This window comes from Arachis stenosperma, chromosome 1 (genome assembly GCF_014773155.1).
Source record: "Arachis stenosperma cultivar V10309 chromosome 1, arast.V10309.gnm1.PFL2, whole genome shotgun sequence".
In the NCBI taxonomy this organism is placed as follows: Eukaryota; Viridiplantae; Streptophyta; class Magnoliopsida; order Fabales; family Fabaceae; genus Arachis; species Arachis stenosperma.
In genome coordinates this window covers 122,813,005-122,880,402 of record NC_080377.1, presented here as the reverse complement: position 1 = coordinate 122,880,402, position 67,398 = coordinate 122,813,005, and the positions used below count along the sequence as shown (strand labels likewise).

Here is a 67,398-nt window from a genome sequence, read left to right as displayed (position 1 = left end):
AATCCATATAACTTTTGATCCGGATCTCCGATCGTCACACCGTTTGCAGCCACGCGTCCGCAGTGACGAGCTCTACAAAGCCCGATACCTTTCAAGGTGAGGGAATCATAATCTCAGCTTCTATTCTCTCTTCTTCAAATCTGAATGTTAGGGTTTTGGTGTGGTAAGATTTTGGTTAAATTGATGTTATAGGATCAAATTGCTTTGAGGAATTGGTGGGCTTTGGTTTGATTGAGGCATATACAAGGTAAGGTTCATCAGCCCTAGCCAATTTCGATTCTAGTATGTTAGATTGTGAATTTTGAGTATGTATGGTGATATATGTGAAATTAGGTGTATAAGTGTATATGTTGGAGCTTGAATTGTGAGCATTGGGACTTTGTGGAGGTTGGGTACTTACGCTTTGATGATTTTGGAAGCTTGAAGGGATGTGTTGGTTAGTGTTTTGGCCTTGGACAACACGCGCAAATCGGCCAAGGTATGGTTTAGGTTTCGCACGTTTAATATGTAAGGTTGTGTGAAAACTTAGGCTAGAGAACTATAAGATAAGTTGAAATGGTCTTGTGCATTAAATAATTAGTTTTGTGATGTTGATGATAAATTGATGATTGGGCTTGTGTTGGAATTAATGAGTATGAATTATTGGTGTTAATGACTATGTGTTATTGGAATTAATAATGGTGAGTTGGTGATGTTGTTGGCGTATGTTAATGAGATTTTTTGGTTATGGCTTGCTGATTGGTTAATGATTATCTATGGGTTGTTATTAATAAATTGAAGAAGTAAGTTAACAAATTTTTTAAAGTTGTAGCTTGTAGGTTGGAATGGTGAATATTGGAATTAATGTATGGATTTTATGGAATGGTGAGTATTAATGTGCTAGTGGTTGGTGTTCATAAAAAGGGACTTGATATGTTATAAATGAGCAGGTTTTGTGGATGTTGATGTTTGAACTTGGTAAAAATGGGGTTTGGCATGTTTTGGTAAACTTTGAATTTTGATGAACTTTGAAAGTCCATAACTTGCTCCTCAAATTTTGGATGCAAATGAGGTTTGTTTTAAATTAAAGAATGTTTGATAAGCTTGAGATTGATATAAAGTTTGTGGAAAATCGAATTTTGTAGAGGAAGTTATGGATGTCGAAAATTCGGTGCTAAAAACTGAAATTTTAAATGTTGCAGCAGAACCAGGTTTTCTGGTGTGTGCCCACGCACACTGTTGTGCGCACGCATCCAACAGAAGCAAAAATTTTACCTGTGCGTACGCACGCCTTTGTGCACACGCACACCTGGTGTTTTTCGTAAAGTGTGCGTACGCACGCCCTTGTGCGTACGCACGCACTAGGATAGGCTTTCTGTTGGTGGCGCTCGCAGGGAGTGATGCGCACGCACACCAAGTAATTTCCTGGCTGGTGTGTGCACGCACATGTTCTGCTTTCTTTCTGAGTTGTGCGCATGCACACATGTGTGCGTACGCACAAACCCTGTTTTTCAACACCTGTGTTTTTCTGTTTTAAACATGATTTTGAATCCCTAAACTCCGATTTTTGCCCTGTTAACCCTAGATTCTACTAGTAAGTCTAGTAAATAGCAGAAGTTAGAAAACTGAGGTAACTTGGGGATGAAGAAAAGAGCAAATGAGATGAATTATAATAGAATGATGTGAGAGCTAAATGAAAACATGTTGCTATGGCTATAAAGAATGAATGTATGGAGATGATGATGATAAATGATGAGATTTGGGATGACTATGTGTGGCCGGAATGGTCGAGGCGTGTATGTGGCCGAAATGGTCGAAATGGCAAGGTCTGGGTGTAATCCCGCTTGCGTATTAATTTGAAAATGTGTTCGGATGGCAAGTTGAGGGTGGAAGTTCCCTGTCTTGTCGTAATGTAGATGTGGGGAAGGTGGAAAGGCACTCTCCTTCGTATTGTATCCCCCATGTTCTTCTCTGGTTACAAGGTGAAAAGGCACACTCCTTCGATGTGGAAAGGCACTCTCCTTCATGAAACCTCCAGGAGAAGGTGGAAAAGCACTCTCCTTCGTTTATGATCCTCCTGGAGATGCGCAACCTAGAGACCAATATCTGGGTTAGCTACCAGATGTGTCGGGTTCTGGCAAAGTAACTGACACGTGATCTCACGGCCAGTAGGATAGACATTCATCATATGCATATGTGTGCTTTGTTTGCTATGCCTTAATTGGGAATGCCTAATTGATTATACTCTACTAATTGTTGTAAATGTTACTTGAACTAATTGTTTTCTACCTGTGCTTGCCTTGTCTGTTTGTTTTGTCTATGCGAATCATTGGAGATAGAGGTATGGAGGAAAGGTGGACAGGTTTAGAGTTAAGGTTAAATTTTTAAGCTAGGTTTAAAATTCCCTAGAAGACCACCCTTTTTATGATTTCTGTTTAATAATTTTAAGCTTTATAATTTGAGAGTCGGCGTTCTAGGATTGCCTCTGGCATTCCCAGGACCTTATATATTATATGCGTGGCACCTTTACCATGCTGAGAACCTCCGGTTTGCATCCTATACTGTGTTGTTATTTTCAGATGCAGGTCGAGTGGCACCTCGGTAGGCGTCTGAAGTTTTTGCGGCGAAGTGGTTTACTTTGGGATCTCCTTTTGCTACTTTGATATATATATATATATAGCTTCTCCACTTGTATGTAAGAACACTTTGTTTATGTACCTCTTAGAGGTTTTATGGAAAACTAGGGTTTTGAACACGTTCTTTTGGGTTATTATTATGTATATATATGTACACGTGTGTTCTCTGGCCAGCCTTGGCTTCGCAGGCTGAGTTAGGAGCTTGTTATTTTGTATTATTGACCTTCTACTCGTGTCATCTATATATATTTGTTATTGAGCTTTAGTTTTCTTCTCACGCAAGTAACCACATTTTCTGAGAGTTACGCTTTTTGATTTTGCGATTTTGTTTTACCTATTTTTCAAGGCTCCTAGCATACTATCTCTTTTTCATTATTATTATTATTATATATTTTACTTTTAGAGGTCGTAATACCTTGCCACCTCAACTTTATGACTTAAGCATAAGACTCTGTGTGGTAGGGTGTTACAAGCACAATCAAACAATTAACCAAATAAACCAGCAACAATTTCTCCATTAGTTCAATCAGCAAATTCAAAATAGTTCCAGACACTTTTAGCAACAATTTAGAACCTATAAATCTAAAATAAACTATCCTAACCACCTAAATGTACTAAAATAGAAAATTAAACTAACTAAACTAATTAAACCAATCTAATAAACTGAAACTAACTAACAGGATTTGAAAAAAATAGAGTTCAAACAAAGAACCTTGAATACAGGGTGTAGAAGCAACAAAGAATGAAGGATGAAAGCGACGATACCGGGTTGTTGCCAGCACTAGAGGTGGAGTTGTGAACTGCCGCAGCAGGGAGATAAAGGCTATGGGCTGAGAAGGGCGAAAGGAGAAGGAGGAAAGGACTGCAGCAGTGCTGAGAGGGAGGGGAAGAAGGAGAAGAAAGAGGCGTCAGCGGTGGGGGTTGACGGCGACGGCGGTGGTCTCGGCGGTGGAGGCTAGAACGCGAGAGATAGATAGGGATGGTGGTGATGATGGTGAGGGTTCGAATGAGGGGGAATGGGTTCGTGATTTGAATTTCCACACCGAAAAGAATTTACCATTGGAAAATTCTGACGACAAACCATTGCAGGTCACTAAACACATCGTTTCACTAAATTGAGTTACCATCAGATTGAACCCGATAGTAAATAATGCGCCAATTTAATTTAGTTTTCCTCCAAAAATTACCGCCAGATTATTTATCATCGAAAAACAGAATCCGTCAATAGTTAAAAAATCTTACGAATTCGACGTAGTTACCGCCGATAAATCTGACGTTACTCAACGTTTTTCTTGTAGTATATTTTCCGCCTTTCGCGCTTGTTGTTTCACAAATCTATATTATTTTTCGTTTTCTTAATCAATGCACAAAGGAACGTATATGTGATTGGGTTATATAATTAAGTTCAATTAATCATATAAATAAATTCTAATATATTTTTTATTAATTATTTTAATGATTCTAAAATTCTAAAAACTTATTTAGACGTAAATATTTTTTCAAACAGTCAAAATGTCAAAATTTATAATTACTATAGTTGAAAAAAAATCTGTATTTTAAAATATTATTAATATAAATATACAAATTTACTTTTAAATATGAAAAAAATATCCAGTTAATTTTTTTCATCTTTGCCATATTTGAGTCAATGCAAAATTCAGTAGATTTATTTATTGCTAAATACTCGTTTATCATTACTGCAATTAGAATAATAAAATATAATTAATTAAAATTGTTTTCCCTCAGACGACCCTCACTTCCTTTATTAATAGTTAAGAATAGTAGATAGAAAAAAATTTTCTGGTTAGACGCATCTTGATCACTTCAATTTTTTTTAGTGTATTAAATTACTAATTATTAATTATTTATATCTATGCATTATCTTTGTTGAAGCATGCACATATTTTGTATTTTAATTAAATTAAGCACAAATAATTCAACCATAATGGTCCATTATTTGAATTAATCATCCAATAACTCAAATCTTTTTACTAAATTATTGACCATATTATTATATCAATCCAAATTTTTAAGTACAAGAACAAATATAAAAATATATTATATTGCAAGGATAGGTATGATCCATCATTTACGCTATTGTTTGAAAAATTTGACAGAATTTTTTTTAGCATAAGAATTTCAAAGAGCCTTCTCTCCTTTGAGAGGTTTTTTAGTGAAAAATAAAATTAGGTGAACCAAAATTTTTTTTATTAAATTTAGACTAAATATGCATTGCATATGATATTTTTTGTGAATTTTTTCAGTCAAATAATAAATTTCATTTTCCACCAAAATTTTTTTCTTTATCATAGTATTATTTTCTGTTCAAATTGTTTAAGAAAGATTTTTTTGCCTCCCATTTATTTACAAAGGAAGAAAGAAAAGAATACTAATCCCTTACCAAAATCTTTGGCTAGTGTTGGTTTAAATTGGAAAGATTTGCTATTGACTACTAGCTATTATTAAATTATTATAAGAAAAAAAGTCTGTCGTTTTACTTTTTTTGCTACGCTTCAAAAGTGTTGTTATATGTCTATTTTTTGGCACACTTTAAAAACATGGAAATAGATAAAAATTGACAAAAAAGCGTGCCAATAGATCGAGAAAAATATGGCGATAGAATAATTGATACACTTGCAGATATGACACTTTCAAAAGCGTGCTAGTAGCTCAAAAAATGTGGCAAAAAGCTATCATTACGCTTTTTTCAACTTTTTGTCACACTTTAAAAGTGTAGCAAAATCATAGTTTTATTGTAGTGAATTCAGGAGATGCTTTGAACTTTTTAATTTGTAGCTCAGTGTATTCTTGAGTGAGCCTATACCATTCATTCTTTTGAACATTTTTTCAAGTCTGAACTTAAACTCTCTTATTATGATTCCCAAAATAAGCCTAACCCACTCATGCTTATATATCTCTCTTGTAATCAACTCCTAAAGTCAAGGTGCTCTTATCACTCCTAAAGTAGAAAAAGGTGTTTTACTTTTTCATTAAGCACCAAATCAGAAGAAAGAGAAGCAAATCAAGCAAGCTATGTCAAATCAAAATTAACATGCACAAATTAAATATAATCATAAGAGAAAACATAAATTGTTTCTATTAACATGCAATTCAATTACTTGCTGATTTCTCCTTCACTCTGCACAACTATTTCGAGTAATATAAAGAAAGTGGTGGCTACTTTACTCTACTGGAATTAATGACTAATATTGAAACTTGGGGTCAAAGCACAAGGTTAATGGTTTTGATTTATCAAACTCAGTGAGGAATTGTTACCAATGAAGCTGCTTTGCCTAACTCTAATTCTAAATTCCTGATTTTTTGGTCTAATGGAAGAAAAAGAAAGGAATCTTAGCAAGCTCAAGATTTAAGAAGCTGACTTTGTAAAGAAGGCCTAAGTGGGAAACAGAATTCAATGCAAAAAGAAAAATCATCTTCAATTTTGCTCAAGGAGAGAGAACCCAAAATCAGAGAAGAGAGAAACCTCACAAATCAAAGTTTGAAGTCTTGGAAGCATTGCACTTACATAAAAGGGATCATTCTCTCAAGATGAATAGCTAGGTTTGAGAGTTGAAAATCTGGGTTAAGCTTATAGGGTTTGAGTTGTTCAATATCATCTCCTTCATGGTTTATTATTGAAAATTCTGGATGTTTATTGTATCTTTCCTTGTTTGTATTCAGTGGTAAAAGGCATAAAAGTGAGACATTAAGAAAAAACTATTTAGAGAAAAGGCAAAGAGAGATATTTGGAGAGAAAAACCAAGATTTATGTCATGTCTCTTTTGATTATATTTTTATTTTGTATCATGTACCTGAGAGGTATCCCTTGCTAAGTTGAGTGAGCACTTAGTGGTTGAAAATCTAGGGAGTAAACCTAGTCAAATCTAGCTTGGGTAAAAACTGGGTTTGTCCCAGATAGGATTGGGTTGAATCCTAGGAAAATTTTTGTATGTAATACTTGAAAAGATAGTGAAAATTCTACCATTATTGTAGTGGAGACTGGATGTAGGTTGTATTGCACAAGGCAGCTGAACTAGGATACATAAATGTGTCATCTTCTTCTTCCTTGTTCTAATTCTGTGTTTCAAGAGTTATGAGACAAAGTAAAATTGTCTCCTGCATAATTAATCTCGTAGTCTAAACAGAAGCAAAGTTTCATTTTCTGGTTTGCATATTTATTAATCAAGATTAAAAGAAGGCCATAGATTCAACCCGCCTTCTCTAGGCCATCAAGAGCCTTCAATTGGTATCAAAGCTTGGTACTCAAGGATTAAGCTTCACAGCTTGGAGGAAAGGTCCAATGGCTAATAACTTGGGTGCAAACTCTGTGGCCTACACTATTACTGAGGATCAATCAAACAACAGGCTTCCTTTCTTCAATGGGAAGAACTATACCTACTAGAAGGAAAAAATACAGATCTTTGTTCAATCCACTGACTACAGTATATGGAAAATTATTGTGAATGATCCTCAAGTACCTACCATGACAAGTGTTGAAGGACTGATGATTCCTAAAGAAGAAGCTGAATAGAATGATGAAGACAAGAAGAATATGGAGTTAAATGCCAAGCCATCAACAAGATGCACTGTGCTATCAGTTTCAAGGAATATTGATTTAGCGACTAACAAAAATATAAGGTTATAAAGCAATTAGTCGCTAAAATCGGTCGCTAATTTTAACATTAGCAACCAATTTTCGCAAACATAAAAAATAAACTGAAAAATTGTTAATCTCTAAATTAGTGGCTAATGATAAAATTAGTGACCGATTCAATGACTAACAAAAATATAAGGTCATAAAGTAGTTAGTCGTTAAAATCAGTCACTAAATTTATCATTAGTGACTAATTTAGCGACCAACATAAAAATTAAACTCAATGATATAAATACTCTCACTTCCAAAATTAGGGTTTTAGTTTCAGAAAAAACACAAGACACACACTCTCTCTCTCCCTCTCTCGTTCAACCACTCTCACTCTCTTTCTCGCCGCTCTTTGTAAAATTCGGTCAAATCGTAATTAATTAAAAATGGGTGAAAATGGTTAAAAAAATAGCAATCAGAATTTGACAATTTAAATATGGTATTTAGACTCAGTAGATTTTTCTGAGTTAAAAAACATAATTTTCTACGTGAAAACGCACACTGGAAATTTAACTGGCAGTACCGGCTGAGATCTGTCCGATATTGCACCTGAGAAAATAATTTATGAGGAAGATTAAAAAGTTAGAATTTATGATTTAGAAAATAAAAAAAAATCTAAAACGCAGTTTAAAACGCTAATCTTAAATGTTTTGGCCAAAAATTGGGTCAACGAGTCATATACATGAACCGGGCCCAAGTGGGACCTAAGCCCAAGGTATATAAGCATCATTTATGAGCATTGAAGCTCATTTAATGTAACACCCTAACTACCAAAGCTCACGCTTCCGGCTGCGCAACTCTGATAGCTCGGACATTACGACGACACTTATACTATTTAATACTAAAATATGAGCCTGTTTAAAAACTTTAAACCGCAATACCATTCCCAAAAACACTTTCGCCATACAACGTACATCCACACATACCATACAACTTACAGAAACTCATAAAGAGTACATCCATATATATATACATACATATATATAAATAATATTACAAACATTATCCAGTACAATTCCTATCCCTCTCACAGAATATATCAAGATAAAGGCGAGGGTACAAAAATATATATAATCTAAAGCAATACAGAGCATCTCAATAACAAATAATTAAACTCTTCATAACTTCTGCGCCCAAATCCTGAAAGGGGAAAAATGTAGGGGGTGAGAACATCATCCTCGAAAGGGTTCTCAGTAAGGGGTTTTTTGGAAATTACTGTAATAGGATACATGAAGATAAACCGTACCAGTGATTAATAACCATCTTATGCCTCTTTTCAAAAACAACAGTTTACAAATAAAGTAAAGTCAGAAATCTTTTCTGAAAGAGGAACTGTTCAATTCTCAAAACATCAAAGCATTTCAAAAAGGTTTATCTATACTGAACCAAAATAACCTTTCATATCTTATTCCAAACCAGAACCACAAAACCGAAATCAACCATCGGTCCATCTCATTCAACCACGGCCCTAGGCCCAAACAATCCAACCACAACCAATCCACCACAATCCAACAGAGTTCCAGATGCAAACACAAGTAGGAAGATGCAAACACAAACAAACAGTTATTGCAAGTAGAACAATTAGCAGTTAATCACATAGGCAAACCAAGTACGATATGCATACCCAAACAATGTCACATAGATGCATATGATGCATGCCTGTCCCTAGTGGCTGATGATATCATCTGTCGGTTATATAGCCAACCCGACACGTCCTGGTAGCTAACCATGGACAGAAACACCCATCGCGGAGCAAGTAAGTTTGAGCTACAACCCCCTTGCTACTACCCGCTCAACCCAGAGCCAGTGGAATAACCACTACTGCGGCTACTACCCAGGCGGGTGTTTAACAGCTCAACCTGGAGCGAGTGGAATCACCACTACTACCGCTACTACCCAGGCGTCACAGTCTCTAACCTGGAGCAAGTGGGGCGAACCACAACCCTTGCTACTACCCAGGTATCACAGTCTCTGACCCGGAGCAAGTGGGACAAACCACAACCCTTGCTACTACCCAGGTATCTCAAGCATATATTCATTCAGTTCTAACCATGGATCAACATCCATCTCAGCCATCCGGCTTAAATTCATAATTCATAGTCAGCCATACGGCCCACAACTCATTCGGCAATCAGCCATAAAACAATACCATACATAACTATTCCGGCTCACGGTTCAATCCAGAACCAGCCAATATTCATAATCATACACAGCCTTTCCAGCCCATAACAAAACAGCACTTCCATATCAACATCATCAAATTCATAAAACCGGCATTTAAGCCATAAATCACTTTTCTCAAGCCATTTCACTTTGAAATCAAATTTCAACTCTTTTCAGCCTTGGCTTTAAAGGATCTCATTTCTCAAATCATCTCGGGCTCATAAACCAAATTTACTCAAAGTGAGTTCCCTTTTTAAAACAAAGCCACTATCGGCATTCTCTTTCCAAAACTTCCAAAACCATGGCAAGTTAAGGATTTATTTCAAAGCATTCGAAATCACCCATCCAACAATGGGATTTTATAACAAAAGTTTCTTGGCAGAGTCCCAAGTCTTTAGGGGAGAATAACATAACTCATTTCGCCAAGTTCATTTAAATTCATTAAAAACCTTGGCTTCCTGATTTGAGTAATAAAATAGAATCTAAGCCAAACCGAGTCACGTGATCATTCACTTCTTTCAAAGGCTTTTCCCTTTACTTAAACAGAAACCAGCTTCAACCCCATGAGGGATTCTAAAGCGTTTCAACTGCTCAGAAACTGTTTTAGTCTTGCAAAAATTCAAAACTCGAGGAGTACTTAAAACCTTTCCGAAAACACTTTAAAATGAGACTTGTCAATAGACACTCGGGTCTTTTCAAAACCATTGAAAACTTCTTTAATTGAAAACCCCCAAGTCAAATTCGAAGGCATAAACCTTTTTCACATTCCAACAGCCTTAAAGCATAAGTTTCATTTAAATAACTTGTTCACAAAGGAAATGTAATACCTTTCTTGAGAAACAAGACTAAATCATAGTTTCCTTTTTAATAACTCATTTCAAAGGCATAAATCGTCATTTTCTTGATAATTCAAATAGAATAGTAGAAGTCTTTAACTCATCATTATTTCAGACAATATATCAATAAAGACTCGGATTTTATAAAAATTTTGGCAGCATCTCCCCTAAAACTTGGACTTTTGCCACCCGGTTCGGGTCCCAACTAAACCATTTCTCATTCCTTTTCAACAGCTCAAAACCAGAAATCAATTTAAAGCAAGCTAAATCCAACAATCGCCTCAGTGGCGTGTCTCAAGGATACCATTTCAAAATCAACTCAATATCAATTGATTTAACTCATTTCCAAAGCTTTACAGAATCGGTTTAGCAATAAATCATTTATCAAAACCAAATCAATTAAAGAAAACCCGGCTGAATTCAAAAGTGCATTCAACTTTTCATATCATCAAAACAATTAACTCAAATCAAATCAATCCTCAGCGGATTAAACTCAGATTTCAAATCTTTAAAGAATCAACTTCAAAACATTACATTTCACAAATCCGCACAACAATTCAGCCAAACCAACATCCATAATCATTCGAGTCAATCAAATAATACATAAGGCAGATACAATCACCAAATACATAATATCTCACATCAGTATCCATATGTAATAATTCCAATACATAAAACATAGTTTTTGGAAAGCGCCCCTACCTCAAAACGCAAATCCATAACCCAAACGTCTCACAGAGTCCTTTCCGTCTCAACTCGAAATCACCGGCAACCAAAGCCTCAGCTCCCAGCCACTTTTGCAATGACCATAGCAACACTAATCGCAACATATAACAATCAGGACTCGACCCCACATTACCAAAACTCGTTTATTAACCAAACACAACCGAAAACTAACGTGAGGCTTTCCGAAACATACTTACCGAAGAAGAAACGGCTGAACCAAACAGCGGCGGTCTCTTGAACCGGTTCGGCAGCAGCACGTCAGCCACCTCAAGTGACAGCGGCGACCGGACTCCGGCGTTGGTAACTGAAACCCACATACAGAGGCGATAAAGCTGTCGGAATCTTAAACGAATAAACCAAATTCAAAGCCCTTACCGGTAGAGTTTTTCCAGCGATGGAAGAAGTAGCCAGAGGCTCCGGCGGTGGTCCCGGGAGTCGCAGAACCACCCCTGGCGGCCAGAACCCTTTTCTGATGGCGGCAGCTCCGACCGAGGCGGCGCCGGCGATGCAAACAGCGGCTGGGCGCGGTGGCTGGACTCCCAGCACACCTTCAGATCTCTCTCGTCTGCTCTGCTCCGGCGATGGCTGAACGACGATGACACGGGCTCCATGGCGAGGAGCGGCCGCGGCCACCCAAGTTCCTGCGAAGACGGCGGCGGATGCAAGGCTACTCTGCGGCGGCGGCTGCACGAGGGTGACGGCAAACCAGAGCCTGAACAACGGTGAGTTGAGCGCGGTTCTGGGCAGCGCAGCAACTTCTTCTCCGGCGTTTCCCCTGGACAACCGTGGCGGCGCGACCCTCTCCCTCTCGTGTCTGATTCCTGCTCGCTCATCCTCCCTGATGCAACACGGCGGCGCGGCGACAGTGGCGTTCACCGGCGCCGTGCTTCCTCATCTCCCCTTCTTCTCCGTTCGGCGATCAGTGCTTCATGGGTGTGTATTGCGTCTCCGATTTCCCCCTTCCCTGCCTCTTCTCTCTCAAATTTCTGTTTCCTTCCTCCAGGGAACAAGATAAGGAACCGTGGGTATTGCTATGGGTTTCAAGTTCAGTGAACTTGTTGAAGGTGAAAGGGAGAACAGGGTAGGGTTTTCGGCTGCTGGGATGAAGGCTGTAGGGTTTCATTTTTGAAAAAAATTAGGGTTAAGGGCATTATGGTAATTTCACATAAAATTTGAAATAATATAATAATTGAAACCCAATGTAAATCCAACACTAATAGTATATGGAAAAATACTATTTGCTCATCAATTTTTTACAAATTATTTTTAATAAAGTGTCCCAACCAAATAATTAGAAATAATATACTTAATTTCTTCATTTTCCAAAATAGCAGTATTAATACCTAAAAATATAAATTGTTCAGTCCAAATCATATAAAATCTCTATTATTTCATAACTGCCAACTTTATAATTTGAATATAGAAAATAATCCAATAATTATAAAATTGGGTAATAATCATAACTCGTCTCAAATTCAATAAATCAAAACTTGCCTTAATTATCTTTAATAAAATGACTTCTGAAATTAGGGCTATAAATAACTATATGATTTGAGACTTGATCATAATAAGACATTTCAAAGGTTTTGGGTTTTACATTCTACCCACCTTATAAAAATTTTCGCCCTCGAAAATTGATACAAATTGAAAGAAATTTCATAACAGTTCACCCTTGAACCCATTCACGGAAGAAGCAAAATTATCTCAAAATATAATCATATATACGATTTTCAAATACTTTGATTGTCATAAGCATAGGGATGTAAATGTAGGAGTGTGGTTGCAAAGCAAACGTTTCAAGGTAGGCTCAATGCAAAAGATAACATGGGTCAATCATGTGATAGAAGGGCAAGGCATCAAAGGCTATCAAACAGGATGGAGTTAAAACGACGTGTTTAACCTCCGCACACTAATCTCATATCAACCTCAAAGTTTCAACTTTCCAACTCCATCAAGCACTTTACAATCCCATATTCGATCAAAGCCTTACAACCGCAAACCTGTCCGCAAGGAACAAAATACCCACAACTCATGACGTTGCACACCTACCGGTCCAGTTTCTGTATACACATATCACGTCTCAAAGAACTAACGCATCGCGTTACTACGTCTACAAGTCGCACGTGACATCAAAACAATTCTCGAGTCTACTCAGAAGGATACCAGATTCAGAAAGGAAAGACACATGTCAAGAATAATACTCATAGGTTTGGGAAAATGTATCCAATCTGGGTAAACAAGGACACTCAACCAATGAAGTTTGCTAGAAATAAATCGATTGACAACTTCAAGGATAACCTTTGTATCAAAGAAATCCAACAGGATCAATAAGAATTAAATTCAGCGCATTATTTTGAAACAAATTCAAGCTGAGTCGAAGAAGCAAGAGGCTTGCAGTAGAGAAGATTTCAAACCCAAGACAAAGCTCATCGAGCTCAAGAGCATGATTAAAAATATTTATGAATGCATTGTTCACAATAGAATTGAAAACATGCGAAAAAATCACTTCGCAATTTAAAAGAAAGGTTAAGCAACAACATCCTCCAAGAGAGTAACAAAGGCAACGTGGCTTTGCTTTGATACAATTTCATGTTTGAAGTAGATCATGTAGAATTTTAAAAACAAAGTGCACACAAGTTTGGCTAAGAGCTCAAACATTTCCTCAAATATTTTAGAAAGATAATTAGATGCACAACTTAACCAAAAGCAATTCATAAAAACCCAGAAGTAATCAAATGCTGGTTCAAAAATTCTCAAAATCCATATTCAAACAAGCGTGTAACATTTATAGCGAGGACAAAAGAGGAAGTTAAACTCTTTTTAGAAAAGAAATCCCGAGGTAAAAATTTTGCTTACAATCTGGTAAGGAAACAAGCGGTGTGTTACAAACAAACAGGTTTCCATTAAACAAGGAAACTTTTCAGAACCTCATTTAAAATAGCGCATGTCAATTTTTAAAACAATTTTGTCAAAAATCGAACAATGGTTTCAATCTCAATCAAGCAATAGAAATTAAATTCCATTTAGAACTTCTTCAAAGAGAATTCAAAACTTCTTTAAAAGGTTCAAAACAAGACTCCAAAAGTATACTTGAAATCACCATCTCAGAAGGATATTCAAGAAAATTAGGATGTACTTAAAAAGAGTCAGGCCATGCAAGAGAGGGTTTTAAATCAAGGTAGTTCAAACAAGATTCACTAGTCGTGAAACATCCAACAAGCTTCCAATTGTCCCAAAAGAAAAGTCGTAGGAAAAGACAACTCAATCATTAGTAATTTCTCAAGAATAAATCTTTAACTAAAAACTCTTGTAGAGAAAATGAGAGAATAAACAATGCACTAATTTGAAACAAATCAAACTGACTCACATACGGATGAGATTCACAAGAAAGGACAAACCAAGATTAATGATAATTTCACAAGATGTAAAAGATTAGTTAAAAACAGAATCACGTATGACATTCATAGAGGTGAAAAGCTTAAGAAGAAACGAGTCCGTTCATAAGAAGAAAGCTATGAGTCCAACACTCTCAAAAGAACAACAATGGCATAAATAATATAGCATGCTAAATCAAACTCAATTTAAAATAAGTTAAGTAAAGCTTATCAGATGAGGCTCAACTGGGATAAAAGTGAAAAAGCTTTCCTTTCCAAAATTTTGAAAAATATCCAAATACCTAATCAAATGAAGATGTGCGTTGGAACCGTAGTAAAATTACTAGAAAGTCAAATTGTATTTTAAAGTAAATGTAGTTTCGTAAACCAGTAAAAGTACAGGCAAGATATTAGAGATAAATAGTTATTAAACTGTATAAGAAATCTTCAAAGTTCATATATAGTATATATCTATTCAACAGAAATTTTCATAAAAATCTCAAAAATTGGCTGTAATCACTGTTAAATAAGAGAAAAAATTGAATCAACAATCTCTCTAATAATGAACTCAAAATCCGGAGTAAAAAGGCACATCGCATCAAGACAAGTTCAAAGCTATATCAAAGGATACGTGAATAAAAAAGAACTCAAACAGGGAAAGATAGATACAACAAGGATCTCAAACAAGCATATGCACTTAGGATCAAACAAGAATGCATATGAATAAAGGAATAGAGTAGGAACATCAAACTACTTTTCAAGAGGAGTAGCAAACAAGAATTTCAAGTTGGGACATGAAAGAACAGGTCAACTCGAACAAAATTCAAAACACACAACTGAATAGCCTCGAGAAATAGTTTCCAACGTTCCCAAAACCCGTGATTCGCTTTGCTCAAAACTCGCATATTATCTATGATAACCCATTAGTGCTTTCATGTACATAACTCACTAGTATTAAGCCGGCCAAACTTAATACCAAGAATTATGCAATGCAAGACTAACAGCGTTAAATCAATAGATCGTCATGTGCATAAAGCTCAAATTCTCGTCATTCGACAAGACCTAATACATGACAAATCTCAGAGTATGCAATTGAAGCATAGTCGGTCCATTCCTCAGGCTCTACAGGAAGGACTGCTCTGATACCATAATGTAACACCCTAACTACCAAAGCTCACGCTTCCGGCTGCGCAACTCTGATAGCTCGGACATTACGACGACACTTATACTATTTAATACTAAAATATGAGCCTGTTTAAAAACTTTAAACCGCAATACCATTCCCAAAAACACTTTCGCCATACAACGTACATCCACACATACCATACAACTTACATAAACTCATAAAGAGTACATCCATATATATATACATACATATATATAAATAATATTACAAACATTATCCAGTACAATTCCTATCCCTCTCACAGAATATATCAAGATAAAGGCGAGGGTACAAAAATATATATAATCTAAAGCAATACAGAGCATCTCAATAACAAATAATTAAACTCTTCATAACTTCTGCGCCCAAATCCTGAAAGGGGAAAAATGTAGGGGGTGAGAACATCATCCTCGAAAGGGTTCTCAGTAGGGGGTTTTTTGGAAATTACTGTAATAGGATACATGAAGATAAACCGTACCAGTGATTAATAACCATCTTATGCCTCTTTTCAAAAACAACAGTTTACAAATAAAGTAAAGTCAGAAATCTTTTCTGAAAGAGGAACTGTTCAATTCTCAAAACATCAAAGCATTTCAAAAAGGTTTATCTATACTGAACCAAAATAACCTTTCATATCTTATTCCAAACCAGAACCACAAAACCGAAATCAACCATCGGTCCATCTCATTCAACCACGGCCCTAGGCCCAAACAATCCAACCACAACAAATCCACCACAATCGAACAGAGTTCCAGATGCAAACACAAGTAGGAAGATGCAAACACAAACAAACAGTTATTGCAAGTAGAACAATTAGCAGTTAATCACATAGGCAAACCAAGTACGATATGCATACCCAAACAATGTCACATAGATGCATATGATGCATGCCTGTCCCTAGTGGCTGATGATATCATCTGTCGGTTATATAGCCAACCCGACACGTCCTGGTAGCTAACCATGGACAGAAACACCCATCGCGGAGCAAGTAAGTTTGAGCTACAACCCCCTTGCTACTACCCGCTCAACCCAGAGCCAGTGGAATAACCACTACTGCGGCTACTACCCAGGCGGGTGTTTAACAGTTCAACCTGGAGCGAGTGGAATCACCACTACTACCGCTACTACCCAGGCGTCACAGTCTCTAACCTGGAGCAAGTGGGGCGAACCACAACCCTTGCTACTACCCAGGTATCACAGTCTCTGACCCGGAGCAAGTGGGACAAACCACAACCCTTGCTACTACCCAGGTATCTCAAGCATATATTCATTCAGTTCTAACCATGGATCAACATCCATCTCAGCCATCCGACTTAAATTCATAATTCATAGTCAGCCATACGGCCCACAACTCATTCGGCAATCAGCCATAAAACAATACCATACATAACTATTCCGGCTCACGGTTCAATCCAGAACCAGCCAATATTCATAATCATACACAGCCTTTCCGGCCCATAACAAAACAGCACTTCCATATCAACATCATCAAATTCATAAAACCGGCATTTAAGCCATAAATCACTTTTCTCAAGCCATTTCCACTACAAGAAAAAAGCGTATTTGTAACAAAAAATATTGTTACAAAACGTCGAAATTTTGAAACAAAAGTTTTTTGTAACAAAAAAAGGGTCCATTGCAGTAAGTCCCGTTACAAAAAATTTTTGTAACAAAAAATGAAACTGTTACAATTCAAAGTAATGTTTTGTAACAAATTTTTTTGATACAAAAAAACAAAATTTGTTACAAAAATAGTAACACTTTTTTACTTTTAAAATACTTTTCGTAACAATTTAGATTTTTGTGTCATAATATTTTGTTACAAAATACTATTTGCTTTTGTAACATTTTTTATTCTTTTAGTTAAAAAATAGAAAATTCATATTAAAATATTTAATTAAATAATTGATATATCAATTAATTTGCTAATTTCACTAACTCAACATTTATATAATATATAATCATATAGATATTAAGACATCTTACATGTCATTAAGATTCTTTTACAATAAAATAAGTTCTACAAATTTAACTAAACACAATTTTTTCCTAACATAAAATTGTATCATATCGAATTTATAATTATTGACTCTTCTAACATATTTCAGTCAATATAAAGTCTAGCATGTTGGCATCAATTTTGTGCACCTGCAAATATAAACAATGAAAACCAAAATTAAAAAATAACACATAATACTATCTTCATCCGTGTAAAAATTAAGTTATATGAGGATAAAAGCATTGTGATTTGGAGTTCTGCAACTTATTATTGATTGCTTGGAGTGCAACTACTTACAAGCATCTTTTCTAACACATTACTGCAGAGCAAGCTAGTAATCCAACATGTGAGATCTGTTTCTTGAGAAAAAATAAGTTACTGATGAGAATAAACCTGAAATAAGATTGATTACCAAACAAAAGAAAAACAAAAAACAAAACAAAAGGTTATTAACAATATCAAATATTCTTTGATCATTAACTGAATATGTTACCAGAAATTACAAGTGTCACAACAGAATACTAATACACATACATTGGAGAACTTATAAACAGGTCTTCTTTAAGCATAAGTTGCTTTGCAGTTTCTATAGCTTCTTCACTTAATATCTACGAATTTAAACATATCTCAAGAGTTAACAAAACATAAAATTAGTTTGACTTCATGAATCACAACATTTTATCAACTCTTGAATAAAGCTTACTTGAATGATTTCATCGAGAAGATTGACTTCTAATACACTGGGGACAAAGCCTGCACCAATCCCCTGAATCTTGTATGGACCTACACATTAATAATGACAAATTGCAAATCACTGGGTACTACAAATGAAGTTGTGGGCCTTAACCCTGAGGACTTCTAATAAATAAATAACCTTCTTTTAAAAAAAATACAAGAAAGTCATTGTCACAAAGAAGAGGTTGTAATTCACCAGGTTTTCCTCCTAAGAGCACTGAACTTTTAGCTGGTTCCACACTAATCAATTACCAAAAGTCAAAAGAAAAATGATAACATAAGAAAATAACACTATGATTATAGCAGAAATTATCTTCTGCAAATGTATCTAAAGAACAGCTAACTTTTAAGTTAGAATTATGCTCTTTCAGATATTTCCCTGCACCAGTGATGGTACCACCACTACCTATCCCGCATACAAGCATGTCGACTTTTTCTTCCGAACCTTTTCATATCTCTGGGCCAGTGGTTTGATAATGTATCTGCCACAACAACAAAATTGATCACCCAAAGTTGGCAAGAATCAGTTGTACTAAAATGTACTAAAAATAAAACATTGATGAATTCATATATCGACTCTAGTAAAGAATCTCATCTATCTATCGTAACCGAATCAACAAATTTTCTAAAATAAAAGCTTTCTCCAGCAATTGCAATAAATTTTTAAAAATTAGAATTCTAAAACATTTAAGAAAAAACTAGTATATCAATCAATCACCTGTATAGCTTTCTCCAGCAATGTAGAACTCTCTATGCTTATTGATGAGCGGATAATTTGTACGCTTTTTGGCATTGTTTTTAGTATGTTTTTAGTATGATCTAGTTAGTTTTTAGTATATTTTTATTAGTTTTTAATTAAAATTCACTTTTCTGGACTTTACTATGAGTTTGTATGTTTTTCTGTGATTTCAGGTATTTTCTGGCTGAAATTGAAGGTTCTGAGCAAAAATCTGATCCAGAGACTGAAAAGGACTGCAGATGCTGTTGGATTCTGACCTCCCTGCACTCGAAGTAGATTTTCTGGAGCTACAGAAGCCCAATTGGCGCGCTCTCAACGGCGTTGGAAAGTAGACATCCTGGGCTTTTCAGCAATATATGATAGTCCATACTTTGCCCAAGATTTGATGGCCCAAACCGGCGTTCAAAGTCACCTCAAGAAATTCCAGCGTTAAACGCCGGAACTGGCACCTAAATGGGAGTTAAACGCCCAAACTGGCATAAAAGCTGGCGTTTAACTCCAAGACAAGTCTCTACTCGAAAATGCTTCATTGCTCAGCCCAAGCACACACCAAGTGGGCCCGGAAGTGGATTTTTATGTCATTTACTCATCTTTGTACACCTTAGGCTACTAGTTTTCTATAAGTAGGACCTTTACTATTGTATTTGACATCTTGGTAGCTATCTTCTAATTTTATGCTATCTTAGATCATTTGGGAGGCTGGCCATTCGGCCATGCCTAGACCTTGTTCTTATGTATTTCAACGGTGGAGTTTCTACACACCATAGATTAAGGTGTGGAGCTCTGCTGTACCTCGAGTATTAATGCAATTACTATTGTTCTTCTATTCAATTCCGCTTGTTCTTTGTCCAAGATATCACTTGTTCTTCAACTTGATGAATGTGATGATCCGTGACACTCATCATCATTCTCACCTATGAACAAGGTGACTGACAACCATTCTTGTTCTACAAGCATTCGAGGCTTAGTGAATATCTCTTGGATTTCTGATTGCATGATGCATGGTTGATCGCCTGATAACCGAGTGCTCGCCTGACAAACGAGCCAGCCATTCCGTGAGATCAGAGTCTTCGTGGTATAGGCAAGAACTGATGGCGGCATTCAAGAGAATCCGGAAGGTCTAACCTTGTCTGTGGTATTCTGAGTAGGATTCAATGATTGAATAACTGTGACGTGCTTCAAACTCCGAAAGGCGGGGCGTTAGTGACAGACGCAAAAGAATTACTGGATTCTATTCCGGCCGGACCGAGAACCGACAGATGATTAGCCTATGCTGTGACAGAGCATCAGGGACGTATTTTCACTGAGAGGATGGGAGGTAGCCACTGACAACGGTGAAACCCTACACAAGCTTGCCATGGAAAGGAGTAAGAAGGATTGGATGAAGACAGTAGGAAAGCAGAGAGACGGAAGGGAAGGCATCTTCATACGCTTATCTGAAGCTCTCACCAATGATATACATAAGTATCTCTATCTTTATCTTTATGCTTTATTCATCATCTATACCCAATTGAGTCTGCCTGACTGAGATTTACAAGGTGACCATAGCTTGCTTCATACCACCAATCTCCGTGGGATCGACCCTTACTCGCGTAAGGTTTATTACTTGGACGACCCAGTGCACTTGCTGGTTAGTTGTGCGAAGTTGTGTTTATGCCATGGTATTGAGCACCAAGTCTTTGGAGCCATTACTAGGGATTGTTTATGTTTTGAAAAGTATTGATCACAATTTCGTGCACCAAGTTTTTGGCGCTGTTGCCGGGGATTGTTCTTGTGTATGGACAACTGACGGTTCATCTTGTTGCTTAGATTAGGCATTTATTTTTTTTTCGAAATTCTTGAAGATGAATTCTAGAGTTTCATGATGATTTGCTGAAATCTGGCTGGCTGTAAAGCCATGTCTAATTTCATTGGACCGAGGTTTCAACTTATCATCACAAGAGCTTGTTGATCTTACTTTTGGAGCAGTGATCTGCTAAGGCTTGGCTGGCCTTTGGCCATGTCTAGTGTTTTGGACCGAAGCTTTCTTTGAAAGCTTGGCTGGCTGTGAAGCCATGTCTAATTCCTGGACCGGAGTCTTAGACTAGCATTGCACTGATTCCTGGAATTCTCATTAAGAATTTTGATATCTTTTTCCACTTAATTTTCAAAAATCACAAAAAAATTCACAAAAACCATAAAAAACCAAAAATATTGATGTTTCTTGCTTGAGTCTAGTGTCTCATCTTAAGTTTGGTGTCAATTGCATGCATTCATTCATGTGTCTTAAGGATCTTCAAGTAATTCTTGATGATTTCTTACTCTGATCTTTGAATTCTTTTGACTTGAGTGTTTGTGTCTCATATAGTGTCAATAGTATACAAACTGCTAAGTTTGGTGTCTTGCATGCATTGTTATTTGATTCTTGTTGCATTTTGATTATTAAAAATCCAAAAATATTTTTTATTTGTGTCTTTTCAAGTCAATAATACAGAGAATTGAAGACTCAGAACATACTGCAGAGGAATTATACAGAAAAAGCTGGGCATTCAAAAATGCCCAGTGAAGAAGGCAGACTGGCGTTTAAACGCCAGCCAGGGTACCTGGTTGGGCGTTTAACGCCCAAAAAGGGTGCATTTTGGGCGTTAAACGCCAGAATGGATACCATTCTGGGCGTTTAACGCCAGGATGGTGCTAGGGGGAGGATTTTGTTTTTCAAATCAATTTTTTTTTTCAAGTTTTCAAAGTTTTTCAAAATCAAATCTTTTTCAAATCAAATCTTTTCAATCAAATGTTTTCAAAATTAATTTCTTTCCTTTTTCAAAGATACTTACTAACAATTAATGATTTGATTGAACATTTTTTGCCTTTTCTGTTGAGGAAGGTTTTATGTTTGAATCATATCTTTTCTTGTTAGGCAAGTCATTTATTTTCAAATCAAATCTTTTTAAAATTGTTTTCAAATCATATCTTCTCAATCACATCTTTTTAAAAGCATAACTTTTCAATCATATCTTCTCAATCACATCTTTTTCAGAATAAGTTCTCAATCAAATCTTTTTAACTTCTAATTTCAAATCCTTTTTCAAAAATCACTTGATTTCTTTTCCACTCTTATTTTCGAAAATCAATTAGTGTTTTTAAAAAAATGTTTTCAAAATATTCTAATTAATTTTCGAAAAATTACTTCCCTCCTTCTCACATCCTTCTATTTATGGAGTACCACTCCTTCTCAATGCACAATTCGAACCTTATCTAATTAAAATTCGAATTCTTCTTCTCCTTCTTCTTTCTATTTCTCTTTTCCTCTGACACCTCAAGGAATCTCTATACTGTGACATAGAGGATTCCACATTTTCTTGTTCTCTTCTCTTTCATATGAGCAGGAGCAGAGACAAAAGCATTCTTGTTGAAGCTGACCCTGAACCCGAAAGGACCTTGAAGAGAAAGCTCAGAGAAGCCAAAGCACAACTCTCTTTAGAGGACCTGACCGAATTCTTCAAAGAAGAAGAAGACATGGCAGCCGAAAACAACAATAATGCAAACAATGCACGGAAGGTGCTGGGTGACTTTACTGCACCCACTCCCGACTTCTATGGGAGAAGCATCTCTATCCCTGCCATTGGAGCAAACAACTTTGAGCTTAAACCTCAATTAGTTTCTCTAATGCAACAGAATTGCAAGTTCCATGGACTTCCAATGGAAGATCCTCATCAGTTCTTAGCTGAATTCTTGCAAATCTGTGACACAGTCAAGACTAATGGGGTAGACCCTGAGGTCTATAGACTGATGCTATTCCCTTTTGCTGTAAGAGACAGAGCTAGAATGGTTGGACTCTCAACCTAAAGAAAGCCTGGACTCTTGGGAAAAGCTAGTCAATGCCTTCTTGGCAAAGTTCTTTCCACCACAAAAATGGAGTAAGCTTAGAGTGGAAGTCCAAACCTTCAGACAGAAGGATGGAGAATCCCTCTATGAAGCTTGGGAAAGATACAAACAATTGATCAGAAAATGTCCGTCTGACATGCTTTCTGAATGGAGCATCATAGGTATTTCTATGATGGTCTCTCTGAACTATCTAAGATGTCCTTGGATAGCTCTGCTGGAGGATCTCTTCATCTGAAGAAGACGCCTACAGAAGCTCAAGAGCTCATTGAAATGGTTGCAAATAACCAATTCATGTACACTTCTGAGAGAAATCCTGTGAACAATGGGACAAGTCAGAAGAAAGGAGTTCTTGAGATTGATACTCTGAACGCCATTTTGGCTCAGAATAAAATATGACTCAACAAGTCAATTTGATTTCTCAAAGTCTGTCTGGAATGCAAAATGCACCAAGTAGTACCAAGGATGCTTCATCTGAGGAAGAAGCTTATGATCCTGAGAACCCTTCAATGGAAGAGGTGAATTACCTAGGAGAACCCTATGGTAACACCTATAATTCTTCATGGAGAAATCACCCAAATCTCTCATGGAAGAATCAAGAGAGACCTCAACAGGGTTTCAATAATAATGGTGGAAGAAACAGTTTAACAATGGCAAACCTTTTCCATCATCTTCTCAGCAACAGACAGAGAATCCTAAGCAGAACCCTCTGACTTAGCAACCATGGTCTCTGATCTAATTAAAACCACTCAAAGTTTCATGAATGAAACAAGGTCCTCCATTAGAAATTTGGAGGCACAAGTGGGACAGCTGAGCAAGAAAGTTACTGAACTCCCTCCAAGTACTCTCCCAAGCAACACAGAAGAAAATCCAAAAGGAGAGTGCAAAGCTATAAACATGGCCGAATTTGGAGAGGAAGGAGAGGAGGTGAACGCCACTGAGGAAGGCTTCAATGGGCGTGCACTGACCTCCACTGAGTTCCCTAATGAGGAACCATGGAAATCTGAGACTCAAAATGAGATCATAGAGATTCTATTGACTTACTTCTGCCTTTATGAGCTCTGATGAGTATTCTTCCTCTGAAGAGGATGAGTATGTCACTGAAGAGCAAGTTGCTAAATACCTTGGAGCAATCATGAAGCTAAATGACAAGTTATTTGGAAATGAGACTTGGAAGGATGAACCTCCTTTGCTCACCAAAGAACTGGATGACTGTCTAGGCAGAAATTACCTCAAAAGAGACAAGACCCTGGGAAGTTTTCCATACCTTGTACCATAAGCACCATGACCTTCAAGAAGGCTCTGTGTGACTTAGGGTCAAGTGTAAACCTCATGCCTCTCTCAGTAATGGAGAAGCTAAGGATCTTTGAGGTACAAGCTGCAAAAATCTCACTAGAGATGGCAGACAACTCAAGAAAACAAGCTTATGGACTTGTAGAGAATGTTCTGGTTAAGATTGAAGACCATTACATCCTACTGATTTCATAGTCCTAGAGACTGGGAAATGCATGGGAAACCATCATCCTTGGCAGACCTTTCCTAGCCACAGCAAAGGCTGTGATTGATGTTGATAGAGGTGAACTGATCATTCAAGTGAATGGAGAATCCTTTGTGTTTAAGGCTCAAGGATATCCCTCTGTCACCATAGAGATGCAGCATGAAGAGCTTCTCTCAAATCAGAGTCAAGAAGAGCCCCCACATTCAAACTCTAAGTTTGGTGTTGGGAGGCCACAACCAAACTCTAAGTTTGGTGTTGAACCCCCACATTCAAACTCTAAGTTTGGTGTTGGGAGGTTCCAACATTGCTCTGAGTATCTGTGAGGCTCCATGAGAGCCCTCTGTCAAGCTACTGACATTAAAGAAGCGCTTGTTGGGAGGCAACCCAATATTATATTTTACATATTTTCTTTTGTTATTTTATTTTATTTTGTAGGTTGATGATCATAAGAAGTCACAAAATTAATTGAAAAAGCAAAAACAGAATGAAAAACTAGAAGAAAAACAGCACACCCTGGAGGAAGATGTTGCTGGCGTTCAAACGCCAGTAAGCCTAGCAGTTGGGCGTTTAACGCCCAGTCTGGCACCATTCTGGGCGTTTAACGCCAGAAAGGGGCACCAGACTGGCGTTAAACGCCAGAAAAGGGCAAGAACCTGGCGTTAAACGCCAGGAATGGGCACCAGCCCGGCGTTTAACGCCAGCATTGGCTCAAAACGTGAATTTTGATGCCATTTGGTGCAGGGATGCCTTTTCCTTGACACCACAGGATCTGTGGACCCCACAAGACCCCACCACCACTTTCTCTCTTCTTCCCCCATTCACCAATCACCTCAACACCTCTTCCCCAAAAACCCTTCACCTATCAAATCCCATCTTCTCTTCACCACTCACATCCATCCTTCATAAACCCCACCCACCTCACCCTTCAAATTCAAACCAATTTCCCTCCCAAACCCACCATAATGGCCGAACACCATCTCCCCTCTCCTATAAATACCCTTCTTCACTCCTTCATTTTCACACAACCTAAACAACACTTCTCCCCCTCTTTGGCCGAATACACCACCATCTCCCTCTTCCTCATTTCTTCTTCTTCTACTCTCTTCTTTCTTCTTTTGCTCGAGGACGAGCAAACATTTTAAGTTTGGTGTGGTAAAGCATTGCTTTTTCGTTTTCCAAACCATTTATGGCATCCAAGGCCGGAGAAACCTCTAGAAAGAGGAAAGGGAAGGCAAAAGCTTCCCTCCGAGTCATGGGAGATGGATAGATTCATCTCAAGGGTGCATCAAGACCACTTCTATGAAGTTGTGGCCTTGAAGAAGGTGATCCCGAGGTCCCCTTTTCACTCAAAAAGGGTGAATATGCGGAGATCCACCATGAGATCCGAAGAAGAGGTTGGGAAGTGCTTACCAACCCCATTCAACAAGTCGGAATCTTGATGGTTCAAGAGTTCTATGCCAATGCATGGATCACCAAGAACCATGATCAAAGTGTGAACCCGGATCCAAAGAATTATCTCACAATGGTTTGGGGGAAATACTTGGATTTTAGTCCGGAAAGTGTGAGGGTGGCGTTCAACTTGCCTATGATGCAAGGAGATGAACATCCTTACACAAGAAGGGTCAACTTTAATCAAAGGTTGGACCAAGTCCTCACAATCATATGTGAAGAGGGCGCACAATGGAAGAGAGATTCAAGAGGCAAGCCGGTTCAATTGAGAAGGCATGACCTCAAACCCGTGGCTAGAGGATGGTTGGAGTTTATCCAACGCTCAATCATTCCCACTAGCAACCGGTCCGAAGTTACTCTAGACCGGGCCATCATGATTGGAGAAGAAGTGGAAGTTCATGAGGTCATAGCCCAAAAACTCTACAAGGTGGCGGATAAGTCCTCTACCTTAGCAAGGTTAGCCTTTACTCACCTCATTTGTCACCTCTGTTATTCAGTTGGAGTTGACATAGAGGGAGACATCACCATTGATGAGGATAAGCCCATCACCAAGAAAAGGATGGAGCACACAAGAGACCCCTCTCATCATGAGATCCCTGAGATGCCTCAAGGGATGCACTTTCCTCCACAAAACTATTGGGAGCAACTAAACACCTCCCTAGGAGAATTGAGTTCCAACATGGGACAACTAAGGGTGGAGCACCAAGAATACTCCATTCTCCTCCATGAAATAAGAGAAGATCAAAGAATCATGAGAGAGGAGCAACAAAGGCAAGGAAGAGACATTGAGGAGCTTAAGCACTCCATAGGACCCTCAAGAGGAAGGAAGAGCCGCCATCACTAAGGTGGACCCGTTCCTTGATTTTCCTGTTCTTTATTCTTCTGTTTTTCGAATTTTAGTGCTTATGTTTATCCATGTTTGTGTCTTATGATCATTAGTGTCTTAGTGTTTATGCCTTAAAGTTATGAATGTCCTATGAATCCATCACCTTTCTTAAATAAAAACGTGCTTAATTGAAAAGGAAAAGAATTGCATGAATTTTGAATTTTATAACAGTTTAATTATTTTGATGTGGTGGCAACACTTTTGTTCTCTGAATGTATGCTTGAACAGTGCATATGTCTTTTGAATTTGTGGTTCATGAATGTTAGCTCTTGAAAGAATGATGAAAAAGGAGACATGTTACTGAGGATCTGAAAAATCATAAAAATGATTCTTGAAGCAAGAAAAAGCAGTGAATACAAAAAAAAAAAGCAAACGAAAAAAAAAAAGGGGAGAAAAAATTGATGAAAAAGAAAGAAATAAAGTTGTGATCCAAGGCAATAAGAGTGTGCTTAAGAACCCTGGACACCTCTAGTTGGGGACTTTAGCAAAGCTGAGTCACAATCTGAAAAGGTTCACCCAATTATGTGTCTGTGGCATGTATGTATCCGGTGGTAATACTGGAAGACAGAGTGCTTTGGGCCACAGCCAAGACTCAATAAGTAGCTGTGTTCAAGAATCATCATACTTAACTAGGAGAATCAATAACACTATCTGGATTCGGAGTTCCTAAAGAAGCCAATCATTCTGAGTTCCAAAGGATAAAATGAGATGCCAAAACTATTCAGAGGCAAAAAGCTAAAAGCCCCGCTCATCTAATTAATACTGATCTTCATAGATGTTTTTGGAGTTCATTGCATATTCTCTTCTTTTTATCTTATTTGATCTTCAGTTGCTTGGGGACAAGCAACAATTAAGTTTGGTGTTGTGATGAGCGGATAATTTGTACGCTTTTTGGCATTGTTTTAGTATGTTTTTAGTATGATAGTTAGTTTTTAGTATATTTTTATTAGTTTTTAATTAAAATTCACTTTTCTGGACTTTACTATGAGTTTGTATGTTTTTCTGTGATTTCAGGTATTTTCTGGCTGAAATTGAAGGTTCTGAGCAAAAATCTGATCCAGAGACTGAAAAGGACTGCAGATGCTGTTGGATTCTGACCTCCCTGCACTCGAAGTGGATTTTCTGGAGCTACAGAAGCCCAATTGGCGCGCTCTCAACGGCGTTGGAAAGTAGACATCCTGGGCTTTCCAGAAATATATGATAGTCCATACTTTGCCCAAGATTTGATGGCCCAAACCGGCGTTCAAAGTCACCTCAAGAAATTCCAGCGTTAAACGCCGGAACTGGCACCTAAATGGGAGTTAAACGCCCAAACTGGCATAAAAGCTGGCGTTTAACTCCAAGACAAGTCTCTACACGAAAATGCTTCATTGCTCAGCCCAAGCACACACCAAGTGGGCCCGGAAGTGGATTTTTATGTCATTTACTCATCTTTGTACACCTTAGGCTACTAGTTTTCTATAAGTAGGACCTTTTACTATTGTATTTGACATCTTGGTAGCTATCTTCTAATTTTATGCTATCTTAGATCATTTGGGAGGCTGGCCATTCGGCCATGCCTAGACCTTGTTCTTATGTATTTTCAACGGTGGAGTTTCTACACACCATAGATTAAGGTGTGGAGCTCTGCTGTAACCTCAAGTATTAATGCAATTACTATTGTTCTTCTATTCAATTCCGCTTGTTCTTTGTCCAAGATATCACTTGTTCTTCAACTTGATGAATGTGATGATCCGTGACACTCATCATCATTCTCACCTATGAACAAGGTGACTGACAACCATTCTTGTTCTACAAGCATTCGAGGCTTAGTGAATATCTCTTGGATTTCTGATTGCATGATGCATGGTTGATCGCCTGATAACCGAGTGCTCGCCTGACAAACGAGCCAGCCATTCCGTGAGATCAGAGTCTTCGTGGTATAGGCAAGAACTGATGGCGGCATTCAAGAGAATCCGGAAGGTCTAACCTTGTCTGTGGTATTCTGAGTAGGATTCAATGATTGAATAACTGTGACGTGCTTCAAACTCCGAAGGCGGGGCGTTAGTGACAGACGCAAAAGATCACTGGATTCTATTCCGGCCGGACCGAGAACCGACAGATGATTAGCCTATGCTGTGACAGAGCATCAGGGACGTATTTTCACTGAGAGGATGGGAGGTAGCCACTGACAACGGTGAAACCCTACACAAGCTTGCCATGGAAAGGAGTAAGAAGGATTGGATGAAGACAGTAGGAAAGCAGAGAGACGGAAGGGAAGGCATCTCATACGCTTATCTGAAGCTCTCACCAATGATATACATAAGTATCTATCTTTATCTTTATGCTTTATTCATCATCTATACCCAATTGAGTCTGCCTGACTGAGATTTACAAGGTGACCATAGCTTGCTTCATACCACCAATCTCCGTGGGATCGACCCTTACTCGCGTAAGGTTTATTACTTGGACGACCCAGTGCACTTGCTGGTTAGTTGTGCGAAGTTGTGTTTATGCCATGGTATTGAGCACCAAGTCTTTGGAGCCATTACTAGGGATTGTTTATGTTTTGAAAAGTATTGATCACAATTTCGTGCACCACTTATACTAAAAGAAATCTTTCAGACCACTTAACAAGAAATGTATATGCATCTCCAGCTGCAAATTCAGAGACCCCAAGATCCCAAATACAAGCACACAACTAACTCAAGATCGTAATGAACAAAGCAAAATCGACATGATAAACAGATGTGACAACTTCATTACCTGTTCTCTGATCACCAAATGTGTACAGATCTGTCGTCTTATTCGAGTACGAAAACCCGACACCAGCAGGAGAATCAAGGAATAATATGTTTGCCACTACAACACCAACACCAGCAAGCAATCGAAAGCATGTAAAGAACAAGAAAAAATAACACAGTTGGTGATGCAAACCCTAATCACATTTCACATTTCACATTTCTTCAAAGGGGACGGAATTGCAAACCCTAATAATCAGAACGAAAACTAGAAGCAAGAACAGAACAAAAACCAAAAGCAAAACAGAACAAAAATCAAGAGCAATAATTCTTGCCTCGGTTCATCTTCACGGCGGCGGCGAGCTCCCACGGCGGCGGCGAGGAGAACACCCACCAACGCGTCCTTCGACTCCCCCCTCTCTCTTGGCCAATCGCGGATCTTCCCTTCTCTCTCCCCTCTGCGTGCGACGGCGATGGCTACGACGATGGTGACGAGCCCTAGCGAGCGACGGCAGCGATGAAGCACAACGGCGACAGCCCTAGGCGACGACGATGGAGATGGCTTCGTGCAGCTCCAATGGTGACGACAGCTTTGGACAGCAACCCCGTTCGCGAGCTCTCCCTCTCACCCACACGACGGCAGCGGCGGCAACAGTGGCACCCTTCCCGGCGCCATCCCTTCCCTCTCTTCGCCTTCCTCTTCTTCTCTGATTCCCCCCTTTTCCCTTCTGTCTTCTCCCTATTTCCCGTTTCCTTTCTTTCCCCTCTCTGAACATAGGTTTAGGGATTTAGGGTAATAGATTTAGGAATTTAGTAAAATTAAGATTTTATTTGGTAATTCTAGAGTTAAGGTAAAATATATACAAGTAATATAATAATTATATAAAATATTTGAAATAGAATGATAATTTAGAGTTTAAATATAATACTGTAAAAATTAATTTTGGAACACATAATTTTATTAATTTATTAATAAATTTAAATAATTATTTTAATTTAAATCATAAATGAATATTTTAATTATTTTATAAATATAGGTTAAACCTGAAATATCTATTGTTTAAATTAATTATATGACATTTTATTATTTTTTTATTACCAAACTTTAATTTTTTTTGTATAAAATAATTAATTATAATAAAAATTATATAACTATTAATTGTCTTAAATTTAAAATATTTATAAAAGTGTAATTTCTCATTTTTAAATATTTTTTTAGATATTTTCTCTTTTATTTCTATCTATAAAATAATAATATCTAAAAAAATTCAAAATTTAAAAAATTCAAATTTATTTTGTTAATCTTAAAAATTTGATTATTAATAAATTATATATTAATTTTTAAAAGAATATAAAATAATATTACCATTTTTAAAAATTAATGAATACAAACGGTATGTAAAAATTTTATTTTTGAAACAAAATAAAATAATTTTAAAAAAATATATACACAATTTTTTTATTCTTAAAGTGTTTAATATTTTGAAAAAAAAATTGTTATAAAATATACTTATATTTTGTGACAAACAATTAACTTGTTATAAATAATATTGAATTTTGTGACAATTATTTGTTGTTACAAACATTAGAGTTTTTGAAACAAAAAGATATTTTGTTACAAAACAATTGGAGTTTTTGAAATAAAAAAATATTTTGTTGCAAAATATTTCAAATTTTTGCAACTTCTTTTTTTTCATTACAAAATATTATAATATTTTGTACAAAACACCATCTCGTTACAAAAACTAACGTAATTTGCAACAAAAAAAATCAGGTTGTTACAAAATATTATCATGTTTTGTAACAACTTTTAATGTTGTTACAAAACATTATTCTTTTGTAACAATTACCAATTATTATTACAAAAAATTATTTTTTTGTAACAATTTTAAATTTGATACAAAATTTTTGTTACAAATGTTTCATTTTCTTGTAGTGTTCACTTTGAAATCAAATTTCAACTCTTTTCAGCCTTGGCTTTAAAGGATCTCATTTCTCAAATCATCTCAGGCTCATAAACCAAATTTACTCAAAGTGAGTTCCCTTTTTAAAACAAAGCCACTCTCGGCATTCTCTTTCCAAAACTTCCAAAACCATGGCAAGTTAAGGATTTATTTCAAAGCATTCGAAATCACCCATCCAACAATGGGATTTTATAACAAAAGTTTCTTGGCAGAGTCCCAAGTCTTTAGGGGAGAATAACATAACTCATTTCGCCAAGTTCATTTAAATTCATTAAAAACCTTGGCTTCCTGATTTGAGTAATAAAATAGAATCTAAGCCAAACCGAGTCACGTGATCATTCACTTCTTTCAAAGGCTTTTCCCTTTACTTAAACAGAAACCAGCTTCAACCCCATGAGGGATTCTAAAGCGTTCAACTGCTCAGAAACTGTTTTAGTCTTGCAAAAATTCAAAACTCGAGGAGTACTTAAAACCTTTCCGAAAACACTTTAAATGAGACTTGTCAATAGACACTCGGGTCTTTTCAAAACCATTGAAAACTTCTTTAATTGAAAACCCCCAAGTCAAATTCGAAGGCATAAACCTTTTTCACATTCCAACAGCCTTAAAGCATAAGTTTCATTTAAATAACTTGTTCACAAAGGAAATGTAATACCTTTCTTGAGAAACAAGACTAAATCATAGTTTCCTTTTTAATAACTCATTTCAAAGGCATAAATCGTCATTTTCTTGATAATTCAAATAGAATAGTAGAAGTCTTTAACTCATCATTATTTCAGACAATATATCAATAAAGACTCGGATTTTATAAAAATTTTGGCAGCATCTCCCCTAAAACTTGGACTTTTGCCACCCGGTTCGGGTCCCAACTAAACCATTCTCATTTCTTTTCAACAGCTCAAAACCAGAAATCAATTTAAAGCAAGCTAAATCCAACAATCGCCTCAGTGGCGTGTCTCAAGGATACCATTTCAAAATCAACTCAATATCAATTGATTTAACTCATTTCCAAAGCTTTACGAATCGATTTAGCAATAAATCATTTATCAAAACCAAATCAATTAAAGCAAACCCGGCTGAATTCAAAGTGCATTCACTTTTCATATCATCAAAACAATTAACTCAAATCAAATCAATCCTCAGCGGATTAAACTCAGATTTCAAATCTTAAAGAATCAACTTCAAAATATTACATTTCACAAAGCCGCACAACATTCAGCCAAACCAACATCCATAATCATTCGAGTCAATCAAATAATACATAAGATACAATCACCAAATACATAATATCTCACATCAGTATCCATATGTAATAATTCCAATACATAAAACATAGTTTTTGGAAAGCGCCCCTACCTCAAAACGCAAATCTATAACCCAAACGTCTCACAGAGTCCTTTCCGTCTCAACTCGAAATCACCGGCAACCAAAGCCTCAGCTCCCAGCCACTTTTGCAATGACCATAGCAACACTAATCGCAACATATAACAATCAGGACTCGACCCCACATTACCAAAACTCGTTTATTAACCAAACACAACCGAAAACTAACGTGAGGCTTTCCGAAACATACTTACCGTAGAAGAAACGGCTGAACCGAACAGCGGCGGTCTCTTGAACCGGTTCGACAGCAGCACGTCAGCCACCTCAAGTGACAGCGGCGACCGGACTCCGGCGTTGGTAACTGAAACCCACATACAGAGGCGATAAAGCTGTCGGAATCTTAAACGAATAAACCAAATTCAAAGCCCTTACCGGTAGAGTTTTTCCGGCGACGGAAGAAGTAGCCAGAGGCTCCAGCGGTGGTCCCGGGAGTCGCAGAACCACCCCTGGCGGCCAGAACCCTTTTCTGATGGCGGCAGCTCCGACCGAGGCGGCGCCGGCGACGCAAACAGCGGCTGGGCGCGGTGGCTGGACTCCCAGCACACCTTCAGATCTCTCTCGTCTGCTCTGCTCCGGCGATGGCTGAACGACGATGACACAGGCTCCATGGCGAGGAGCGGCCGCGGCCACCCAAGTTCCTGCGAAGACGGCGGCGGATGCAAGGCTACTCTGCGGCGGCGGCTGCACGAGGGTGACGGCAAACCAGAGCCTGAACAACGGTGAGTTGAGCGCGGTTCTGGGCAGCGCAGCAACTTCTTCTCCGGCGTTTCCCCTGGACAACCGTGGCGGCGCGACCCTCTCCCTCTCGTGTCTGATTCCTGCTCGCTCATCCTCCCTGAAGCAACACGGCGGCGCGGCGACAGTGGCGTTTGCCGGCGCCGTGCTTCCTCATCTCCCCTTCTTCTCCGTTCGGCGATCAGTGCTTCATGGGTGTGTATTGTGTCTCCGATTTCCCCCTTCCCTGCCTCTTCTCTCTCAAATTTCTGTTTCCTTCCTCCAGGGAACAAGATAAGGAACCGTGGGTATTGCTATGGGTTTCAAGTTCAGTGAACTTGTTGAAGGTGAAAGGGAGAACAGGGTAGGGTTTTCGGCTGCTGGGATGAAGGCTGTAGGGTTTCATTTTTGAAAAAAAATTAGGGTTAAGGGCATTATGGTAATTTCACATAAAATTGGAAATAATATAATAATTGAAACCCAATGTAAATCCAACACTAATAGTATATGGAAAAATACTATTTGCTCATCAATTTTTTACAAATTATTTTTAATAAAGTGTCCCAACCAAATAATTAGAATAATACTTAATTTCTTCATTTCCAAAATAGCATTATTAATACCTAAAAATATAAATTGTTCAGTCCAAATCATATAAAATCTCTATTATTTCATAACTGCCAACTTTATAATTTGAATATAGAAAATAATCCAATAATTATAAAATTGGGTAATAATCATAACTCGTCTCAAATTCAATAAATCAAAACTTGTCTTAATTATCTTTAATAAAATGACTTCTGAAATTAGGGCTATAAATAACTATATGATTTGAGACTTGATCATAATAAGACATTTCAAAGGTTTTGGGTTTTACATTTAACCCTAAAAGTGAGAGAGAGTGGTGGATAGAGAGAAGAGAGAAAGAAAACATAGCTGCTCAAACTTCAAATCTCCATAAATTTCTCTCCGGAGCTCCGACTGACAAGCCATTTGTGGCCACGCATCGCTCTTTTCATCCTCTTCAATTCTATCTGGGTATTGTGGTGAGTATTTTCTTTTTCTCTACCCAGTTTTGATTTTTCTCTCTGAAAATGTGTTTTAGCTTTGGGTTTGAAAAATCTTGTGATTTTGGTTGTTTAGGGGTGCTCTAGTATGAGCAATTGATGGGTTTTACCAACTATTTTCATGGGTTAAGGTAAGAATCTTCTAACCCTTGTGATTTATGAGATTTTGTAAACCCTGGAGTAATGTATATGTGAAATTGGTTATGTTAGTATTGTTGGGTGAATTTGGCACACTTTGAGAACTTGAATTAGGTTGTGGAACTCTTGGTGACGCTTGGAGCTAGTGCTTGGTGGAAAATTTGCAAGGAAGGGCCAAATTATTGTGACTACAAGAGGTATGGTTTAAGCTTCATTTAAGTACCGTGTGGTGTGATGAGGATTCATAGGCTAGATGCCTCTAGGATTAGGTTTTGATTGTATAATTGGTTGGTATTGATATGTATAGTTGATATGTTGTGGAAATTTATGATTGGATTGAGAATTGTGTGAATTTTCAATTGGCGGTTGATTAGGTTAGAGGAGATTAAATCACTAAGGAATTAGGGTTTAATCAATTAAAGTTTGTCATGAATTGAATCTTACATGATTAAAGTAATTGGTAAGAATTATTAATCTGGAAAAATAAATAACTCCGAAACCTTAACTATTTCTCATATAGTTTTTACACCCAAGTTTTTGTTTGCTTTCTTAATCTCTGAATTATTGTTTAATGCTTTTGAACTCAAAATACCTATTTTGCTTGTCTGACTAAGTGAATCACTCAATTATTATTGCTTGGTTCATCAATCCTCGTAGGATTGACCTTCACTCACCTGAGGTATTACTTGGTACAACCCGATGCACTTGTCAGTTAGTTTATGATTTTAAAAATCTGCACTAGTCATCACTGTTGTCCAGTGTCTGTTGTATATATAGTTCCCTTGTGCTTCTTTTGTAGCCATTGGTGAGTTCAATTTCTTTTCTCTTTACTTAATTTAGGTAATAGTAGATTAATGAATTTAGGTGAGGTGTGATCAGATTGCTTTAAAAAAATTAGATATGATATGATTTTAGTTTTTTGGCATTCTAACTGTTTAAGCAATGTGTGGTGGCATCTCTATCAAATGGCCACCTGATGCGAAATTTCCACACTTACTATCAGCAAGTATACCGAGTCGTACCAAGTAATAAATTTACGGTGAGTGAGTATCGATCTAACGAGAATTAACGGATTAAGCAAGTAATAGTCAATTGATTATTCTAGTCAGACAATCAAAATTTAGAGTTTCAATAGTAAATAGCATGAAAATAGAGAATTAAACAAGAGTAAACTAAAATTGGTTAAGAAAATAATGTGATCAAGATAGTTAATTAAGGTGTCAGAGATATTTAAATTTCAGGATTAACAATTATTGTCATCTACCTTAATCATGCAAAGATTTAATTCATGGCAAATCCCAGGTGATTGAATTCCAATTCATTGGCAATTCAATCTCTCCTAACCTAATTAACCGTCAATTTCTTGATCAATTAATTATGCTAAAAGATTAAGTTCGAACTCTGGTTTAAAGACCACACAATTCTTAAGAACCCAGAAGTAATTTGATTATATATCACGTATCACATTAAATCTAGGTAAAGGTAATTGAAGAATTATGAGAAAAGAGTTTCAAGCTTTAATTCCAATTATTTAACTTTTTCAAGATTCAAAAGGATTCAATTTAGATTAGGGTTATTTTTCAATACACTCTAATCCTTAAGATGAAGAACAAACTCAATTCTTAAATAAAAATAATGCATTAATCAAAATAAAAGAACAATAATATTAATTCATCAAAATAAATAGAGCTCTTGACCTTAACAATGGAGGTTTAGTTGTCCATAGTGTAAAAAAATCTAAATCCTAATCTAATATAAAACCTGAAACTAATAAAGAGAAGATGGAAGAAAGGAGAGAGTTGTGTGTTACTTCCTTTGTATTAGCCTGAGATTGGACTTGGGCTGGGTTGTTGGTGTTTAGCACCACTTGGGTGGCGTTTGGCGCCAGTTCTGATGCAAATTTATCACCTTCGCTACGAGTCTGATGTTTAGCGCCGAGCCACCCGAAGGGTAGTGGTGCTGGGAGGCAGACTGGTGTTTAGCACTGTGAGTCCAAAGAGTAATCATAGATTATTATATCGTTGAAAAGCTCTGAAAGATGGCTTTCTAATGCTGCTTGAACCATATAATTTAGACCTCTGTAGCTCAAGTTATGCTCGTTGGAGTGTGAAGAGGTCAAGGTTGACAGCATCCACAAATTCTCTCTATGTTTGTCTTCAATTCTTGGTTTCTTCTTGTGCTTTTGCTTCTCTTTTTCTAACTTTTCCCTACAAGAATCATGAAACCAAGAAAATCAAAGTACTATTAGAATAACCTTGAAAATCATATAATTACCGAGCAAAAGTCATAAATTTTCTATAAAAATTGCCCCAAAAAAATACTTAAGATGCTTATGCATCAATACCAATAATATCCAGAAAAAGTAAGTGTAAGTCAATTGAATTCACAGACTTTGGACACACAATTTGAAAGCAACAATATTTTGCAAATTGTACAAAAGCCATATAAAATCTGTTGATTATTGAATATTTGTGTAAAAGATATTCGAATAACGGAAGTGTTTCAAATTTCCAACTGTATCAAGCAATGTAGTGAGTAGCTTGACAAAAAGAGTACTAATGCAAATGAATTTTTGTATCAAGTTATCAGAAACTGCATCTGAAAAAGTGAATTGGTATTAAAAATATTATTTGAATTATATTATTATAATTTAGTCTGAAATGCTTTGCAAACAAAGGACTGAATATTTTACCGGTTCAATAAAGAAACCGAGACAGTCAACAATAGTCGATGTGCAAGAAAATGGAATGGCATGTAGAGGGAGTGTGGATGGCATGTGGGAGTGGAACCCACACTCTTTCAACCCACTTGATATTTTGTTTTTTTATAGAACCCACCATGCCATTTGTTCGCGTTGCAGTGCTGTTTGCCCTGTTCTCTCTTAGCTTCTTCTACATCAAAAACCAAATGAAAAATCTATAAGAAATGATCTTGATATCGCATTAATTAGTCTCTAAAAAAATATTAATTTTAGTTTTTATAATAAAAAATAATAGACAAATTTTATTTTTCTATAAATTCATTACATAAAACTTAATAATTATACTTATATGTATTATTAACTATTACAACGTATTTATTTATAAAAAATTATTACGTAGATAACAACTTTTCGAACGAAACTTTATCTATTTTTATAAAATTCATGGTAAACAAAGAGCAGTTATTGAAGACTATAAACAAACTTAAAAGATAACGAATCCTTTCTTATCTAAAATTACATTCTTCTCATGCTCATGTAGCAACAACGAAATACACACTATTGTAGATAACAAAATATATGAACAACTTGTTTCGTTTCGCACTATCTACTGATATAGAACGATATACATATCTATTATTTACTATCATGTAGGATCTAGTTAATTAATACTTTTTTTTCTTTAAAAATTAATTAGTCCAAAGTCAAAATCTTTGAAATCTAATTGTTACTTTACTCTAAATAAAATGACTCGATACTGTTGATTTTCTAATCCAGGGACAAAAATTAGTAAAGGTTTCAAGCGTAATATAAGTTTAGATGAAATCTTTTTTATCTGTTCAGAATCCAAAAGAATAATGGCCTAGGTTTTTATTTATTTATTTGTAGTGGCTACAAATAATGATGTTTAGTTTAATATAATGTTAAGTTAATATCAGTTAATTAAACTGATGAACAACATAGTAAGGTGTTAACATTTTTAAGAAAAAAATTTTAGGTGACTGACATACACTTCTTGTTTTTTCTTTTAAGTGTTGACTTTTAATACTTAGTACCACCAATTTACTAAATAACGTATATGTTACTTAAAAATTCAATAATTTATTTAGCTTGTGTAAAATTAAAGTCTAAAGGTCATGTACGCATGCACTGAAATAACAACTTAATTTATGTTAGTTTAGGTGAGTTTTTGTTGAAGTTGTAAATTGCAATGTGGTATTGGATTCGCTTTAGAATGAAGACTTGGGAAAAAGAAAATAATTTATGAAATTTTTAACCTAATTCTCTAAAATATATTAATTATGTGCTTAATTTGAAATTTTTTATTAAAGATAAATGATTTGAACTTTCTAATGTATATATTGAGAACTTTTTTTTTAAAGAAATTGTATTCTCTTTTTATATGATCACATTTTAATCTAATAATAAAAATAAATAGAATAAATAAGAGGTTAAATTCTTTATATATTTTTGTGTGAAATACAAAAATATTTGACAATTTTAATATTTTATATTGTTATGGTGGCAGTATAATCCGTCATTGACATATTGTAAAAAAAAATAATTATATAAAGATGATGTTTTGTAATTTTTTTTGTAATTATGAAAAAGCCAAATATGTAAAGAAAACACAAAAATAAAAGTAGAGAAGTGCTAGGGGACCAACAAGATTTGTGATTTGTAGTCATTAATTAGCTATTATTAATGATTTTTAATGGTATAAAATTACATCTAATAGTGTAGAATTACTTATTTTTTTGTTGTTGGCCAGATTTTAATAAAACGGCTGGCTCTTTGGTCTTTTTCATAAAAGTATTCATACAACGTGCCTCTTTTCTAATTTAATGTGTTGGATACAAATTTGACATACATGGAGAAATTCTCTATTGCTCTGTCAGTACGAATTTTGAAGAAGAGAACGCACGCACTGAAACATCAATTATATTTATCTTCTCCTTTAATTTCTATTCCTCGAAGAGAGAATCATCCAATTCTCGATCTATATGAAAAGATAACTAACTGCAGCTTCATCATATCATATTATTTATTTACAAGTACTTGCTTTCTCTTCGTCTGCCTTTGGATTGGTGCAATCGCAAGGGTTGAAACCTTTCTGAAGCAACTTCTCAACCTCTTCAAACTGAAGCCCTTTGGTCTCTGGTACCAATAGATAGATGGCAATGAGCCCAATTGTGGAAAATCCAGCAAAGAGGAGGAATGTTCCTGCAGCCCCAAGTGCATGGATGAGTGACAAGAATGTCAAACTCACTATGAGATTAGCACACCAGTTTGAAACTGCTGCTATGCCTCCACAAATTCCCCTGAATCTCAATGGGTAAATCTTTGAGTTCAAAACCCAAGGTACTGATCCCATTCCAGGAGAGTAGGCTAGGATATATAGTCCCAACACTATAACTGCAAGCACTCCAATTTTGCTTGGGCATCCATCAGAAAACCACACGCGCTTTTGCTCACCGCACACCGCTCTGACTTCCTTTGTTTCTGCCAGGCATGCTCCCGGAAGATGCTGCATCATGTTCATTTATTATGTTAGATTAGATTAGACTAATACATAGATATATATAAGTTGAAAGAGATGGAAGTGATGAACTTACATTGCTCCCAGTGCTGGCACAGAAGGCACATTCAGCTTTCAAACATTTCATGCAGTTCCATGAAGAGACATTAGGGGCATCAAGATAAGCCTGGCATGTAGCATTAGCACCGAAGCTGAGGGTGTCAACATTGTCAATTGGAGGAGCGGTGGTAGCTGCCTGATAGAAAACTCCGGTAAGAGTGAGGAGGCAAATGATTATTGCAATAAGGGATAGGAGCATAAGCTTTCTCCTTCCATATTTATCGATGCAAAGCATGCTGAGGATAGATCCAACGGCGTTGAGACCAGATGTGACGAGGGAGAGTGCAAGTGCGGTAGATTTTGATGCAATGCCGGCAAACTGAACAATGGTTGGGCTGTAATACATGACGGTGTTGATGCCAACGAATTGTTGAGCGACTTGAGCAGTCACGCCTGCATACAATCCTCTTCAAACAGCAACGTTGCTGAAAGCAACCTTTATTTTCTCTCCAAGAGTTTGACCGATCAACCCTTCCTCTTGCTTCTCTTGTTCTATGGCTTCTCTCATTGCTTTTATCTCCCATTCAATCTCGTCTGCTCTGTAAATCTTTTCCAGGATTTTTCTTGACTCATTTTCTTTCCCCTGATTGTACAACCACCTCGGTGACTCAGGAAGGGTCAGCATTAAAACGAACTGAACCACCGCCGGAAGACCGGCCACCCCAAGCATCCAACGCCATGTTCCAGGAGTCTGTATATTATGTTAAATAGTTTAGTCAAATATGTTAAATTATCTAATCTTTTTTAGTTATTATCCGAATAGATATATATACCTTGGTGAATGCAAGGTTGATAAGGTAGGAGAGGAACTGGCCAAAGGTGATGAGGAGACCATTGATACAAACGAGAGCTCCTCTAATGGCAGCTGGAGAGGCTTCTGAGATATAGAGAGGGGAAGTCATTGAAGCTATGCCAACTCCAAAACCAACCAAAATTCTTCCAACGACAAGGACCCAAGGAGCAGGGGCAATAGCCATGACTATTGCGCCAAGAAAGAAAACAATATCAGCCCCCAAGATAGAGGTCTTACGGCCGAGCATGTCGTTCATCCATCCACCAAGTGCAGCACCAATGATGGCTCCTGCTACAGCCATACTTACAATGACTTCCTGTAACCATAATTTCTTATCAACTTCTACAAAATCCTCGCGAATGTAAAGTAAGGCTCCTGAGATAACACCGGTATCGTAGCCAAAGAGGAGACCTCCAATTCCGGCTGATAGAGCAAGGCGCATGATGTAAGGCGAACTGGTTGCTCTTTTCCAGAATTCCGTGAACTCTTGCTTACTCGCTACCTCTGGCCCTCCTTCCATTCTTACTGATCACCTTATTAATTTAATGTCAACCCTATTGATGATTTCTAGCTTACCTCTACCACTTGCACTCTACGCTGAAAATATTATTATTCCATCAATCATTGTTTATTTATGCATGCAATTAATCTCTTACATTTCATAACATTATGCAGACTTTCAATTATAAAGTAAAATTTGATCTCAACAATAATTAATTAATAATATCTATTCTTTCTTATTCCGATCTTAACACCTTATCAAAAAGGTAATTATTATTGTTTCTAATTAACCATGTAGAGTTGTGATCAGCAACACAGAAACAATTAGGAATATATCCTATCATATCATTATTATTTATTTATATATAAAGAAAAAGTACAATCCAAAAAAAATTGAGATAAATTAAACAAATAAAATATCTTACGTACTTGTACTATAGAAAAAGTTGAGAGAAAATAAACTTTACTATGGAAATCACAGCACTCTAATGTTAAACTTTTACAAAAAATTTCTCAGATCAGTTGTGTGGTATTATGCTTTCTTTTGTCTCGAAAATCCGAAGTTATTGTCTTGTATGATTGGTTCAAATTCTGTATTTTTTCTCCTTTATATATAAATCTTTCACATTAATGGCAGCTAATATATTCATATCCTTAACAAACAACAAGACCCCAAAATTTGTCTTTATTATATTCAATCCTGTCTTAACTGTATATTAGTTTTCTTAATCCTATTCAATTCTTGTTTTGTTTTTTTTTGTTTTTTTTTGTTAAAATTGATCTATTTTTTAATGTATCTTATCTATTTATAATCTAAGTAAAGCTAAGTTCTCTAACAAAATAATAAAATAAAATAAAAAATAAGAATAAAATAGCTGCTTATTTTTTTATTTTAACCAATATATAAAAATCAGCCCTTCAAGTTATGTAATTTTATTATTACTTTATTCGGAAAGACAAATAAAATTGTGCTGGCAATATACTTTTAAGGAGACCAATATCACTTTAATATTTTAAAAATTTTTAATATTTTATTATATTCAAAATGTATTCTCCCGTCTTTAACCAACAACAAGAGTTAATTAATCAATTCGAAACATGTTTCAGAATGAATATTTATTTGTTGAGGTGTTCAAAAAAATCATTTATACTAAATTTTAATTTAGTCTCTAATATTTTTAAAATAAATTATTAGTTTTTAATAAAAAAATTGATAGAGAATAATAATATATATACCTCAAAAATTGTTGGATATGATGATGTGTTCTAAAGAGGTTATGCTCCGAATAACCATGTTAAGGAAAGAATATATAGAAGAGAAGAGAAGAGTAAAACGTTATTCCAATTAGCATCATATTAAATATATCACTCCGTTATGTTTTTATCTTTTATCTTCATTTGTTATATCACAATATTTTCTAGATCCTCATTTTTATATATATATGTAACAAACAAAAAATAATAGATAAAATATAATATGACCTCTAAAGATTAAGAATATATAAGAAATTATTGTTACACAGTTAATTTGTCAAAAGAGAATTATCAATTACAAAACTACGAAACTTCGAAAGTAGCTATAACAAATAATTCAAAGTAAAATATCGAGACGATATTTCATGGTGCATATAAAAACTATCGCAAAGTAAATTATAAAAAAATTTTTTAAAAAAACCTAAATCATAAAACAAAATATTCAACTACAACTATTACAAAATAAAATGTTTAAAGACCCACAAACCGGGTCAGAGAATACCAAATAATTTGTAAGAATAAATCAAGAAAATCATTGATCACGAGTGGTCAGGTTGGCGACACTTCATCTTGAGTCACAAGAAGTGTCTCAGTAGGTCTCTTGGCAAGAGGAATTAAAGAAGAGATAAGGTCTTCATCTATCTAAGTCGGGAAGCTTTAAGAGGTTTCTTCAGTTTGGACACCCGATGGTGCACGAATTCTCACACTTTGTACAACTGAACTAGCAATTGCACTGTGTCGTCCAAGTAATACCTGAGCGAGTCAGAGTCGATCCTACGAAGATTATGATTTGAAGCAAGATATGGTTATCTTATAGATCTTAGTCAGGCGGATAGAAGAGTTGTTAGATTTGTTTAAATGCATAAAAAGAAAATAAAGAGAACTTAACTAAGTTGATATGTTTGCAATGATAAGAAAATAGTTAAGGCTTGGGATACTTTATTCTTCTGGATTAATCCAGTTTTACTGTCTTCTTCAACTGTGAATGATTTCTTCTATGGCAGGCTGTATGTGATCAACGTCGGTTTAGAGGTCGCCAATGCTCCTCCAGATCTGAATTCCGGGGTTAGTGTGAATCCATTCTGATTGAGGGTGAAGCTCCTGCAGCTCATTCTCCTTAGTGATCCTACTTAAAACACCACAGACAAGGTCGAATCTTCCAGATCAGAGAATGATGTGCCTTTAGATTCTAGCCTCTACCACAAAGACTCTAATCTCTCCATACCTTGGCTGAACTGGTGTCTCGAGAAGTCCCTAAAGAAGTCGTGGATTAGCCGTCTAAAAGATGTATAATCAAGCTAGTGGTTCAATGCTTTCTAGTTACGTATTCACATGAACCCAAGAAGAACATGGGTGATTGTCAAGCACGCAGTCTTAGAATGAAGAACGAAGATACATCTTAGAATAGAGAATCAAACACGAATTGAGAAAGAACAATAGTACTTTATTAATTCATAAAACTCAGCAGAGCTCATCCCTTCAACCTAGGAGGTTTAAAAACTCATACTGATAGAAAATACAATGTATAATTCAAAAATAGGCTGAACTCAACTCGCTTAGAATGTAAAAGTTCTCAAATAAATACTAGACTAATGACTAAGGATTACATAAGAAGGGTAAAACAGTCTTTTAGTGCTAAAATCCACTTCTGGGGCCCACTTTGTGAGTGTTTGGGCTGAGCTTGATTGAGATCCACGTGCTAGGAGGCCTCTAGGGTGTTGAACGCTGGCTAGGGGGTCCTTTATGGATGTTGGACGCTCTTCTCATCTCCTTTGGGCGCTGGACGCCAGAATAGGGCATGAGGCTGGCGTTAAACACCAGTTTTGAGCCTTCAATTCTGAAGCAAAGTATGAACTATTATATATTTCTGGAAATCTCTGGATGTTAGCTTTCCATATCCATTGAGAACTCTCTATTTGGACTTCTGTAACTCCAGAAAAGCTCTTTCAAGTGCAAGGAGGTCAGATCCGGACAGCATTTGTAGTGCTTTTCTGCCTCTGAATCAGACTTTTGCTCCAACTCCTCAATTTCAGCCAAAAAATACCTGAAATTACATAAAAATATACAAACTCATAGTAAAATCCAAAAATGTGAATTTTACACTAAAACCTATGAAAATATAATAAAACTTAAATAAAACATACTAAAACTATATGAAAACAATGCCAAAAAGCGTATAAAATATCTACTCATCACCCGACGTTTTTGGGTCACCAAAAGGACTATCATCATCCATGGGATTGATGATCTTTCCATTGACAACAACCTTATCAGGGTTGATAGGAGAGAAGTCCACTTCGGGAGCCAGAACACGGAATTGAGCTTTTAGGTTGTTGGTTATTTCATCCATACCTCAAACGGCTGACTCTTTAAGATTTACATACTCCTCCTTTAATCTTGCGATCTCATTCTTCAAATCTTGCTTCTCCTAGAAGACCTGAGTATAACTTTCCTCAACCTTTTTCTTCAAACCCTTCGCCATGACACATGCAGCTTCAGTTTGCTTTTCCCTCTACTGAAACTTTGAAAGGTTGGAAACGAAAGCCTCCTTCTCCTTCTCCCATTCCTACTTGGCCTCCCACAAAGATTACATCTCAACCTTCATCTCAGTCAAAGTTCACTGAGTGGCACCAAGGAAAGTCTCCTCAAGCTATTTTAGTAAAGTAGAATAAACTCTAGTCGTTCTAATATCGCCTTGGGCCAACACTTGGAGGTATTTTTTATGAAAATATCATCCATACTTATAAATCTATGAGGGAGGATGTATTTTTCACAAAAGGCCACAGCATTAAAACCATGGTCATACATACTGTCAGACTCAGAAGTTTTATGCTTTTTTTTAAGTCGGCTCAGGAAAAGGAGAAATAGGAGGAGTGGTTTGAACATCAAACCCAGCAGGGGAGTAAGAGGAGGAGAAGAAGGATAAAAAAGAATCTTGACTAATTGAGAAGGACCCGAGCCTGACTTGGAGGAGTAGAAGAGGTCACCCAACTTGTCGGCCTCTTTCAATTGGATAGCTCGGGTGGTGGCGTTCTTTTTGGCCTGACGCAAACCTTTCAAAGCATGTGACCCGCTAGTCATCCTTGCTATAAAACCAAATATAACATCCAGGTTATATAAGTATAACAAAACACCAACAAGAAGATATCTACAGATTGCAAAGAAGTACTACCTAGCTCGGTATAGATATAGGTCAGGTTTCCTAGTAAGAATTTTTTGGTGTCAAGGTTAGGAGCTTGGCCCTAACACTCTTAGAACAGGACTACTACACACTCCTCTACCTCGTCTAAATCTTCAACATTGTATTTAATAATAGTGGGGAACTCTTCCCAGTATAGATTAAAAATAGGATCATCTTTTTTGTCAAGAAAGAAAGGTCGGCTACCTTCCACAGATCGGACTTTGAAAAAATAATTTTTAAAATCATGAAAAGAGTCATCAAAGATGGAGAAAACTTTTCTTTTCTGAATAGCTTGGAAAGAAATCCAGCCTTGTTTTTGGAGCTAAAAAGGCTTGGTAAATTAAAAAAGATAAAAAAAAAAGCTTTAGAGGATAATGTAAGATCAAGCTCTTGACTTATTAATTGGTAAATTTTCATAAAATCCAAGAATTAGGGTGGAGTTGAGAAGGGACAACTTTACAGAAATGAAGAATTTCATATTCAAAATTAGAAAAAGGAAGACTCACTCCCAACTTAGTAAAAAAAACACTCATACACATACATGAAATGAGACTCCAACTTGTCAAGTCGGGAAAAATAAATTCTCTCTTTTGAATCAGCAACCACAATCTCATACTTATTCTCATCCCTGATCTTTACATAGCCTATGTTGTCTACAAAAAATTTTGATACACTCATTATCGATTACAGGGACAGTAGAAAGAACAGTAGTATCTACCCAATCTAAGTTGGATGAGACCTTAGATGATATGTTTAGTATGGGTAAAGTATAGTTTTTGTTCCTGAAGTTTGACAAAAGTTTCAAAAATACTCCTAAGTTTTATTTTGTTTTAATTTTGTCCCAAAAGTTTTCGATTTGCATCAAATATACCCTCAACGGATAAATTTTTAAAAAATTTAAGATCAATCTAACAATAATGCATGAAAATTATGTTTGATTTGTTTGTATTTAGGGTTATTCATATGAAATTATTGTTGAATTGGTCTTAAATTTTTTGAAAAATTAGCCGTCAGGGGTATATTTGATGCAAATCGAAAACTTTTAGGACAAAATTGAAATAAAATAAAACTTAGGGATATTTTTAAAATTTTTGTCAAACTTTATGGATAAAAAGTATACTTTACCCTGTTTAGTATTATTGAGCGAGACATAGAAAGCTATACCTACAAAACAGCAAAAAAAATCATCACTGCAAGTCGGACTAGGCAATACACACATTCAGACAAGTCCGCAAGAGGTTGAGTAATTTTCAACAAAAAAATCATAGTTTTAAAACCCTCTTGCGAACACAACAATCAAACCACATTACTAGAGTAAGAAATGACACTGTTTTCAGAAGTAAAAATGGAACCATTTGGGGGCACAAAGCAAATCCTCGCATTCAACATATAAATCCATAGAAAAATAATAATTTTCAAAGAAAGAAAAGAACGCAGAAGATGCATTTTCAAAGGAACATTGATAACTGCCACTAAGAAACTATTTTTTCACACAAACATCAACAACAATAACGTCAGAAGCACATTATCCAACAAGAAACAGGAGTGCAGAAACCAAAACAAAAAAGGTGAGACCAACCTTGATGGAGGCACAAATGAAGGAATGTACTTGACAGCAAAACACGAACTTTTCGAAAGCCTTTGAGCAAACACGAACAAAAATCTGAAGTAGAAATTCAAGATAGAGAAAATCTTGAAAAGAAATTGGAAATGAGGTTATAGTGAAATAAAAAGCTTTGAGAAAGAATGAAGAAAGAAGAAGAAGAAGAAGAAGAAGAAGAAGAAGAAGCAAAAAGAAAAAAAAGAAAAGGGGTTGAGTATTTATAAGACTCTAGGAATAAAATGGTAAATTTACCCACCTCATTTATGATGTACACAGTCACCAAGGCAGCGTTTGGTTTCAAAGACACAGACACAGAGACATGGACACGTTAGAACATGTCCTATATTTGTTTGTTGAGACACAAATTTTTTATGGACACGTTAGTACACAAGCATACACAAAATACATGTATTCAGTGTACTCCCAAAATATTGAGACACAGAGACACAAGCAATTAGACACGCTTATTTACTCTTTTACCCCTTATTAATTTCTTAACCCTAATTCTTTTTTCTCTCTCCCATTCTCCATCCACCGTGACTGTTCTCCTTCCTCCCTCCTCCCTCCTTTTGCCGTTGCATCCCGTGGTCTAGATTTGCCGTCGCATCCCGTGGTCTAGATTTGCCGTCAGCGCTGCATCTCCTCGTTCAAATCCACTGTCGCCGCAGCCACCACCGTCGCTGCATCTCTCCCTTCGTCCAGATCCGCGTGCTGTCGCCGCTGCGTCTCCCACTTCGTCCAGATCCGAGCGCTGCTGCTGTGTCTCCTCCTTCGTCCAGATCTGCCGCCGCTGTTACGTCTCCTTCTTTGTCCACATTTGCAGCTGTCGCCTCTCCTCCCTCTTCGCGATATCCACGGCCGTCTCTCCCTCTTCCTCTTTGAGTTTGCCATTGTCGCCTCTTTTTCTACCTTGGTTCTTCTCTTTTTCACAGTTTGCTCTTCAGTTACCTTTTTCTCCCTTTTTATTTTTCTGTTGAAAAATAAAAATTTTTGTTGATTTTTGTAAAATTTTTGCTGATTGATTTGTGGTGAATCGTGTATGATGATGAATCTGTAATGGCAGAGATGGTGGATGATACTACAATGGTGGCTGATATTTTTTTTATAAGTATAATATGGACTTTTTCTAATTTTATTGTGTCTTGTTCAATATTTACCAAACACAGTACATAGACACTAATAATTTGTGTTCATGTCCTTAATGTCTATGTCTCTGTGTCTCTGTCTCAAGAGATACATAAACCAAACGCTGCCCAAAGTAACCGTAAGACACGTGTGAAGGATTATGAAAAGACGCAATGTTTCAAATTCGCAAACACATCGAGAATCCGACCTAACTCCTCAAAAGGCGGTTTACCCGACGTGATAACCGACACCGCAATAAGGCAATCCGACTTGGTAGTGCTTGAGTCCGATCTAGTGGAATTTGGTCTCAAGGAGGGGCACTGTTCATACCCATACCTATTACCAGGCCAAGCCCAAAATAAACAAAGCCCAATCAACAAACATCAGCTGAATCAACATCTATCCAACCTCTTGCGACGATGTTATACAAGCGCTACTTGCCCGAATCAGTAACTTAACTCCTACAATTTCTCCTACTCATCTAAAAAGGAGATCTCAACAACTTGCCTAACTAAAAAAAATGGTTATTCACCATTAAAGATGGAGCTATTCTAAAAGGTGGTTATTGACTCTACATCTACCACTATAAATATATTGACACCGTCAAGTATACTTGGAACCCAATCTACTAAAAATCTGCCTAAAATCCTTGTTAACTTAAATATCAGAGTTCCTTGCAAGTACCACTTCCACTTCCTCACGAAGAACTCAAATGGCGGCACCTCAATTCTAGTAGACATTAGACGCTGCCCCAAAAAGAGTTTGGACTTCACGTTTAGACCCAAAACAACCTAATTTCAAGTAACTCTCAAAACAATAACTATATTAATTTATTTTTATTTTAATTAAATTGGTAGAATCACAATAGAAATCAAAATGAATTTCTTTTATTGAAAAAAAATAGCCCTTATTTATTATTTATAACATAAAAATTAATATAAAATTATTTTTTTTATAAGAAATGAGCCATAAACAATAGAGTTCTCTACTTGAGTTGCTCTTATTATAATGAGTCCTTATCCATGTGAATACACCAATCAGTCAGCAACCTGTCACTGTGTCAGCTTGTAACAAAGCACCATGCTTTGGCGATCTATCATCATGTCATAGGATATACTTATTAATTTACATCTGTATCGATTTTATCCATTTGTCAAATAATCCAATTCCAAACGTCTCTCTTCTCTCCAAAAGCAATTTAATCAACAACCAAACAAGGCCCACGTCATTTACACGTAAGACCCTCTTTTGACGATGCTCACCCGCATATCTCACAGGAAGCTTTGGACCTCCGCCCGCCGGGTTCTCCGCCCATCTCTCTGCCGAACCTCCTCTGCTCCGCTGCCCTCACCTCTCTCTCACTCTCACACCTTCTCTTCTGCCTTTGCTCTTCGTTCTACAACTTATGCTTATTTTGATGTGAGTTCCACCATTCTATTTATCAATGAACTTCATCACTTGGCCTTGGGTTTATTTAAATCGTCATGCCAACTTGTTTTATTTCATAAAGTTCTCTGCTTTCGTAGATGCTCACTTGCTTCAACTTTTATTTGATCAAGAATCACATTAATTTTTGTTAATTCTTACTGCCATTACTTTTACTAGCTAGGTTGATCAGTTGTTTCCCCTTCTATTTCGCACTTTACACTCACACCGATTTCATTCTTAGACTTTGATACAGTTAATTTATGAGGTGCTGTTGTGATGTTTCCCATTACTTATAGTTATAATTGGTGGCTGCATAATGTTTAAAAGTAATGACAAGTTTGATATATTTTTGGAAGCCTTTCTATGTGGATTGGAGTGAGTTTGAGTGTTTATTTCATCATATTCATTGAATTTCCATGTTGTAGTTCGATTTTCTACATTGGAAGAGGCATTGCTTTTCTACTCAACCTGCACTAGAACTTCCGGCCGGTAAGATCGTGGATGTGCCGTTGGCACAAACTGGGGAAGGTATTGCAGAATGTGAACTTCTCAAATGGCATGTCCAAGAGGTGAGTGAATTCCTAACATTGCTCTATTGTCAATTGAAAACTGGCTCTATGGTCCATAAATCTGATAAACATTCAAAGTTTTGCTTTGCCAAATGTATTTTTTTGTTCAAAATTTGGTTGTGGGTTGCCATTCTGTGTTAAATTTGACATAACCATCATTTTCAAATAGAATTTCTAAACAATTCATTATGTCATCTTTGCAGGGGGACTATATTGAGGACTTTCAACCACTTTGTGAAGTTCAAAGTGATAAAGCTACTATAGAAATCACAAGTCGTTACAAAGGAAAAGTTGCACATGTTGTCCATGTTCCTGGAGATATTGTAAAGGTGAGATTTGAAATCTCAAAAATCTTATATTATTTTGTTTTATCAGAACTAATTACAAATATATTTAAGCTTTTGTTGGGTACAATTGTAGGTTGGAGAAACTCTTTTGAAGATATTAGTTGATGAGACTGCATTCCCTTCTGCGACTGTCGGTGATTCAGAAATTACAAAGTCACTTCATTCTGATCAAGTATTAGTCAATGAGTCTGCATCTGCTATAGCGGCTCTTGGTAATTCAAATAATGCAGAATTACTAGATTCTGATATTGAAAAAAGGAAACGTGCTGCAGTATTATCAACACCTGCTGTAAGGAGTCTGGCAAAGCAACATGGTATAGACATAAATGAAGTATGTGGAACTGGAAAAGATGGAAGGGTACTGAAAGAAGATGTGCTCAATTTTGCTGCTAAGAAGGGAATCCTTGTAAGTGTATCTGCTGTTTTGGATGCTGATAATGTAGAGAAGCCTCGAGGAGCAGAAGGATATACGGTGACACCTGAGTATAAATCACCATCAGAGGATAGGATACTTCCCCTAAGGTAAAAGCGTCCATAACCCCTTTTCTCCTGTGTCTTTTTTATGAGACAATGATGTATGTCAACCTGGAAAGAAAACTGTGACGAACTTGAATGTTGCAATAGTTTGGAAGTTAATTATTTTCTTCTCTATTCTCTTTTAGGGGATACCAAAGAGCAATGGTAAAATCAATGTCTCTGGCTGCCAAGGTCCCACATTTCCATTATGTAGACGAGATAAACTGCAATGCTCTAGTGGAGCTTAAAACAGCGTTTCAGAAAAACAATCCTTATCCAGATGTTAAGCACACTTTTCTGCCAATATTAGTCAAATCACTGTCAATGGCCCTCACCAAGTACCCCGCTTTGAATAGTTGCTTCAAAGAGGATTCAATGGAGGTCATACTCAAAGGTCTGTCTCTTAAACATTACAGGCTGAACTCTCGATATGTCTTGCTAGCCTTATTTGAAGGTTGAATGTGTTTGAATTTCGGTAGATTGAATGCTTTTCTGGTTAGAGTTGGTTAATATGTGGTGTCTGTTAATTCAATGGTTTATTTGAGGCATTAGCCGTCGATTTGGATCTGACAAGATAGGTTTACTTGCTATAGGTTCACACAACATTGGAGTTGCCATGGCTACTCCAAATGGTCTAGTTGTACCAAACATAAAGAATGTTCAGTCTCTTTCAATATTGGAGGTTAGTTTTCAATATTATGATTGTTTTATGCACACATTGTTATTTTAATCAAAGTGCATATCCGTTACTACTGATCAGTTAGAGAGGTCTGGAAGATAAATATGTGTCATAATTTGAACTGCTTGAACATCATATACTTCGGTTCTTGACTTAACTTTTTTTGCTTTTTCTTGGTCAAATGTAACTGCCTGACATGAGGCTATAATGTGGTTGGGTTCAGTTGCCATCATGTATAGTGCAAACCTTTGCGTGCCTATTAGACATTCTTGTGCCTTCTCATGCTAATCTTATTTTCTTTATTTACTAAGATAACCAAAGAACTGGCAAGACTGCAACAATTGGCTTCAGAGAACAAGTTAACTTCTGATGATATATCTGGTGGGACGATTACTTTAAGCAACATTGGAGCAATTGGTGGAAAGTTTGGTTCCCCTCTTCTCAACCTGCCTGAAGTCTCCATTATTGCCATTGGTCGAATTCAGAAAATTCCACAGTTTGATGGCAATGGAAATGTGTATCCTGTATCACTCATGACTGTAAGTCTTCCATATCTATGGTGGCAAATTATATGGACGTTTTCGGGGAAAAAAAACAAAAAAAAGTAGATACAGTCTCCTAAGACTATAGTTCAAAGCTTAGCATATCCATTTTATAGATGACTGCTGAGTTTGTCATTTTGCTGAAGAGAAAGGAAAGATTGTGATTAATGAATCCCTTAATTTTGTAGTTAGTGCTTTGGAGTTTTCTAGTTTCATGGTTAGTGGTTAGAAATATGTCCTTTTATAGAGAACTTGGTCCTTTATTCCATCCCTTGGAAGATAGTTCTTCGACTTAGAGAATGAATTTTATGATCCAGCAATAGCTAGACTTGGATAACATAGATGTAATAACCAACAATAATATTTACTTCTTTTTTTGGTTGTTTTGGCTTTAAAATATAAGCACAACTATGACTACAATATTTCTCAACTATCCTATATTCTCAACTATCCTATATTTTCAATCAAATGTTGTTACTCTTTATGCACTCTGATGTGTTTTTTTGCTTCCAGGTTAATGTTGGTGCAGATCATAGAGTCTTGGATGGAGCAACCGTTTCAAGATTTTGCAATGAGTGGAAACAATTAATTGAAAATCCAGAGCTCCTAATGTTGCATTTGAAATGAAATATTTTTACTTTAGAGTAACAAAAGCTGGAATTGTTGTATACAATGTTGATCTTTATATTAATCATAATAATAAATACATGAACGAGAACATTTAAAATTTGAGTATAGAGGTTATGGAAATGCTCCATTGAGTAACTTTTCCAGATATCGAAAATACAAATGAGTGCATTGAGCTTTATATATTTAGAAAAAGCAAATAATTGATAAAAAATAAAAATAACAAATTTGTCTTTTTTTTTCATCATAAAAAAATACAAAAGAAATATACATTAAAAATAATATATATATACATATTTTTATTCTAAATTAATATATTAATAGATATTAACATGTTTATTAATTTATTTCTTATAAATTAAATATTTATAATAATAACAAATATAAGTTAGTCAAAAAAATAAATATCTAGTATTCTAACGAAGAGATTTTATTTTATATATATATATATATAGTCATTAAATCAATAACATATATATAATACATATTAAAATACAAAATATATATTAAAAATAAATTAACTAAAATATACATTATACATAAATATATAATAATAAATTTAGTCGTTAAGTTTTAGCGTACACATAGTATTTTTTTTTTTCAATAAATATCTAGTATGTCAATTTTACATTTTTAATATGAATTCTTAGATAATACCATAAGTTTTAACCACTTACCGTGAAACGACATGTCGTGTAGGGGATAGTCATTGACAATAACTAGTGAGAAAATAAAGCCGCCAAGAAGAAGAGTTGCTTGGCGGAAAATGGCAGCAGCCTGTGAGAAGCTTCTGCAACTGAGCACCAAGATCGTCGCCGTTGGCAGAAACTACGCTGCCCATGCTAAAGAATTAGGCAACGCCGTTCCCAAGGTCTCTTTCTCTCTCTTCTCATTTCTCTTCCCAATCAATCGCTTCAATTCCCTCCTAAATCTTAATCATCTCATCCATCTTCCACCAAATTCACTCCTAAAAGATTGCAACTTTAATCCGACCAGCTATTGGATATGTTAAATTTGCCAGTGTTTTTCAGGAGCCGGTGTTGTTTCTGAAGCCAACTTCGTCTTACTTGCCAAATGGCGGAACAATTCAAATCCCACACAATGAGGGATCTCTGCATCATGAGGTCGAGCTGGCTGTCGTCATCGCCAAAAAAGCTCGCGATGTCCCCCAATCATCTGCCATGGATTATGTTGCTGGTAAATGATCTTCTCTTAAGGTTCTGTGAAACTTATTTCGTGTTTATAGGATATATTCATGTGATGCCTGAGGTTACTTGAGCTCTTAGGACAATGGATTAGTAAATATGCTTTTTTTCTCTCTCTCTATATCAGGTTATGCACTTGCACTGGATATGACTGCCAGGGATCTGCAAGCTACTGCAAAGGTAACGAATCCATGTGACCATGTGTAACTCTCAATGATATTATGGCCATCATCTTCTAGGTAGTTTCTTGACTTATGAAGTTGTATGACTTAATGGTGAACTTAGAAAGATGATGGAGGGAGTAGTTAGATAAATAGATGAAGCATAAGGATTAAGGATTTACTTACATGATATATAATTCAGGGTGGAATTTAGATAAACAGGTAAGAAATGATCTGTGTTAATACTCAATTCCCTTTGCTCTTTGTATGTGTTCTCCTAAAATAATCATTCAAAATGGATATTTTCATAGCTAATAATTGTTGTGGTTTTCTTTTTCCCCCCTTTTTACTGTTAGTCTGCAGGTCTTCCATGGACTTTGGCAAAAGGCCAGGACACTTTCACACCAATTAGTTCAATTGTAAGAAACTGTATCCCATTATGCATATTGTGCTCGGAAACTAATTTTTTTAATGCAATAATAGAGAAATAAGTTAACTAGGATAGGATTAAGGAATTAAGAGCTATAAATTGCAATTTTCAGTTTTTAGTCAATGATAATAAAGTTTTCATGGGTAATGGTTACCCACACATATCTTGTTTTGCTCATGCTCTTGTAATGTAAGCGATATTCTTAAAGTATACTATTTTTTATTTTCAAATTTTATGCAGTTGCCAAAGAATCTGGTGCCAAACCCGGATGATCTAGAATTGTGGTTAAAGGTTTGGGATCTTGTCTCTTTAACACCTCATCATGATATTGTGGTTGTTTAATGTCAATGGCATATTGGAAATTCGGAAACCTTAGAATGATGACCGACAATGGATTTGTTTTGATGTAGGTAGATGAGGAGATTCGGCAAAAGGGCTCAACCAAGGACATGATCTTTAAGATCCCATTTATAATTAGTCACATAAGTTCTGTCATGACATTGTTTGAAGGAGATGTGATACTAACTGGTATTGCACTAATACTTAAACAACATATTATACTTGAGCCATATCTTACTTGATCAGAAAATGTCTTTAATAACCTTGACATGTTATCTGCTGTTGAAAATATTCTTTGTGATGCTCAAAATACATAACCATATCTTTTGGGATGGATTAAGAACTTAAGATTTCTTTCTAATTCAAAACAAATGTCAACGAAAATGTTGCATGAGTTAGCTACAGAGTTAGATGCATTGAATTGGGAATTCGTTTAACCTTTGCTCTTGTAACATAGATTATGATGATGTGCAGGCACTCCTCCAGGTGTTGGCCCTGTGAAAGAAGGTCAAACAATAACCGCCGGCATTACAGGCCTTGTCGACGTGCAATTCAATGTTGAAAAAAGAAAAAAGCCTTCAAGCTCTTGATATGTTGTGTTTTTGATTACCCCAGGAGGTGCTTCAATTCTGCAGCAACCAGCATGGCATCCCTTGCCAACAAGGAGCAACAAAGTGGGGAACATCATAAAAAGTCTGCAAATTTGATTTTTATTTTATGACCATTCTCGGTGGCAGTGCAAGCCGTTTCAGAAATCTCACTTGAAAATGGAGATAACTCTTTTTACAGTGGAAAATAATTATCACTATGGACATAGCCAGGTCTTGTTCGGCCTAAATGTGTATCTTCATAAATAATGCATTATTGCATAGCATAATACTGTGGATATAACTGACAATTGGTGCATATGAAGTATCCGTTATTATTTTTAGACATAAAATCATTTGCTCCCTATACCCAACCATTTCAATTTCCGGAAGAAATTATTCATGATATAATATCATTTAGCTGACATGTTTGAATTTCGACATAAGATGGAATGAGTTTGTGTATTGTTAATGTCTAGGTTTCAAGTTCAAAAATAATTTGTCTCTCTCTTAAGTCTTACCCTTTATTTGATAGCTCAAGCACATAAAGATGGTAGGTATTTTGGGACCAAATATATCTGAATAACGAAATCAAGCACGAAATACATTTGTCATCAGCATATTGAATCACACTGTTATTTTTATAAAACATGCGCATCCAGAGTTGTTAATGGACAATAGAGTCACATACACATTCCAGAATCCAGACTATGAGAATACACGAGAGAAGAAACGGATGATAAAGGAACACAGGTGGCAGGAACGGAAGAAGAGAAGGCAAGCGGAGGAGGAGGAGGAGGAGTTGTGCAGATGATCATGAGAAGTTACGAAAAAAGTCATAGATGTGTTTGTTGATTTCATGAGGCCTTTCTTGGTGGAGGAAGTGGCCTGCACCTTCAAGAACAACCACCTCCTCCAGAAGCGGCACATCTCTTTTGAAGCCTCCTTTGTGAATGTAGTCCTTGGCGCCCGGCGCGTTGTATGTCAGGTCAACATCCCCCACCACAAACTTCACCGGAACTTTGATTTGAGCACCAGTCCACGGTGCAGTCAGCTCCCAGTTTCTACACATATAGCAATAACAAAATCAAATAAAATAGAAAAAAGAAAGCAAGGAAGTAGTAGTAGTAGTAGTAGTAGTAGGTGATATATATAAATTAAGGAACATACAGATCCAAACTCCTATAGTAGTTGAATCCCCCAGTGAAGCCAGTCTTTTGATATTTGGAGGCATAGTATTTGCATTCTTGTTCAGAAAGCCATGATGGCAACAGAATGGGAGATTCAGTTGGATGACCAAAGCCTTTACCCTTAGGCAGATAAAGCGGACCAGGGTTCCTATATGTCAGGAATTCCTTCAACACTCTTTCAGTTCCAATCTCAGCAAACTCCTCCTCTATAACTCCACTCTCCTGTTTTCACCATCAAACCACATCAACTTTCAATGAATCAATAATCAGATCCAAGGAATACAATGAATTGAACAAGTACCTGAAACCTGCAGATGTAGTAGTCGTTGCCATAAACAGCTCTCAAGGTTTGAAGGGGCTTTCGCATGGGGTGTCTGGGAGTGAAGGGAACGCTCAAGTTAACAAGAGCCTTCACTCTCTCAGGCCGATACATGCAGAGGCTCCAAGCAGTCAGGGCTCCCCAGTCATGTCCAACCACAAACACCTTCTCCTCCTCTCCGGCTACTGCATCCAGCAGCCCGATGAGGTCTCCCACGATGTGGAGGCTCGTGTAGGCGCTCGGGCTGCTGGGTGAATCGCTGTCCCCGAAGCCGCGGAGGTCGGGGGCCACGCAGCGGTACCCTCGGGATGCAAAGAAGGCTATCTGGTGGCGCCACGAGTACCATAGGTCTGGGAAGCCATGGATGAATAGGATGAGAGGCCCTTCACCCTTCTCAGCTATGTGCATGTTTATGCCATTTACATTCACCGTACGGTGCTCTATCCCATCCTCCATTATTGTTGACTGTCTCTTTCTTTCTTTATGATTGTATGTGCGTGTGGTCTTAAGCTTGTAATAAGAAGATATATAATATACTTTGCGTCATGACTATACAGTGCAAAATACTAGATTCTTTGCTTCAGAAATTAGATAAGAGATGCACGTTAGAGGATGTTGATGCTTTGATCTGCTTTGTATGTTTGGTAAATATTTTTTGAGTTTGCTTGACCTTCCTTGTTATTATAACTGATTATAATATCAATTTCTAGCGTGTCGCTTCTGATTATACGTTGGATGTTATGTGATTACGTGAAGCACGTTTCCATTTTGTTTTTTCTGCCCCTTAGCATTTGACTCGCATTCCTTTCTAGACTCAGATTTTTCTTTGTGCAAAATTAGCATTTTTTTGTTTTTTCTACTCAGATTTTTTAGTACGTCGGAAGTTCAATGATTAATTCTTTGGGTACTGCAGAGACAAAGTGGGCGATCCTCCCAAACAAACAAGTTTCATTCTCATTCTTCAGTGACTATGCCAACTTGCGTTAGTTCTAGACTCAGATTTTTAATTATATACTTAAGCGTGTTTCACTTTCATCGCTGCTGCAATGACTATATAAATCATCACAAGAGGAAATGCAATACCAGGAGCGGCCCAGTTAAGTTAAGCCTGCAGTGTCCAGCCCAGATGCCCACCAAAATTTGTTGTTTCTGCTGGGCCTTGTGCTCGTATTGCATTGCCTCTTTTAGGAAGCCCAGCCCCAAAACATAAAAGAAAGCAAAAATGATACAATCTCCAGGGAACTTGAACAAAAAAATAAAAAAAATCTCCAGGGAAGGTAACAGTGTTTTGCAAGGCACAATGGCACATGCAGAGCCCTTTCTCGATTTCAAAAGAAAAATGACTTTGTTATTATACAATCCTCTCTAATCGCTAATCTGAATATCATCACCACTGTCTAATATTTGTCTTTTGCATGGTACTATTCATTCATCTGTAAGGTCCACTTTTTTTAAAAAAAATTACCTTACTACTGGTTGTTTTTGGAGTTCTACTACACATAAAATTAAGGGTAAATCACACAAACAAATTATATGAAGATCAATATTACACAAATATCTTAAAATAAATTAGCTTATATGCAGATCTTAAAGTAATTCTATGTAAATCGAATTAATTAAATTCGATTAATATTTTTTCAATGTACTCGATTCGATTTACTATTAAACAACACATATATAATAAATTGAATCAGCTTTATTCAATTTATTATCGAGACATTTTCTACTTTTAAGTTAATGTTTACTTATTCTATGTTAACTTTAAAACATAAATATCAAGTTAATTTGATTTATATATAAATAACGTAAATCAAATCAAATTAATTCGATTTACATAAATATAAATATGTAAATAAAACAGACATGTAATTGAATTTTAGGACATTTATATAATTTTAAATCTCAAATCTCAAACGGTTTATTAATGTGAATTATCTTAAAATTAAGGTAGATATTTACATGATAATAATTTTATATAAAAATAATATTACAAATTATTAAATAATTTAACATATTTAATTGAATATATTTAATTAATTCATCTAACGATTTAAAATATTATCTTTATATAAAAATATTTATATGAAAGTATCATCATAAATTTAAAAGATTTTAAATCAAACTCTTCTACAACAAAATTATTTATAAATTAATATTTTAATCATTTTAAAATTAAGATAATAAAACTCAAAAACAATGAATACAATAAATTCACTTTTAGAAAAAAATTTTCCAAAGGTTTTGTTAAGAAATTTTGTTTCCCACCTTGTTTCAGTTGCCAGCTTTTGTCCCCACAGGCACAGCCCACAAATATATATTGCTTTATTGCTTCACATGAATGCTATTTACCACCTTGACAGAATGACAGTGGCACTGCCCACTACCATTGTCACTTGATGCTTTATTTTTGCAGAGTTTTGACGGGTGAAAAGTTTATAATACTAGCAATTTTATTTAATTTTGGCTAATATGTAATCAGCATAAAAAAGTGAATTATTAGATAAAATCTTGTCATCATTGATGGTTATTTGATGACTACCAATCACAAAATTACTGGCCCTAGCATTGCTCTATTATTAATACTCTACGGCTATTGCTACCATGCAGATATACTGATTAATGATTATGTGCTCTTATTGATTATTTCTTACTAATGCAGAAATACTACTATATTCAAACAACACAAGAAGAAATTTCTCTTATTATATTGCAAAGAAAGACACCTAAACATTTCTGGCTTTAAACCGCACGCATGATCCCTTTTTCAAGTTCCCAAGTGAAAAAGGAAATAGTGATAGATAATTCAGATAACCAAAAAAAGAAAAAAAGACATTCACGACAAATTAAAAATCCAAACTTTGCCATGTTTATTCAAGTGACCAAGTAAACTGGCAAGGCAGAGGTAGACATCCTCTGCTGCTCCATGTTAAGCTCCCTGAGACCCGGATAGGGTACACCAACGTGACCCACACCCTTGGCCGTCGGCGTCAAGGTTCCGGCGCCGGCGAGTGGACCAGAACATGGACGTGCGGTGGTTCGGTAGGGGGAGGTGGTGGGTCCGGTTCTGGTGTGGGTGAAGTAGACGGGGCCAGAGATGGAGGCCCTGGAAGGTTGATGGGGTTGCTGCTGAAGGCCTTGGTGGTGACGGTGACGGTGACGGTGGGTCCACTTCCATTTGAACAAGTTCTTCCACCATGGCTTCTTCGTGGTAGAAATGGAATGGAGTTCGTTTGGAATGTCAGGCTTGTGAAGCTTGAAGCGTATGGAGTCTATGGATCTTTCTGGGTGCCTCTTGTGCTTCATGGCTTCTTCCAATACCTGCTTTTCATAATAATAATAATAATAATAATAATAATAATAATAATAGAAAATGGAAAGTTGGAAACAAAAAGAATAAAGAGACCTGAAAATAGTTGAGTTGAGGGTCGAAGCCGTAGTCACTGAAGTGCTGGGGGTCTGGCATGGGAAAAATTGGGGATTTAGTGGTCATTGTGAAGGGTTTGTGGTAGGTTTGTAATTAGAGGCAGAAATTGAAGGGAAAAAGTTTGGTTGAAATCACTTGTTCTTCATTCGTGTGTTAGTGACTAGTGAGAAAGGGAGAAATGGTGTTTGTTGTTTTATTTTGGGTTTCGGTTTCGATTTGGGGCTCAAGGGTGAAAGGCAGTTGGGGTTGTTGCCTTCTTGGTAAATCCACTAAATGCGTTTCGTGTTTCATATCTTTTATATTCCCAATGTCATTAAAATTTATTATTAAAATTAGTTAGCAAAGTAAAATATATATTAAAATATAAAAAAAATATGGAGAGCTAATAAATATAGTGTATAATGTGTATAATATGAATAAAATTAAAATTAACATCAAATAATAATTAAGTTAATTAATTATTAATAATTTTTAATTTAAAATTTAAAACAAATAAGAATTTATAGTTACATACACCACAAAAACGACTTCCTTCTTCTTCATGTGATGTGAATTTTTTTTTCGTCCACTCTCTTCCCTTTTCATCGGTAAAAATTCCGACAGCAACATCAGTCGTCGCCGCCAGAGCATCGGACCACGCCGCTAACGTACGAGTAGCACCGTCGCGCACTTTGCGTCACATCACTCACTAGAAGCATCTCAAGGCGCCGGCCGTGCGGCCCCCTCCCGCAGCTGGCGTGTTTCATTATCACTTCGTTTTTATCTGTCACAAACAAATGAATAGAAGCAGCTGGCCGTATCATACGTAGATCACTCCTCACAACCACGTTAATGGAGAACAATAATAATTAGGATTAGTAATTAAACATTTCACTTTCTTTGCATAAAAGCCTCTATAATATAGAACAAAATTCGAAAAATCTGTTTAAGTGGCTACATTATTTATAAATCACTATTAAGATTTTCATAACTTTAAATCTTCCCAAGAAGCTTAATCTTTTTCATAACTTTTAATAATTAAAATAACCATCTGATTACTTAATGAAATGAACATACAACATTTATTAATTATATATACTTAAACTAACCATTCTCGTAAGAATTACAATAATCATCTATCAACCTATTGAACTGAACATCCATTAATGGGCACGTAAGAAAAAAACATGGGTGAGAAAGGCATGGTGCGGCTGTAGACTACAAGGTGTCACGTTGTTAAAATTTAAAATTTAAAATTAGGGGATTAAAATTTGAAATTTGATGTTTATTTTGTCATATATTTTGGGGGGTTTGGTAGTGGTCTAGTGGATAGAAAATTGTTAAAATTTAAAAATGGGAGTAAAAGTTTTTAGTTATTAGAGTTTAAGAGGTGTTTTTTATTTTTTAATCCACCATGAGCCAATAAATTATCCTATTGTACACATTGTCAAGATTTTTCATTGTCTCTCTAGTGGAGTTTAAATATAAAATATATATTAAAAATAAATTAAAATATGTATATATTTATATATAAATAAATAATAATTAATTTTAATAATTATTTTTAGTATATAAATAATATTTAAAAAAATCATAAATGGCACATATTAATTATTCAAATTGATAATTAATGATAAAAAATAAAAGTTTCATGAAAAAAAATAAGAATTGATTAAATTACTAAAAGATAATATAGGTTGTATTAAATTTGACAAGTTAAAATTGATCAAATTATAAAAAAATATAGTCAAAATTTATGACTAAAATTTATCACAATTATATTATTATATATTGGTATTTATATTAAAGTTTTTGGTTCACGATTGAATCTGATCAACTAACTTGTCTGATTTAGTTTTTAAAACTATGAGTAAAACAAGTTGTTAACTTCTTGTGCTATAATCTTGTTGAGATATTAGATCGAATTGTTAAAAATGACTATCAGTAATTAAGAAAATGAGAATATTCAAATTTATAAATAAATATCATATGTAATGATATCATTCAAGTGAAGTTCTTAAGTTAATACGAATTTAGATTGAAAGTATTTATTTTTTTATTAGGAGAGTTAATAAAGAGCAAAGATATATATTATTATTGTAGTTTTGTTCCTCTTTTTAGTATATTATTATGTTATTGTTAAGAGAAAATTATATTGAAATTATATTATATTGTTGTTGAGGTGTTTATGTAAGTAAAAAATCTTAGATGAATTAAATCGTGGGTGTTCATATTTTTGTTTGGTATCATAACTTGTTTAATTCAAGCCAATTATTTTAGTATTTGTAAGTTATGGAAGAATTCTCTTGCGGTTATTTATTTATCGAATCAGTTTAATTTAGCATCAATTAATAAAAAGTTGGAAAATTTTGTAAGAATAACTTTCTCATTTAAAGTGTTTGTGAAAACAAGAATATTTTTTCTAGAGAAGTTGTCAAGTAAATGAGTTCTTTTTTGAGAGGCGATGAAAATCAAAAGTATTATATTCTCATGCTGATTTATTATAGTCATTATAATGATCTTTTCAAATCAATAGAAAATCAAAGTAGTTGGAAGATAAAATTTATCCACTGAAAAACTTATAATTTTAAAGTCTTGTTGACATACAACTTTATGAAAAAGAGCTCAAGCTGCAACTTAAAAAATGTTCAATTAAGGCTGCATAAAAATGATAGAGGAGAGAGTTCTTCACATGATGCCAATAAGATACGTAACACTCTACCATTTATTGTCTTATGCTTAAGTCATAATTCAATTATAGTTTGGTATTACGACACAAGATTAAGATATAAATACGTATATATAGAAAATAATATTATATTAGAAGTCTGTGAAAAGATTTAACATTCAAGAAGATGACAATTTGTCGATAGCTCACACTCGATAATGTATATATATAAGCGCGTCGGAAGAAAGGTAGATCATTAAAACTGTATAAAGGAGAGAGTCTAAAATTAAAACAGAATAAAAGGTCTTCTTTGTTGTCCTTCCAATTAAACCTCTTGCTCACGGAGAAGAGCCGGGACCAATATCTGAAAAGTAATAATTTTCGAAATGGGTGAGAACATCATTCCTTACGGGGTTCTCAGCATGACAAAAATTTTAAATAGAGACTATGTAAAACCACATGAACCCGCTAGGCAATCCTAATCTCCAATCACACAAAGTTCAAGCCTAGGATTCTTACTAATCCGATCAAAGTAGATAAACTAAATTTCAACTATATTAGTGATCTTTAAATCTCAATTTTCTCTTATACAAGTCATCATCTTCTCTCAATATCATAGATTCCCAACTCATTTAATAATCTAATATTAAAATTTAATTTTAATATTAGCAATTCATTCTCATTTTTTCCACAAACCTCGATCACCACCTTTCATCAAGAACAATCTTCAGTGTCACCAGAACTCTCAATTGTGCAAGCACATACAAGACAATACAAAGAATACACAAATGGAGAGAACATGTAAAGTAACTAGTTCAATTAGCATATAGATACAATTATTCAAAAAGACAAGTCAGATATAAGATGCACACCCAAACAATACACACAAATGCAAAAGGCATATGCCTATCCTATGACCAATGAGCTCATCTGTCGGTTATACAGCAAAACCTGACATGTCCGGTAGCTAACCCTTGACAGTCTCTCGGTGTGTGTATCCCCAAGATCAAACACATATTCATTGATCAATGTCCGTGGAAAAAATATTCGGAAAAGTAAGTGCTCAGCCATATCTTGCGACGGAGGGTCAACAAAGTCTCAATTTTGACCGGGAGCAAGCGGGACAAAACCACAATCATTTAATATTACCCCAGAAACTCAAATATTGACTAGGTACAAGCGGGACAAAACCACAATCTTTGCATCTATCCGAGAAGCTAAAATACCGACCGGGAGAAAGCAGAACAAACCCACAATCTTTGCATCTACCCTAGAAGCTCAAATACTGACTGGGAGCAAGCGGGACAAAACCATAATCCTTTCATCTACCTCAGAAGCTCAAATACTAATCAAACTCATTCTCATTATCCTCTCGAATCAACTCAATCTCTTCATTCAATCATATCATCTCATTCTCATTATCTTCTCGAATAAACTCAAGATTTAATTACTCTGTTGGTCCCTATAGTTTCGCAAAATTTTTAATTAGGTCCCTATACTTTTTTTCTTTTAATTGGGTCCTTGTACTAATTTTTTTTCAATTTGGTCCCTCTTAGTAGTAATTGACTTAATTTTATAGGGACCCAATTAAAAAAAATTTAGTGCAGAGACCCAAATAAAAGGAAAAAAAAGTGCAGGGACCCAATTAAAAAAATTTTGGTGCAAGGATTCAATTGAAAGGAAAAAAAGTATAGGGACCTAATTAAAAATTTTGTGAAACTATAGGGACTAACAGAGTAATTAAACCTAAACTCAATCTCATCATTCAATCATATCGTCTCATTCTCATTATCCTCTCGAATCAACTCGGTCTCATCATTCAATCATATCATCTCATTCTCATTATCCTCTATAATCGTTATAGGATTCACAGAAGTTTAAAATGTTAAGAAAACGGTTTAGAGGCATAAGATTCGTTCCAAATCATAGAAAATAGCTATCGGATCTCAAATAGGAGTTACAAAAGCGAAACAGCAGATTGGATAGGCAAAAACAGTTGAAAATCATCTGCCATTTCTAAAAAATAGGACAGTTGTGTGTACGCATGCCTCTCGTGCATACGCACAAGTCCCCCTTTGCACGTACATGCGGAACGCGCACGAGAAACATTTAATTTTGGAAATGCGGGTTGTGCGTACGCATGTCTCGTGTGTACACACAACTCCGTTTTTGTGCGTACGCATGAAACTTGCATGAAAGCATTTCTCTTCTGTTACCCCCTCATGCATACGCATGACCTCAATTTTTTACAACTTCTGCAAAATTCAATTTTGAAACCAGATTTTTAAATATTCATAACTTTTTTGTTAAAAAATATTTTCCGTCCATTCTTCGAACTCCATAAAATAGACAAACCCAAGTTTTATCTAAAATAAGTTTCACAGAATTGAGAGGTCCAAGAGCCAAGCTATGACCCATCAAATTTCGTCAAAAATCTGTTTTTTTCCTCAAAGATTTTTTCATAACAATTTTCATCAATACCACTTCCAATTCAGTTCAAAAAACATTCCAATACCACTTCTAATCTCCCTCAACATACATTTATTAATTTTCTACCCTTTCTAATTGTTCAATGCCCATTTAATCAATTTCTCAAGATAACCTCAACATACACACTCCTACAAACAAAATCCACAAATATTCATCATCAAATATCTCATTCTCCTACAATATTTCACACCAATTATCTCAACTTACCTCATAGAAAATTTTTCACCCTATCATAGTCTTCGACCCAATTTACACACATTACAATTCATACACCCAATTCTCAATCAAAGCTTCAACATACATACTCATTTTCATGCAACATAGAACCAACATACATCACAATATCCAATTGCAACAATATCACATAACACCTCTCAATTCATCAAAAACTCATTATTTTCACTCTCATTTTCATGTCAAAAATACATCAACCAACATGATACTCATACTAGCCATTATTCAAATACATCAACAATCAATTCCATTCAACTTATCCTAGGGGCAAGTAACCTAGGTTTTCACATAACCTTACATAATGCCTATTCAAAACTACCATCCATACCTTAATGTCACAATTCCAAGCTTCCAAGCTTTCTTTGCCAAAATTCTACTAATTCAAACTTCCAATTACTCAATCTAACACCATATTATACATTTTGGCACAAAATCAAAACTAGAGTTTATATAAATTAATGAACCAAGAGAAAAAAAGAGTTCCTTACATTTACTCTTTGAAATTAGTGATAGATACCACCAAGAACATAAGTTAGAAAACCCTTATAACATCAAAATCACCAAAAATTCTCAATATCCATGCCAAAAATACGAATTCAGAATTGTTAGAGAAATTGGGACTGGAATTTTGAGTTACTCACCAAAATATTCAAATAAAATTGAATAGGAGAAGACAAGATTCGCGTGGCTGCAAACGGTGCGGCGATCAGAGCTCTGTAACAAAAGTTATGATAGATTGAAGGTGAGGGTAGCTAGGATTTTCTCTCCTCTCTTTTCTCTTCTCTCAATTTCGAATCTCTCTCATAAATTGGGGAAGGAAGTGCTGAAATGTGTGTTAAGTATGGGTGTATATATGGGAGTTTGGGCCCACTTGGACCTGGTTCACTTGTTTTAATCCGTCGGCTCAGTTTTGAGTCAAAACCTTTAAGATAAGCATTTTAATTTGTATCTTAAATATTTTTATTTTTCCAAATTAGAAATATTGATTCTCTAATTCTTTTTTGCTCTCATTTAATTTATTAATTAGTTGTTAATTATTTATTTAGTATTTTGCAAAATTTTAGAAGATACAATAATATGGTGACTACAATATCAGAATCTCATGTTAGAAATATAAAGATACTTTATGTAGAGTTGCATGCAAAAAAAGATGGCCTAAAATTTGTTGAATAAAAAAGAAATCGTTGTCAATCA

The 67,398-nt window shown here is 35.8% G+C and overlaps 4 protein-coding genes, 1 non-coding gene and 2 pseudogenes across 5 annotated transcripts; 2 read left to right on the top strand and 5 right to left on the bottom strand.

Moving 5' to 3' along the window:
• Positions 1-17,641: 17,641 nt before the first annotated feature.
• Positions 17,642-18,850, bottom strand: LOC130933409 (cysteine synthase-like; annotated as a pseudogene).
• Positions 18,851-22,892: 4,042 nt separating this feature from the next.
• LOC130950333 (small nucleolar RNA R71) lies at positions 22,893-23,000 on the bottom strand. Its single transcript, XR_009073560.1, has one exon. It is a non-coding gene; the product is annotated as a small nucleolar RNA R71 (small nucleolar RNA).
• A 6,906-nt stretch (positions 23,001-29,906) lies between these two features.
• Positions 29,907-41,326, bottom strand: LOC130933403 (inositol transporter 4-like; annotated as a pseudogene).
• An 8,296-nt stretch (positions 41,327-49,622) lies between these two features.
• On the top strand, positions 49,623-53,308 carry LOC130982385 (lipoamide acyltransferase component of branched-chain alpha-keto acid dehydrogenase complex, mitochondrial). Its single transcript, XM_057906413.1, has 8 exons — positions 49,623-49,889; positions 50,324-50,467; positions 50,671-50,796; positions 50,888-51,336; positions 51,477-51,724; positions 51,924-52,012; positions 52,321-52,548; positions 53,065-53,308. The coding sequence occupies exons 1-8, from the start codon at positions 49,725-49,727 to the stop codon at positions 53,176-53,178; spliced, it is 1,563 nt and encodes a 520-aa protein (XP_057762396.1). The 5' UTR covers positions 49,623-49,724; the 3' UTR covers positions 53,179-53,308.
• A 508-nt stretch (positions 53,309-53,816) lies between these two features.
• Positions 53,817-56,307, top strand: LOC130969914 (probable acylpyruvase FAHD1, mitochondrial). The gene is made up of 7 exons (XM_057895836.1): positions 53,817-54,049; positions 54,210-54,375; positions 54,511-54,563; positions 54,901-54,963; positions 55,215-55,265; positions 55,385-55,502; positions 55,788-56,307. Exons 1-7 carry the CDS (start codon positions 53,945-53,947, stop codon positions 55,901-55,903), a joined length of 672 nt encoding a protein of 223 aa, XP_057751819.1. The 5' UTR covers positions 53,817-53,944; the 3' UTR covers positions 55,904-56,307.
• An 88-nt stretch (positions 56,308-56,395) lies between these two features.
• Positions 56,396-58,086, bottom strand: LOC130969905 (uncharacterized). Its single transcript, XM_057895824.1, has 3 exons — positions 57,392-58,086; positions 57,071-57,312; positions 56,396-56,964 (listed from the first exon to the last, which is right to left on the bottom strand). Exons 1-3 carry the CDS (start codon positions 57,863-57,865, stop codon positions 56,715-56,717), a joined length of 966 nt encoding a protein of 321 aa, XP_057751807.1. The 5' UTR covers positions 57,866-58,086; the 3' UTR covers positions 56,396-56,714.
• A 2,006-nt stretch (positions 58,087-60,092) lies between these two features.
• On the bottom strand, positions 60,093-61,073 carry LOC130944454 (uncharacterized). Its single transcript, XM_057872787.1, has 2 exons — positions 60,813-61,073; positions 60,093-60,727 (listed from the first exon to the last, which is right to left on the bottom strand). The coding sequence occupies exons 1-2, from the start codon at positions 60,897-60,899 to the stop codon at positions 60,281-60,283; spliced, it is 534 nt and encodes a 177-aa protein (XP_057728770.1). The 5' UTR covers positions 60,900-61,073; the 3' UTR covers positions 60,093-60,280.
• Between the last annotated feature and the right edge of the window lie 6,325 nt (positions 61,074-67,398).

Bases quoted from the DNA above. Each gene is read 5' to 3' on its own strand.
- LOC130982385 (XM_057906413.1), top strand. From the start codon at position 49,725: ATGCTCACCCGCATATCTCACAGGAAGCTTTGGACCTCCGCCCGCCGG. The intron at 50,468-50,670 runs GTGAGTGAATTC...TCATCTTTGCAG, and splicing joins TCAAATGGCATGTCCAAGAG to GGGGACTATATTGAGGACTT. The intron at 52,549-53,064 runs GTAAGTCTTCCA...TTTTGCTTCCAG, and splicing joins ATCCTGTATCACTCATGACT to GTTAATGTTGGTGCAGATCA.
- LOC130969914 (XM_057895836.1), top strand. From the start codon at position 53,945: ATGGCAGCAGCCTGTGAGAAGCTTCTGCAACTGAGCACCAAGATCGTC. The intron at 54,376-54,510 runs GTAAATGATCTT...TCTCTATATCAG, and splicing joins TGCCATGGATTATGTTGCTG to GTTATGCACTTGCACTGGAT. The intron at 54,564-54,900 runs GTAACGAATCCA...TTTTACTGTTAG, and splicing joins ATCTGCAAGCTACTGCAAAG to TCTGCAGGTCTTCCATGGAC.
- LOC130969905 (XM_057895824.1), bottom strand. From the start codon at position 57,865: ATGGAGGATGGGATAGAGCACCGTACGGTGAATGTAAATGGCATAAAC. The intron at 57,313-57,391 runs GTACTTGTTCAA...TGGTGAAAACAG, and splicing joins ACTACATCTGCAGGTTTCAG to GAGAGTGGAGTTATAGAGGA. The intron at 56,965-57,070 runs GTATGTTCCTTA...CTATATGTGTAG, and splicing joins TACTATAGGAGTTTGGATCT to AAACTGGGAGCTGACTGCAC.
- LOC130944454 (XM_057872787.1), bottom strand. From the start codon at position 60,899: ATGACCACTAAATCCCCAATTTTTCCCATGCCAGACCCCCAGCACTTC. The intron at 60,728-60,812 runs GTCTCTTTATTC...TATGAAAAGCAG, and splicing joins CTCAACTCAACTATTTTCAG to GTATTGGAAGAAGCCATGAA.